Source organism: Nylanderia fulva, unplaced genomic scaffold, assembly GCF_048542155.1.
Source record: "Nylanderia fulva isolate GAGA-0341 unplaced genomic scaffold, ASM4854215v1 Scaffold41, whole genome shotgun sequence".
Taxonomy (NCBI): Eukaryota; Metazoa; Arthropoda; class Insecta; order Hymenoptera; family Formicidae; genus Nylanderia; species Nylanderia fulva.
Genome location: NW_028190488.1, coordinates 1,838 through 72,681, shown reverse-complemented (window position 1 = coordinate 72,681; position 70,844 = coordinate 1,838). Strand labels below are relative to the sequence as shown.

Genomic DNA, 70,844 nt, shown 5'->3' with positions numbered 1-70,844 from the left:
CGCGGTTTCGCAAAAAGTAACCGGCATGCGGTCTACAGCGCAGCCTTTAATATCAAGCGGGTGCACCGTCATCGTCTCTTCTCTCGTGGCTAATTATAATGATCCCAAATTAACGACCGTGTCGCGGCGCGGCGTGTGTGCGCGCAGAAACGCGATAATGCTTACGCACACAAGGCGTCCAACCGTCGTAAATGGCAATGTTTATGAACATGAAAAAAAGAGGAAAGGGCCGGGAGGAGGAGAGAAAGAGAAATAGACTGGCGAGAGAGGTATAGAAGAGAGACTTAGAACCGCCGCGTGTAATTACACAAGTGTATCGATAGTGTATCTAAATAAAGTTATTACCCGATGTGTCGCTCGCATTATATTAATCGAGCGAATCGCGGATAAGCAAATACAAACATATATATATATTTTTTTTGATGAGTATGTGTGTGCGTGCTTGCGTGCAGATACCTGTGCAATGGCCACGCCACGTAATAATAATCCGTTGCTGATGAGCGCGGGATCACTTTCCGCTCACGAGGATGACCCGTACGATCCTTCATTTGTCTGCTACGATATGAGAAAGGTTGCAATACTAGAAGACTCGGGATAAAACAAAATACATATTATAAATTTAATACCAAAAATTATTACGTACAATAAAATATTAAAACATATAATCGAGATAAAATTTCTTAGAATTTTAACAATAAGAAATTTTTTAGTAGATATAAATAATGCAGGAAAAAGAAAGAAAAGCAAAAGTATTTACATAATTTATTCGAGAGAGAAAGAGATTCATGACTAATATTATATAATAAAAAGACAATCGAGAGTTATGGTATTGTAATGTGCGACCAGTTTGACTGTGGCAAGAATACTGTCGCCGTAATTAGTACGTTTGCAATCGAGCATGGCGCGAGACGGACGAGGTAAAAAGCGTGTAAAAAGCCGAAACTCATTATCTGGATTTTGCCGGCGCATCGCTTGTGATGCCTGCGCGCATAACTCGATCCAAATTAGGTTTGGAACGATCGCTTGCACGCGACGAAGAAAAACCGGGCAGGGTAATTAAGTAAGTAGGCGTGTTTCGGTGTCGCTTATCTGGGTCATTCGGCAAAACGGGTTCTTATTAATGAAAAGCTAAATGTTAAATTATTCTACCATTTATTTTTATTATTTATTGATTTATACATATTTATAATTACATGTTATAAGAAAAGGTTGCGTTATTGAAGTCTTTATTAATTGGATCAATTTTTGAAGATCATAATATGTCAAATGCTTTTCAGTGAGGAGATCTTAAAATCCTTTTTTTGTTTGTTAGTTCAAGTATCAAGGTTAACATAAATCCATTGGATTGATGTTTCTAAGAACTTGATTTAATTGATCCGAGTTGAAATATACTCGAGGGTCGGGAGAAGGGCAAATTACGCAATTAACTATCGCGCAAATTTTAATTCTCTTACATGCAGGAGGACGCGCGTTTTCGCAGGATCCGAAGGAGAATCTCGTTGTGTGTCAGACCGGTCTGCGATGAAACGGCGCGAAAAAGTGACGACGCTGAAAGAGGCGAGGGCCTTTTTGCGCGAGTTAGTCGCGATATTTCATGGCACTTTTACAGATATTATGTGGAACGCCGGACACCCGGCCGATAAATCATTTTGCAACAACAACTTATATCGCACCGGCAGAATCGCGGCGTCGAAGCCGCGACGGTGGCGGGTATTTATCCGCCGGATAGCGAGGACGGGTTAAATGCATAATTCAAGATGGCGAACGCAAGTAGCAACGTGTATATAACATATTTACACAACGCGAACGCCATGCAACATTCATAGACGGTATTTTCTGGGAACTTGTTTTTAATATCACGCCGCGACAATGCCTCGCGTCAGAAAATGACTCCTCTATACATATATACATATATGCAGGACCATCGTGCAATCTCTTGGAGAGACGGATATGTTAAGATAAATCCTGTATATATATATATATATATATATATATATATATTATCGCGCTATTGATTCGACACGCAGTGTCGCATTTTATGAAATCTTTGTATATGAGGCTAAATTAAAGCGGACGAGCGTATAATTTATCCAATAGTAATCTTGTTCGTAGAATGTGGTGGGATATTCAAGGCATATCCCATAAAATTATCCTCGAATACGCGTCTTGCCTTACGTTTAAAAGAGACTGCTCGTTTGATCAGATGAAAATGTAGTGATTGCGTGTTCAAAGAACATCCCTTTTTCCCGATGATGAGACAACCGCGAATACTATGAGTACAGACACCGTTATCAGTATTCCCATAACCGGTGCAGCAATCAAACGATGAATACAAAGCTGTTCATTGATATTCTTATCTCGCGGTACCGCGTTAATCGACGAGGTAAATATCAAAGTGATCGTCGTCATTCTCAAAGCGGCAATGGGTCGTCCAACTTAACAGTTGTTTGGACTGAGAGAATTCTTGATAAGCGAATCCAGCTCTGCAGCCTCGTTCTTAGAATAGGATAAAATACTGCTTCGCCTTCTTTCTTTCTACAGATAAGCTGTATTGCGCATTTAACACTTTTAACACGGCCGAATAATGACTATTTACAGTTTTTCGATACTGGAAACGAATAACTTTTCAGGTTTTCGTTTTTAGATACTAAGGGGAACGTATTACGCGACGGGTATGTGTCTATAAAAAATTAATTAACAAATATATTTCAGAATAAAATTATTCCAAGAGAGGTATCTTGAAAGTTTTAATCTTCTCGAGGTTTTAGTTGCCTCTACGTCTCATCGTTTCTCTTTTTATTCGTCACCAACGACGCAATTTAGTCCCCGTGAATCTCTCGTAGACTGCAAGGCCGCGAAATGGAATGCATAATTGATCCACGGCAAGTAGCGCGACCGGGAGGTTGACGGACGAATGTTAATTCGCAGCGCGAGACAAAGTGTTTTACTAAGACGGCCTCGCCGCCAGAATTGGCGTGCTTGCGACGATGCGTGTTTCCATAATCTTATGCTAATTTAAAGTGCTACGCGACGCCGTGCATTCGAATGTCATCCTTCTTCTTAATGCGACGGCCAGTCGACTGCAGGAAGTTACCCGTGTGATTTAAATCGACGGCGAGGCCGCCGGCTACCATTGTTCATCTACATGCGAAATTTAATTTCACGGATGAATTACTCTCTTTCTCTAGCAAAAATTTTACTGCGAACTAGGAAGATCATTTCTTACATACAATGCTCAATATTATATATTCTCTGAATATTCAATATTTATTACATATTTTTACAAGAAAGTCACGATAAGCTTATTAAATAAAGACGTATTGAATTTTGTAAGGGAAAAACATTCAGGAAAAGCGCTTTAACAAAAACTGATCAAATTGCCGTTAAATATACAGTTTGTTAAAATTAATGGCTTAATGTAGAATTCTATACGCAGTCGTATACCAAGCGCAGCTATCGCGAGAATGCAACTTTTACCGTGGTAACCCGCTTTATGTGTGACGATAACGCCTCGCGCGCGCTACCGTTTTGTCTTATCTCCGTCGCAAGTTACTCTGCTGCAGCTCGCAGCCAGGTACCGTTTTCTTCCACATTTGCATAAAGATTCGCGTAGTCGCGGCGAACGCGCGCGTGTAGATTCCGCTCCGTGTTATACTGCGCGGAAAGCGAGGACAGTTCGGGCAATAAGTCTCTCGGGAGCGTTTAGAAACGAGTATTTGCACTTTTCATTTCAATTTCTACGCAGCACGATACATCATGCGTTCTATTCCCCGCGTGTGCCATGGTCGCGCTTTGTAGATATTAGCGCGCTAAGTGGCTTTTTATCTTGCGCTTATACGCGGCTAATATTTATACGGCTTACGCGGGACCGGGAGCCATTAAAATTCAATACATTAAAATTCAATAAAGTTACAGCCTTGCACCTATATTGCGCATTAATTTGTGCTATATTGCTCATGTCCATACGAATTGTAATTAAATTCGTCAAATATTAAAGAAAATTATCATCAAAAGTACTCTGTGTGTGTTATCCTATTATTTTAATCGCTTCCTAATATTGTTCTCCAATATCTTCCTGGAGAAATTGCGTCATCGAAAACATTTTGGGAAGGTCTGGAATTTTATTTATAAAATAATTTTCAAAAATTTTTCCTTTTTTAGGAGTACCTATTGTCTCTAATAATAGAAATAAAAATTATGCATCGATAATTCTTCTTCGCGTCGCGAAAAAGCGATCTGAGAAGTAATTTACGGGAGGAGAGAGAAAGAGAGAGAAAGTGCTTATCCGTTGATGGAATTGAGATTGTTTTCAGCAGCACGGCAGCCAATTGGTGGCAGGGGCGATGAAAAACGCGTGACCTCAGGCATATACTGCCCTTTGTCCAGTCCCATTTGAAATTCTTAAAAGTGCCCCGTCCCTCTCGTACAGGGTTTGTCCGGAAAGTAATGCGTCGCATTTTTTTAAAAAAGAATTTATTGATCGCATAGGTAAAACAACTTAAAATTGTTCGAAGTATGACCCTTCTGCGTCAATACATTTTTGCCAACGCGATTTCCATGCGTCATAAGATTTCTGGAACTCCTTGACTGGGATGCTGTTCAGGGAGGCCGTCGAAGTAGCTTGTACGTTGTCAACCGACTCGAGCTGTTGTCCTTTGAGCTCCCTTTTCAGCCGAGGAAATAAAAAAAAGTCCGCCGGGGCCAAACTTTCTTGAGCATTTCAAAAGTTTCCAGCGGCGTCTTGTCCAGCTTCACGCAAAACTTTATCGCATAGCGTTGCTCTATCGTTCTCTCCATCACAAGTTCGACGCGACCACTAAGCAGAGGTTCACAGAATAAGCCGTCCTAACCCTCCAAGCGCATGGAAACAATTGAGCGACCTACCGTTGGAAAGCTAAGGGTACCCCCCTTCCTCCCCAACCGGTCCCATCGCTCTGCGATGTATAGTCGCGTCACAAAAAAATGCGACGCATTACTTTCCGGACAAACCCTGTATATTCCTTTTTTTGCTATAAAGGCGAGAACACCAGACAACAATAAGATGAGGAGTGTTCGTTCCGTTAAAGTGGCGGCGGCAACGATAAAAATCCAAGTACCTTGCAATTACATCTGCAGGTAAGCAAGGTTTGCGACTAGCGATGGCTATGAACGAGTCAGTCGAAAAAAAATAACATCCGGTTGAAGTCATCAGATATGCATTTATTTTCTAAATTTATCGGCTGTATTTTAGAGAAATCTCGATTTAAATTTTCTTCTTAAAAATGCATGTACAACTTTTAAGAAACCAACCAACATCTATCTAGACAGACAGTTGAATAATTTCCTTTAAATTAACATAAGAAAAAAAATTAATAACACGTGATTGTTGAACAGATTATAGCAGAAATAATAAATTTTTCTCTATATATTTCGCAAAACAAAATAAAAAAATTGATTAATTTAATGATGGTTTGTTAATTAAGAAGCGATTTGATATTATACCTTTTGATGCATTAAATATCAGAGATATAAATTGTGACTGGTCATGCACATCACTAGCGTGCAAGACCCCACGGCAGCCTCGGCAGAGTGCCTGGCTTCTGCGGCTACTAACAGAAGATGAGCAGCGAAAAAAAGGAGCACCTCTTGCGTAGCACCTGCCACCTCCTGCTTACATTGCCTTACTCAACTTCATTTACACGTGCATTACTCGTCTAAATACTCGCCGAAGATTGGCGCATCACCTTCAAACGCAGTATTTTACGCGAGAGTAGTTTGTAATATCATGCGAAATATCATGACATAAGGAAGCGAAGTAAATTTTTCTCGGTCGCAGATGAGGACGCAACAATTTTTTTAAGAATTTTCTTCGTAATAAATGATGCTGAATTAGAAAATTGTCGATAGTTTAACAAATAACGCAATATTTTTTAGCGCATAATTTCATATTTCTTATCATTGTTTTATTTTATAAAGTATATTTTTTTTTAGCTCGACTTTAATTTCACGATAAGTCTTTTAAACGAGTATATCTGTGAGAAATGACGATAAGAAGTATCGCATTTGAACCTCACGACTCGAGAGTGAAATTAATAGCTGAGGGGACGAGAGAGGGATGCGATCTTAAAACCTACGCATTTGTGACCACCACTCTTCTCCTGTAGTCCAGTCGCTCTCTTTCTACCGGTTTTTCTTCGTAGTAATCTGAGAAGAGAAATTGATATGATCTCGTGCAAGGTCTAATTAAATCTATGGGATTCTCAATAACCGCGATGGCGGGGTTAAAATTCCCGGTACATATAGCCAGGGGGTTAGCCTTAGAAACAAATGTGTTCCCTCTCCAGCGCGAGAGCAAATTTTTTTTTAAACCTTGACCAATTCCACGGAATAATTGGATAATGCAGACAGAAGGTTCAAAGATAAACTGGTAATACGGTGAAGATTTATGACGACATTTCGATTGAAACTGTCTCGGGTATTAGATGGTACAATGCTTACTAATAAACCGGAGCGTGAGGAGTATTAAATATCAGAATGAAATTCCATCGGTAGAACACGCTCGTGACTGCGAGTGTGTTTCTTATATTATTATCACCGGAGACGGCTATAAGGCGTATTTTATTAGCGGTATTAATTATGAACCTAATAACGCATTAACATAGACCCGTTGACTCCGATGCAATCGCGCGGTGCATCAAGATAATAAGAATATTTTTATTTAGTGGAAATAAATACTCGCATACAACACGAAAGAATCGAAATAATCTGTGTAATTAATTATAATTCCCATATTTATTCTGTATAATACAATTTTTTCCCTAAAATCTATAATTATTTATATTAATGATAAGATTTACTTCGAATATGGTACTAAGATATTACTAAGGGATAGTTATAATCATATGAAATGATTTTTATGGATACTACGAAAGAAAAATTTGCTGCACGTTCGTGCGCTGTATCGATACAAACTTGGAGATCGAAATCGATAATTGCGCGCTAAACGTTAGGTACCGAGGCTCACGAGGTTGTCCCACGATCGCTAAAGGCCTCTCTCGTCGAGCTAACGTGTGCAACAGAAAATTCGCACGGATTAAGATTAGAGATATAATCGAGCGATAGTCGCTAATGGTCTATTACGCAGTGTCCGCGCGTCTTGAAGTCTCGGCTCGAATATGTCTGCTTCTCCTAGCCATGAAAATGACTCGGGCTATTCAGCACCCTTTCCTCCCGAGGTCAACGTTACTCGGTCATGCTTGTCAACTATCCGACGATCGATATCGCGTGCATTGATCGGCACGCCGAGAGCCACGCCGAGCCGTTCCCAATTAGGACGCACGCGCTTCGTATTTTTCTCAGTGACGGTTTCATATAAAATAAATGTGCTAACTAACCAATTACAGCGAGACGACCCCTGGCAGACGACCGACCTGGTTGCATCGCCGGCGCTCATTAGTGTCAACGCTTAAGTGCCGATTTGCACCTTCGCTTACGTTGCCTGGGCAACGATGGCAGATGCGATGACGATGATGCATCGCGATTCCGCGGCTGGCCCCGCGAAAGTCAATATCATCCGCCGGAATTCCGCGATTCTTTATTGTTGAGTCTTGCACGTAATGCGTCGCTTGATCGATGAGTTTCCTTTGTAAAACGTTTCAATGAAAGGATCGTAGATAGTTTCACCTTTCAAGCAATCTTTCCACATTCGATTCTTCAAAGAAAAACGATTAAGAGTCTACAATTCTCATTGTATATATTCTAATATAATTAACAAAATATTATTTATATATTGTGTGCGTGTAGAAATGGCAAGTGCCTTTTGCTTTTAAGTTTCTCTCAAGACAGCATTCTAGAGATTGACGTGAACTTTCAATTAAAGTTCCTGCGCGTCGTCCTGGTTTCAGAATAAAAAAAGAAGTCTTCGCCGAAGAATCCTAAAAACGCGTCCGATTACGATTCCTGTCGACCTTGCGAACATATAAAAGTGCATAATCGTGTATCAGCTGGAACATGACAGCATTTCCCTTGATCTTGGCTCTCTGCGCGCGCGTGATTATCCCACGGGGAAAGAAGAGGAAAGACCTTTTGTTTTCTCTCATCGGAAGAATAGCGAGCCACACCCTGGTTTGGAACACACACTTATGAAACACTGGTAATAATTGTGCATTTGCGAAAATGACGACCTTGTCCTTGCGAGGCCGCGCAAGGACGCAGCATCGCCAGCTGCCGTGGGAAGATCGCTCCGTGGCGATCTCTTCCTCGCCGATGGACTCTCTGGCTCGCCTTGACTGATCCTTTCCACAGATTAGTACGCGTCTCTTGTACATACGCGCCGCTTTAGCTAAGCGCACCTGCGGTAAATATAGAATTAAATGGACCGGCGCGCGCGTCGCCACCGACGGTATATTAATAAACGCGGCGTGTTTCGCATACTGCCCTCGCGATATGTATCGCGGTGTAACATCTCGGCCAGATGAGAGGCCGAGGAGGCTCGTTGTCGTAACTTCGGCCTCGTTAAAGGGGTGGCCGTTCTCGTCGTCAGGGGCGGATTCTCTATAAAGCTTATCGGAGAGATCTTCATCTTGAGAGATAGGTCGGAGAGTCATCGTTTCATTATATGCGATATTCAAAAAACTCGACATAGACGTGAGTATAAGTAATGAGCGCAAAAAACTTACGTTGCAAGAAAAGTATGGTGATTAAGAAGAGTAACCGCTTCCCTGACGACTTGAAGACGACTTGGTGGAATAAACTACTGAAACGAGTGTGGAAGTGAGTCAGCAAACGACTGCTTAGCTTAAAATCTGATTCACCTTCTAATCTCTCATTCAGTCTCTGTCGTAATATGTTGTCATTTTGATAATAATAGTAATGTCTCGCATATATATTCATATTTATATCTTTTTGCATTGTCATAGAAAAGATTGCAAGCTGAGCATTATTAAACTTTACATAATTATCTGTCTAGAAAAAAGGGAAGCAGAATTAAAAAGCAATTTATTTAAAACATGTAATATAAAAAATTGATTTTTACGAGGTAATTTTTTATTGGAATAAATAATTTAATTTAATTAATTGAAAATATTATAAAAAGAGGAATTGTCTAAAGCACAAAAAAATATATAAGTTACAATGATTTTTCTATATACAATATAGCAATGAGATATGTTCTTCATCATTTTATAGTGAGATTTTTTCATGATCTCTCGCCATTTCTTCAATTTCTTATTAACATTCGAAGTATTCTTCGATGCAATGGCACGCTTGGTTGCTCGTCAATGTAATATTTAATAATTTTTACGAAATGTTCATTCGACAGTGCGGTGCATCACATATCATTTGTCCCGCTATTAGCAAAATATTTGTTCGTTAGTTCACGTTATGCAGTAGAGAGATATATTACCGCAATCCTCACCGACGGAACTGATGTTATCGCGAATACGGGAATACGAATTCACGTTGTATTTCTCGCGAATATCACACGTGAGACCGTTATATCCTAGAGAGCACAACGACATAAATTGCAACGACAATCTCCGGAATTTCGAGAACTCAGGCGGAAATTCGCGCGGTCGGTTAATGATCGAGTCAAGATCCGGCTACGTTTACGCGGCGCAAATGACGAGAATCGACGTATACGGCAGTGCAAATGACGATGACGATGATGATGACGATAATGGCGATGGTTATATCATACGATTATCGGTAATAGGATATTGCGTATTCGCATTGCGTAACGCTTTCATCCGCGGATTTAACGGTAGTGGACTAATGATTTCCTCCGTCTGTCAACCGGCAAACGATCACGTGTGTAATTGCCACGCTGATATTACTCGCTTGACATAACACTCGCATAATATACTGCAGGAAGAATAGACAAATTAAAAAAAATTAATAAAAACTCGCGCAAAATTGTAAATTTTCTCAACTTCGAAGTGAGAGATTTTTTAATATTTCTATAGACTCTTTACTATTCCTTTCTGCCTCCTTCTATTCATCCTAATTTGTCTAATAGGATTAAAGACCGTCTAGTGAATGTTAAATTCCTTATTGTGCGTCTGAGCAATTTCCATAAAAAGAATCGTGTAACTCGTGAGAGAGAAATCCATAATGATGTAACGGACGCCAGCCCGCACCGGTAATACACGCTCGACAAAAATTAAATCCAAGGTCGTTCCACTTTCCGCCCACTCGGAAATCACAGCGGTGTTCGCTCGTAATTTTCACGATCTTTTACCCGCGTTGAAGTGCAAGACAATGTATATAAGTATTCGCGTTACGAGCAGCGCGCAAGAAGAAGGCTATCACACGCGATCGTCCTCGCTGAATCTCATCCGAGTATTACCAAATATAGGGAGTTGCGCTCATTTTATTTAAGTACAGCCGTATAAGGAAATCGCATGTAACATTTTAGTCACTTTTATATGAAAGTGCGTGTCCTTTATTGTGTTTTTGCTGCGCAGAATGTGATTTTCCAAGGATTCGAGTATCAACTGCATCGAAGAAGATAGAATATGTTTAATATCAAAAGTAAAATTAATTTTTTAAAGAAACGTGCTTGCAAGATATTTGGATTAAATTTAATTTGAATTTTTTCCAAGCATGTTTCTTAAAAAACTGAATGTATTGTATATAAAAAAATAATAAGAACAATATAAAATAAATAATAATCCTTAAGGTTGCCAGTAATAATTAATAAAAAACCACTCCTCAATGTTTAAAGTCGACCAGACTGGCAATAATTTATTATAAATAATTATTTGAAATACAACAACGTTTCGGCTGTCATGGCAGCCCTTTTCAAGTACATCTATAAAAAGTTCAATCAAAATAATTATAATTTAATACACTTATTCGCAACAATTAATTATACATTTAAATACAAAAATGTGTTACATACCAAATTTAAAACAGTAAATCAACTTCTATGCAAACCACCGACAATGTTAACGCTTGTTTTGATGAACAATGTAAGACTGACAGAAGTAAGCACATATTAAATAGATGTTAACTGTTCACAAGAATCTTAGTCACTAAGCGTTAAGAAGATAGAGACGAAACTAAATGTGTCTTTCGTAATTTAAATCGTCATAATAAAGTCAAATAAATAAAAATAAATAAATAGGTGGATATAAAAATAAAAATAAAATTAAAAGTAAAAATAAATATAAAACGACTTAAATAACGTCAAGAACACGATCATAAATCCCACTGAAATTCTCCGTATCTTTCTGTAAATTAATACTTTTTCCTTGTTTTTTTATGTAAAACATTTCTGCAATTTCTCTTTTTCTTGTCTGTTTTTCCTCATGCAGAATCACCGGAGAATCCCAACGGAACTCATGATCGTTGCAAGTCCGATGTAAACTAATGACAGAATGCAATGTCTTGTCTTTTTTTATGTTATTTCTATGTTCTTTAATGCGCGTTTCTAAATGTCTCTTTGTCTGTCCTATATAAGCCGAATCGCAATTCGCACAATCAATTTTATAAACAACATCAGTTCTTTTTAAGTTTTCGATCCCATCTTTACCTCTTTTTATCAACGTGTCCAATTTTTTTGGGACAGTATACAAAGCATCAATTCCACTTTTATTGATGCAACGCGTAATATTCTCGCTAAGATCTTTAATGTAAGGTAACACAATGCAATTTCGCGTATCAAATTTATTTAATTTCACAGACAAGAAAAAGAGAAATTGCAGAAATGTTTTACATAAAAAAACAAGGAAAAAGTATTAATTTACAGAAAGATACGGAGAATTTCAGTGGGATTTATGATCGTGTTCTTGACGTTATTTAAGTCGTTTTATATTTATTTTTACTTTTAATTTTATTTTTATTTTTATATCCACCTATTTATTTATTTTTATTTATTTGACTTTATTATGACGATTTAAATTACGAAAGACACATTTAGTTTCGTCTCTATCTTCTTAACGCTTAGTGACTAAGATTCTTGTGAACAGTTAACATCTATTTAATATGTGCTTACTTCTGTCAGTCTTACATTGTTCATCAAAACAAGCGTTAACATTGTCGGTGGTTTGCATAGAAGTTGATTTACTGTTTTAAATTTGGTATGTAACACATTTTTGTATTTAAATGTATAATTAATTGTTGCGAATAAGTGTATTAAATTATAATTATTTTGATTGAACTTTTTATAGATGTACTTGAAAAGGGCTGCCATGACAGCCGAAACGTTGTTGTATTTCTAATAATTATTTATAATAAATTATTGCCAGTCTGGTCGACTTTAAACATTGAGGAGTGGTTTTTTAATATAAAATAAAGTTAATCTTGTAAAGTTCGTCTCAATCTTTCCTTTCTGTCGAGATTGATCTACGCAGTCCTGAAGTAGCTCCTGATCCCAACCGCGATCTGATCAGCTGCCATTTAATCCCAGCACGCCGCAATTGTCAGCTGCTCGTGCCTCGTCGTTGCTGTGCATACACGAAGACTGACTCGGCTGCTATTACGGGCGATTATTACACGCTCCTAGGAAGGAAGTATGTGTATCGAAGGCGGTGCGCGCGGCTCCTGTGGGGCAACAGCTCCTCTCGCGGGCAACAATAGGATCTTATATTGAATAAAACCCACGTATAAGTCGGCGCGCGTATTCTGTTAACCGAAGGGACTCCGCGGGCGAGTTTCAGGTCGCTGGTATATCGCTGTATAGCACTGACAACGCGGCTTGTGTAGAGGTGGGGTGGCACACACGAAGCACACACCAGCGATCGTGTGTGTGCTCAGCTCTTGGTGTCGGTGGACCTCTTACACTCGGCTCACTCCGAGCCGGGCGTCAGTGACTTCGCGTCCGCCGATCCGATCGGATCCTCTCCAAGAGGCGCGTCCTTCCGCGGAGATCGTAGAAATCACGCATTGCTCTCGGATCGATTGTTCAAATTTCATTTCCATCATTCGATTTCTCGTCGTTTCTCGGAAATCGGCGCCGAATGTGTGCGGTAAGAGAGAACTGGATATTCATAATTAGATATTTTACTCCGTTTATCACAGCGGAAATTTTTTTGTTTTTATACGCGATTTTTAAAAATTTTGTAATAAATATACGACTTGTCTCGCAAATTTTTTTTCTTAAATTTGGCTATTTTATCACAATTTACAATGACTTTTATTGTGCATCGTAAAGAATTGCAACTACCATTTGAGTTGCGGCGTGCGATTAACGCGGGATAAACGCAAGCGCGTTTGTTAAAGAAACACACACCGGCTCCGATTTATAAAGCGATGCGTTGCCGCAATCAAACTCCGTGGATGGAAGTATACTTTGACCGTATCTTCTGCTTATCTGTTTCAGACCACCGCGATGCATCGCGACCTCGGCCGACAAGGTGTCTGAGGGATATCCCCGCGGGACCTCTCTACCTTCCTCTTACCTCGCGGTATACGGTAGGTCCTGTTCGGAGGCTACCAGGATGCAGCTCAGACCCAGTTATCGAGGCGTCCGAAGGCACCCCTGCGGCTCGCATGCACGGTATAAAGCAATAAAAGCGTCCTGCGCCACGAGATATATCTCGCGAGGTCCGCGTAAGAAACGGCGAAAGAAAGCCGACTGCACCGGTAAATCATAAACGCCACGGGGATCGAACTGCGGGAGATAACTGCCTTCGTGTAAGGAGAGATAGAGTGAAAAAGAGAAAGAGAGAGTAAGAGAGAAGCCAGCGGCTCGGTTAGTCAAGCGGGATCCATCATTCGATTGCGCGTCCATTGAATCCATCTATCCATCTGCCTCGGCAAACGCTAACGAAAACGAAACAGCCCGGAAGAGCAGGCCTCATCGTCGTTCATCATCGGGAACAGGACATCCGGAAGATACCTCGTCTCTACAGAGGGACGGATATTCATCGCTCGCCGGTGTAAACCATCTCTCGCGGATATTATCGATAGATCCTGCTAGTTTTCATAAGAAGATACGTGTGCATTTCGTTGGACGGTGTTTCGTGATTCTCGATCTCACTACGCGCTGTTGCCTCGAGTAACAGTTTAGTGTCTAGTGAAGCAAATTTTCAAGTATTACTTGTCGAGCCCCGGCTGCTAATCAATACGCAATTCGATAATAAAAATCGATTTTTGCTCAAGAGATACGTAACTGTAGCCGCGTATACTTCCTTCATTTTTCTCTCGCGTTGCAATTTGCGAAAGAAATTTATTGCGTAGTGCAAAATGTCAAAAATAATCCTTGTTGAAAGAATTGGTGTCACTATTATCGTGCCACGAGACGGAAAGTGACAGCTGCCGCGGAGTGACATAACCGAAGAAGAAAGTGCGTCCACACAAGCATCCGTTATTATTACGTGGTGATGAGCGGGTCTCGAAAGAAGAGCAAAAATGCTGTCGAAAGCAAGCGTCGCGCTCGCTCCGCCACCACGAGGATTAGATGACGTTACGAGCTTTTCGACATCACCCTGAAGAGGCTCGATCAATCTCGGTCGAATCGTCGCAGTCGTCTTTTATTACACTCTCGTCGGTGACCAGACTGCACGTGTGTCTCGATGTTCCTGAGAATCGTTCGCGAAGTGAAGCTAATTCAAGATGTGTGAGATCATGTCGTCGAACGGCGAATTCTCAACGATGTCCAGCGAGGAGATGCCTTCACTGCCCAAGTCCCTGCCGAGCTCGAGGGAGGCGACCGCCGAGGGTGGTTCCGGATCCGGCGGCGGATACATGCCGTTACGGGAGTTCCTGGATCGATTCTCATTACCGCGGGTCGTCAGACTCGAGGGCACCGGCGGCAGACCGGTGCTTCTATACAAGCAGCAGCAACGATCGCTGAGAGTCACAGCGAGTCTGCTGATACACCGGTACCGACACGACGTCAAAGTGGGACCGGAGATCGTCATTCCGGAAGGTTATCCAGGTGAGTTTTGCTTCAATTCGTAAAGCGATTTAATTTATAATTAATTAATTGAAGATGTGAAAAATAACTGGGAACAACTTAAAAAAAATACCAAAGGATATTAAATCTTCTAGACGTGTTTGCTCTGTGGAGAGAGAGAGCTAAGTCTTTAATTTTATTTGGATTGATGTCGATGTAGCTTCTATTTTAATGGCCGTGATAGATGACAGCGTGCAGCGCGTAAATTATGCTCGGCGGAGTGAACGGTAACGGTTGTGGAGATCATCCGGCTGGAATCATCGGAACAGGTTATAGACTCTATCGGGCATTTGCGTTGGTGCTCGCGTGGACGCGAGAGAGGCTACAAGAAAAATTATAATGCTCCGATCTCGCGCGCGCGTTAGGAAGAAAGGGAGAGGGAAAGCTCTCCATCATACGATTAATGTTCCAACTTATTTTTTCCCCTTTCAATCATAAAGCACTTTGTGTAGCGAAGTAAGTCGCGAAACTCGCCGCACGGTGGAGGCCGCTGCTCCTGCGTGCGCGACTTATATTGGTTTTCTGGCATCAGAAATGGAAATTATGAGGCAATAAAGCGCGGTAATGCGGACCTATTAAATCGAATGGGCGAGAGATAAAGTAGAGGGAACGTTTAGGTTCGGTGGTGGCTGGAGGGCTTGAAGGAGAGACCCATCAACTAACGACGTCTGCTTCTTTCGCACGAGATGCTATTCAATATATCGGCATTTTTACCCCTCATATGCTTTTCTTCCTCTGCTTCGTCTCCTTCATTCTCTCGTTTTTCTTGATCTTTTTTTTGTCTTCATCACAGCGTGTGGAATTACCATCGTGCACGACAGTGTCGTGCTCAACTATCGCTAATTACACCTAATAAATGCACTTTGTATTTTGAATGAAATGTCGTCGATCAGACGAGATAGTCATTATGAGATATGTGAAGTAGCTGGAGTTACGAATTATCGAGAATCTCTCTTTCTTCTATCTCGTTAATGAACGACACAAAGCGATTACGGATAAACCGATTACAAATGTGTCTGATGAATCATGGGGAAATATATTCGTTGTATTGATGTCATAGTTATCGAAATTTTCGTCATGCAATTTTTTTCGTGCTCGATAGCAATCCGGATGATTCATGCCAGAGAAACGTACGTCGATCGATAATTTATTTCGCGATCGATGATTCACGATAATTCTGAACAGAGTTCAAAATGCTAGGCGAACAATTTATAGTCCCTATTAAAGATGCCGATTTTGAAACGGTCCGGAATGACTTCGACAATTCGCTCGCTGGCTCTTCTCCTTTCACTGTGCTCGTTTGACAGCGCGCGGATTTCTGCTTGAAATTCTTCGCACGGGATATCGAGTCACGTCTAGTCGGACAGCGGGTGACGAATCTGGGAAAAAAACGATCCGGCTCTCTCGTGCGCTTTCTCGGCGAGGTTTTCGAATGAAGTTTTTAGAGAGATGGATGCGCTGGGAGAACAGAGGTTGCTCGTTAAGTTCGCGACGAAGAGGAAGAAATTCCGAAGAATCGAATGGAATCCTGTTCGCGGATAAATTGACACTTGAGTCGCGGAGACGCTTGAGCGTATTGGTTACGTCGCGTATAAGTCGCGTAAGGCACTAACAGTAAATTCCGAGCCGGGAAATGTTGCTCCACGCCCACGAATTCGCCACGAAGTTGCCGCGACGTAATTCATGCGATAGGAAAAAAAACGCGATTCCATCGTCGCGCTGCCAGACGTCTCGGGCGAATTAGTTCCGTGTTTTAAACGCTTTTCGCGCGATGCCGCGGCGATAAAGAAGAAAGTCGTCGGACGTTTACTGTTGACCGTTCCGTGTAAAAAGTAACGGGTGGAGACATGCAGATCAAATAGCGAATTGCTCGTGAGTATCCCTCTGGGAAAAAAACGATCGGCCGAGCAGGCTGAAGCGAATGAGAAGTCACGCGGCGTTATGGATCCTGTATACGTTTTTCTTTCGCGGATGAAACGAAAGATGACTCTTTCCTGGCTGAAACCGCGCCTCTTCCTTCTTCAGCCCATCCCCTAACTGCGGAATTATTTTTCCTTGAGATTCGACCCCGCGGTAACTTTGTCTAGTTTTATGGAACCGGGAGAACAAGGGACTCTTTCCGGCACGGATTTGCTCTGGGAAAATAGAAATTCTCAGTATTCAAAGCTGGCGAGCGACCACGTCGTCTAAATTCCGACCAACGCGCTGTGATAAATTTCTCTAGTTTACAGGACAAAAGTATCCTTCTCTCTTTCTCTGTTTGCCTTCCTATTACGTCTTCCCCGACCGCTTTTCCTCGCGCGTCATCGTGGAATTTCAAATGGTCGGCACGGCACGATTCCGAGCCGGACACTTTCGTCATCTGGCTTTAATCCCATTTGTCCAGCTCGGCGCACGTGCGTGAAATGCACGATCGCCGGCTGCTGTTAAATGCAAGTCCGTTCCGGGTGTTGCACGAAATCACATTGTAATCGCACGCGTCGACAGGGCGATATATAACACGTCGCATTCGACTTCCGCCTACATCACGTGCGAGAATCACAAACAGCAATCGATAACGTTGATAAAATTGCGACGAAAAAACACTTTTCCTCAATATTAGAGTGAATATAAAATTTTCCATCACTATATACTTCCACTGCATAAAATATTATAAAATATTATAATAAATATATAATTTCTCGATAGATTGAATTTTGACTTGTTATTATTAAATAACAGTTGTCGTGTCAGAATATCATATCTACGTGGAAAAATATTAAATCTCGCCAGCGGCATCCTAAGCAAATATTTTCCGATTCAACCTGCCGGACAATTAGTATCAAGCAGATTAAACATCCATCGCGATTCCACGTGTGTCTGCATCACGTCATTCGCAATTTTCCCGCGGCGGCGAGGACCGGGTAAAAAGGGTCTGCGAGAGTCTGGCTTTCATCGGCCGGAGAATCATAAGTTGCAGCTAGCTAGATGTATTAGAGGCATGTGCATCGTACATTATGTGCCCATTATACATCATCGTAATCAGCTTATATCCCGACAAGTAAAAAGCGCGCGCCGTAGTATTTTCTCTGCGCCTAACTGCTGAAAGATTCAAGGAATCGCGCGCAATGTCCGCGAGGGACGAAATGAAGACATTCGAGAGAGGATAAGAAACGCGTTACGGAGCCGCGTGTAATGTGTCTTAAAGTGTATAGTGGAGTGGCGGTAACATTCTGTGTAATATCCTTTCGGTTTAATTCATTCCGCCTAATGTCATTCACGGTTACAGTCATGCTTGTTTCAGACTGTGAAATCCGGTATTTATGCATAATTCGCTGCGAAATTATATTAATTTTGCAACGTATTATGCATAAATAACTACAAAATTAAAATTATGAAAGATATATATCACTCTCGCTCACTTTGCCACATAAGATTAGCAATCATTAATGCGATATTCGTCAATTCTTCGGTTTCAATTTCGCGTCGCGTGACGAAGAGGAAGATCGAAAGCTCAGGGTGTCGACTGTTCGCGAATCATCGCTCCAGCGAAAGGGAATCTCGTCGGAGGCGAGCAACTTGAACCTTCAACCGAGATAAAATTACTAGGGGAAGATTCAGAGGCGCGCATCCGATTCCACGGACCGATAGGGACGATATCGTACAAATCACCGGCCGTGGCTTAATTGCCATTCGTGCAAACCTCGGCCGAGAGTCGGTTTTCAGTTTACAATAATTTATTAAGCGTGTAAAATCTCGAGAAAGAGAAAGAGAGAAGTTCTTGTCGGTGACGCGTCGAGGTCGATGTCCTTCCTGTCTCACGCGACCCTCGTCTGCCTCTACGTTCTTTTTTTCTTCTCTACATTAACTACACCGTTAACACATTATTTTACGTAAGGGATGACAGTCCCAGTAGTACCCTAAAATTTTATAGAACGAGTTATGAGATAATCGCGTGCTCGGTTTTATTATGACACGTATACAAGAAATTTCGCTTTTGACAGTTCACCGCAGCCAATCGCGAATATTTATGATGCACGATTTCTGGTCGCAAAAAAAGAAAGGTAAATGATCCTACGCGCGGAAGAAAGGTAGACTGTCATAAAAAAATTAAACATGAGAGTACAATGCATAGTGTGCGAAACGATGTTTAGCGAGATATTCAGCAAGAAAAGTGTATTTGAAAGCCTTTCATTTTAAAGGATAAGATAAATATTACATGCAAAGCAAGGTCTATACTTATTTCTCAGTGCGAGCTATAAAAATATTTTATATTAGATATAAAGAAAAAGTAAATATAAATTAAAGTCAAGAAGTAATCATCTTAATCAATTTACACGGACGCAGAACCTGAGAGTTATCGACGATCGTGCGTGTCGAGAGATTGGCGATTTCATGCGTTTAGAACTTCTTTCTTTCTCTCTAGACATGCGGAGAAACGGAGAATGAATTGCGTGCGGTATTGCGATCGTGATTGCGAACCGAGAGGGATCGTATAGATCGGCTTATCCGACGTAGTCGTATGGTTTTACTGCCAAGTGCCTGGTCCAGCGGACATGTCCCGGCTTTCTTTCTGTAACGTGACGTGTATATGTGTGTATATGTATATACATATAAACAAATAACTATATATATATTGTTATTTGTTCGCATAGACCTCTTGGACAGGGGTCTTACACAAGGCAAGAATGTTGCGCTGGCCAGACGCGCCCTCGGCAATGACCGGCCTCCCTGGTTTTAAATAACGGTCATTACGTGCCAGGGTATAACTCTCTGGGGTATCGCGGCCAATGCTGGCTACACGTCCGACTAGGGTATACCGACTTCCACGACAAAGGAAAGAGAGATAAAAACGAGAAAGAATTCAATCTATCTGCTTCTATCTCTCACTTCCTTCTCCTCCCTCGTGCGAAGTCGATTCGTCTAAATTCTGCAAAATTATAGATATAAATAGCGACCTATTAGCCAATAAATTTCGAATCCTTCGTACTCTGTCGCCATGATCTCCACACCAGCTCGATATTATTACTAATATCAATATACTACTTTCGATTTGTTAGGACAGTAAATCACTTCTTAATATTTGTTTAATTTTTTTTGTCTTCTCTTATTGCGAAAAGCTATCGATTGGATGTTACATAAGTTGTTTAGAAAATTGTTAAATTTTAAAAGACTGAAGTTTAAAAAATTTAATTATTCAATTTTTAGCAATTATAAAAATGTATCGCTATCAATGAAGTATAGCAGAAATTCTGCTACACTGCAACAGGTACTATCGATAGCAGAGAGCCTAGAAACCGTATACTATTGTCACGGTTCGATTCACGTCCAGGTAATATTATATCCCGAATGATTGGTCTCGCGCGGCGTAACGTGAATTATGCACAATAAAGATTCCAGCCGCGAGATGTGTGTGTATATGTGTATGTGTAGGCTGCAGTCTCTTCCTTACTTAATGCTCCTCCTAAACACATATATCGTGCACCTGGATACCACAATGTTTACCTGAAACGTCACGCCGACACCGGTGATTTCTCGCGTCGAAATATTCTCGATCCTATCGATATCGCTGTCACGAATCTCGCATGCAATCTACTATATTCAATCACGTTTTCATTACTCAGCAGAATCTAGCTCAGAATGAATGAAAAATCTTTTCGTAGTCAACGCTTGCATTACGATGACAAATAATTTTAGGGTATGATGATTTCTCTCGATAAATTAACACAATTAAATAATTAGATTTTTTTCATTACTTCGAAAATTCATCAATTAATCGTAATGGAATAATTCGCCTGTTATGTTTGCTAGATTCAGATTTTTAGACAAAAGTTAAATACTTGCACATCACACAGATACGTATATCGAACCACGTGCACCGATGACTAAGCCTGTCATTTATTTTATTGAAAGTTTTATGCCAAATGGGTGGACAGGAATTAGGATAAATTCTTGAAGCGTGTTGCAATGTATAACGTAACTTTTACGAGCGCAGCTGGAGCGCAGGCCAACGTCCGGTTTCTTGGGTTGTTGCAATCCTCGCTTCGAGTCCTTGGATTGTTATCAAGACCGGCATGATACACAGTTTGAGAAAGAGGTTTTTTTTTATTACAACGATAACGATAATTATTCAATCAATATATTTTTTGATGACAAAAAATTATTTTTAATTTTAATTATTTTGCAAAGTTAATTAGTTAATCACTTTCGGATTACATTCCTCCAAAAATTTAAATTATCGACTGATATAAAATATTTATAGGTATTTGGCTCTTTAGAAAAGGAAGATCACATCGAAAAATCTTGTCAGGTCTGTTAATCACATTTAGGATCTCAAGAAATACGATACTCTTATATTTCCATCTAATCTGTGCTGCATATTCGAGCATTAAATTTAGACACGTGCCTGAAATTAATTTACAACGTGTTCCGTTTGCTAACGGATCAGTATTTATGGTGTTACACATACCGATATATAGGGATTCTGAATCGTAAATACGGTGTCTACGGCGATGATACGTTCAAAATGATATAAATGGATAAAATGGATTTTCAGGAACATTTAATTTGTCGATTCACGCTTAGAAAGACTGCTCGATGTATCATACGTCTCGTGTTTGTTCAATAAAGCGTTCATGCTCTATGAAGTGTGAAGCTGGGAAAGAGTTAATGAACTCTATTAAAAGTTATAGCTAGACGTTTCTTAGAATATATCCCGTTATTAAAATTCACGCAGTAATGTGATGTTTTGTATCACTTAACACAAATAAATTTAATTAAGCTCCATTCATTTTTTAATTGCATACATTTATGTATGTTTATATATTTTAGTGCTCTTTTTCTTGTCTGAAAAAAAACAAAGATAGTCACGTTGCTTAGCTAGCTTTCACAAAAATAGGTTGCCTGGATAAGGTTTCGCCGGGGCTCATTACGCGAATCGATAAGCGCGTAATCTCATAATTACGCAAGACAATAAGACGCGTTAAGAAATGGTTGGCGTGCGTCTGAATGCCTGAACTTTTCCGTAGATTTTTCGCAGCAGATGCGGCGATCCCTACAATTACGAACCGAACGCGCTCTCTTGCCGAGGTATCTCTCTTATATACCTGAGTCGGATGCGCGCGTAGAAATAGAAAGTGAGGGAAGGCCGTACACGCTTGTGTAATTGCGAGCGTACGCCTTCGCAACATTTCTTTTCCGGGATACACGTTCTCGTCCCGAGATAGACGCCGCGTCCTTCTATGCGTTGTGTACCGAGAGGTGGGCTGAGAGAGAACACCCTTCCTTCTCCCATTAACTCCCTAGGAGGCGTTCTCAAGACCGTAGAGTCAATATCGTCCGTCTTAATTGCGCGCCGGTTTTCCAGGTCGTTGATCTAGAACAAACAAAAACCAGGAGTCCCGCCGGCCGTTAGATTATTCCATTAGTTAACCTCGAACAGAGAATTAATGCGCGCAACCTGCAAACGGAAAAACTTTCCCAAGGGAAACTGCCCTTCCTCTCTCTCCGCATGCACATATACTCTTTTTCTTGTTTATGCGATTCTCGATTGCTCGACGTTCAACTCGAATCCTGAATATTTTTCTAATTGAATGAAAGAACGAATAAAATATAAAATACATATAATATACATATTAATAAATATGTAAAATAATTGATAAAATTAATATATTATTTGGGTATAGGAAGAAAACTACATTTTAGTAAAATAATTATTTTTTTTATATAATTAATTTTTAATCGTCACTTGTAATATTTTTAATAAATTCAATTAATTTGAAGTTTTTTCGGTCTCGTTATAAATGAATTATTTAAGAAAGTCCAGTGTTAATTTCGCTTTCAATAGAAGGATTCAGGATTTTCGGCAAGGCGGGTCCGTCCTTCTTTTGCATTCCAGAACGAGCGGGCCTTAAGGGGCGGGATTCGAGACGTGCGCTCGCATATCGGGGATCGGGGCGGCATTCTTAAATCAATTAACGACGAGCAAAAGAACCAGCCGACCTTCGATCAGTCGACCGACCACTCGGCTACTGTGTCTCCGTGTGCAACCGCGCGCAGCTGAAATCGCCTGTTTGCAATTTGGCAGGATCTTTTTTCTTTTTTACGAGCAGCTTGAAGCCTCAGAAAGAGAAGCACGTAGTTCCTTCCTTTCAGATAGATACGTTTTTTAACCCGCCCCGGAGCTACCAGCGTACATTAAATGCTGTTTCAACAGATGCCGACTGGTCTCTTCCAATCATTCTTGCTACGATTAACAAAAATTCAGCCTTCGGATTCTCTCTTTTGCGTCAAACAAAAGCAAACTGTACATTCTTTTTTCCATGTCCAAAAAATTATATACTACTGCATTTTTGACAATTATAAAACGATACGATACAAAAAAGCTATATAATTAAATTTGAGTATTCTTTTTCTTTTTGAAGAACTTGTACTCATTAAATAGATAATAATCTATTGGTCGATATGTGGAACCAAACTTTATGGTATTTATTATATTTATTAATGTCATGTTTAGTTTAGAATCAAAGCGAAATCCTCCATGTATCTTTCTCGAACAGTTTCTCGCATTGATATTTAACATTTCATCTTTTTCAGGATGGTTTTCTGTGATATCTGGCAATAACACGACGGGCAGTGCACGCGTCTACCGAAGGGTGGATTCTTTGGTGAAGACAGGAGTGCCGGTGTTTCTGCTCGCGACACCTTTAAGAGCTTACACGCTGACACACTCGAAAATGGGTAAGTTCTGACAGAAGAAACTTGGAAGGTGCCGCGATCGCGATCTTGATCGTTCGCGAAATGTCAAGCGATGCAACGTTCTTGACCCAGATGCATATCGATGCAATGTAGAAAGTGATCTTTTTCTCTGTTTATCTTCATTTGCTCCGCACGAAAACAGAAATGTACGTTCGAAAATATATCTTTTCAAGGATATTTTTTTACAAAAAATATTGCCCATTACCACGTTCAATAATTTTTCTGTTGACAGTCTAGAAGTTGAAAGATATAAAAATGAAAAGATATTCGCGCGTGTATAAATAAAAAAAGATATTCGAGACGAATAGGAAGATGTTCATTAAAAGACTCAATTTCAATAAAATTCATTAAAAACTCTGTTTACACATTTATACGCGTAAAGATTTCTCTCATGTCTACTTTACAATCTTGTTAAAATTGATAGAGGAAGAGTTCCGAACATTTTTCTGTCGGACTGCGGCCAGACACTTTAACGTATCGTAAATCGGCTAATAATTAGACCGATGAGACGCATTAATAAGAAATGTAAACTACCACGTGATAAAACTGAAGCTTCGTTAAAACGGGATTATCAATAAAAACACGAGTATATAACGGCAGCGGTTGGAATCTCAGTCTCCGATCCTAATATTAGATACGCGTACAATATATCGCGCGAGAGACCATCGGACACTGACTGGAAAGGACTTCTGCCGCCTTTTAGTATCGTTCGGTACCGTTAAAGATGCCTTTAGGACATCGACTGCTGCCAGGATCGATTATACGCCGGGCTTCTTTTGAGATTCAACGCGTTGTTAACGGGACCCGCGCGCGCAACATAATCGAAGAAACGAGTTGCATGATCACGACGCCCTTTGTACCTTCGCAACATCGCGAATAATATCGCGGTTGCGATATCCATACGATCAATTCTGTCTTTTTTCAGAGAACGGAAATCTGCGCGCCCATTATACCAAGACGACGATCAGAGCCGGTGAGATACTGCGGCTCGTTGCGGTCTTCCAGGATACGAGGAGATGCAGCTCGGTCTCCTTCGGGATCTCCGGCGGATATCCCGAAAAGGATCAATACGCACAATGCATCGACCTTCAGGGACGAGAGGTGTTCGCCTCGCTGTCAACGAGGGGCGAGTTTTACGCGATCTGTCAAAACGGAAGCGTCGATACCGGAAGTGACGCGGTGCTCTACAAGGTTCACCATCTCGCCAAGAGGCAATTGCCTCTCAGAGTGAGTCGTTCTTACGAAACTCATTTCTATCTCTTTTAATAACCAGCGCTGAGAAATATTTTATTACCATTTTTTTCATTCTTTTCCCTAATCGATTAAATAGATTAATAATATATTTGTCGTTTCAGGTACGACTGATAGCAGGACCACTGCCGGTGCCGTTGCCGAAGGAATACGGCGGTCTAATGCAGCTGGAAACGTCGACGCGAGGTCCAATAGTTTTGGGCTGCGTCGTTCCGGAGAGACCAGTGCATAATCCGGAAATGCTCGAATTAGTAGTGTCCGGTAACGGTGCACCGAGAGTGCGAAGAGCCAGATTGGGTTATCCTTCAGAGGCCAGATTGCTGGCCTCCCCGAAAATACAACGATTACTATCAGCCTGCAGGTAAAAGCAATTAATTGAATTTAAAGCAAACAATTAACTTTACTTTAATAAAATTAAAATTTCATTTTCTAAGACTTTAGCATATTATTCAAATTAATCACTAAGTATAAATTACAATAAAAATATCCTTTTTTTTTAATTTGTCAACCGTATTATTCGTAATAAAATTTCGAATTATGGTTTTTCGATGCGTCTAACTTCCTTAAAAATGTGACATATATCGCAGAAATCATCAGTCAGTTTATTATATATTAGAATTTATATTCTATGTGGTTGAACTGGTTTTTCTACTTCACAGTCGAGCGGTCGGAGATCGCGCAACCGAGCCGCGAGTGGCGCCTGTGAAACTGCAACCGCCGACAGCCGAGACCCTGAAGGAGATGCATCTGAAGAAGATCAAGCCGAAGCCGGAGTCTAAACCGATTCTGCAAAGTCTGAAAAATGGACTCGAACATCTGAAGCGGAGTACCGCGAAAGAACGGAACCAACAGACAAAGCAGAGCACCGGAAATGGCATTCTCGAGAGAATCTCGAAACTCGCTCAAAGTAGCAAAAATCGCAATCCCGCGAAGAAATCGGCCTCGTTCACATTCGCGGTGAGGCCGGAGATAGCCATGAGATCTCAGGAACGTTACTCCAGTTTGGAACCTGAAACTACCTCTCATCAGACTCGTCAGAATCAAAACACCAAGCAGCCAGTGCAGAGATCTGTGTCGACTAGCGTGTTGGAAATACCACCGACGTCCGTCGAGCTGCAGCCCAATTATTCTCGCGTGAGGGACAGTTTGACCCCGTTGCCATCACCACCGAAGCTGATCAGGACCAGCAACAAAAACGAGGAGATCTACGCCGAAATTTGTGACACCGCGATGGTAAACCAGGTGCAAAAATGTCCAGGAAGTCACGTGATGGCGCGAATCAGGATCGTCGTGCAGAGCCATGAGTCGTCCTTGAAAACGCACAATATGATCGACAACGAGAGATACGCGAACTCGATGGTGATGACTGAGCAGATAGACTCCATTATTAGTACGGAGGACGAAGTGATATATAATACCGTGTTCTGAGATTGTCGGATTGACGTTTATTGTGTTTATATAATATTAATAATCACGAAAATGTAAAAGGAATTCAATTGTAACTCGAGCCAGCGATATGTGAAATTTTTAAAGTGTAGGCAAACCGGCTGTGTTCATCGATCAATTCTCTATTCGCTGTTTCGAGAAATGTATTATATTACATAAGCATGTGCATATCAAGGAAATATGTACGTGTTTGTAGAAAAATGCAGAAATCTTCTGTACATACCCTTTGCCATACTTTAATTTACTAACAATTAAAAAAGAAACATGTGCATATTAAAAATATGTTTCTTAGAATGATGAATGGCTCAAATTAATTATGAATGTAAATATAATCTGCGTCAAAATAAAATTTACTTTTTGTTAACTCGTGATTGTCCCGTGAAACCCATATTTTTAATGAATATTAAATCAGCAAAACGATGCGATGAAGAAAATTCAACATGATTTATATATATAAACAAAATATATATTTTTTAATTTTGAAAATGTTTTACAGTCGTTGTTTTTTCCGACGTATAGTATTGTTTTCTTGATTTTTATCAAGATTTTTTATTACTTTTTTCATCACTTCGATAGCTTTCTCTGTATTCTGAGCAGGATCTATGTTTAAATTATCATCGAGATACTTTCCTGAGAATCCTTTCGGGAATACTGGTTTTGATAACTGAGACTGCAACTGATTTTTCTTTACTTTTAATTGTCGTCTCAATGCTGCTGCTTCTTCCAATTCCGTTGATGATTCACTAAAATAAAAAAGATATTATAATTTACGTTGTACAGATTGTATGTGAAAATATGAGCAAACCAATTTATTTCTCTTACTCATCATCGTCGTCGTCCACGACCATATCCATTTCCTCCATTGCTTTCCGTAACCAACTTTTTTGAGTATTCTGTCGGCGATATTTTAATTCTAACTTATCAATATCGCGAGCAGTATCCACTCTTTCTTTTACAGCGATTAATAGCCTGTCCACTACAGGAAATGTGGGTAAATCGTGTGCTGAAAACAGATTGATATTATTATTATTATATTTCTAATTATTAATAATAAGTGAATATTAATATTATCATGTAAACGTACTGCGTCCAAGAGTTTTGCACAATTTGCTATAGTTCTGTTTTTCAGAAGGTTCCATTATTAGAACTGTGATACCTTCTTTTTCTGCTCTCGCCGTTCTACCACTTCTGTGTACATAATTCTGTAAAATAATTGTCAAATTAATCTCGTGATAAGCATTACAATACTATATAAACATTGATATTTCAGATATTTACCTCGGATGTCCTGGGAACTTGATAATGTATTACATGCTCTATGTTAGGTATATCTAAACCTCGGGCGGCTACATCCGTAGCTATCAAAAGTCCATTTTCGTCAGCTTGAAATCTGAAATCCCTCTTTCGATTAGTACAAATCTCACGAGAAATATATTTAATATGTACATGTATATACATTTCACAACCTTTCGAGATTTTTTAGACGTTGTCGTTGCTGCATATTAGCGTGCAGAGGTAAAGGCTTGCACTCAAGTATGCTGAAGAGAGTGGACAATCTTTTGACACAACCAATGCTGTTACAAAATACTAATGTTCTTCCACTATGTCTCTTCAAAAAATAATAAAGATAATAATCCTTATGGTCGATTGTGCACGCTATTCGACATTCTGTCAAGTTATCGGCCATACCTGGTAATATAAATTTGATTAATACATAATAAACAAGTTCACATTCCTTGATTAAAATGCATGCATACCTGATTCTTTTGTAAGATCGACGATTTTAGGATTCTTTATTTTTAACAATTGTATAATCTTTTGCAATTTTTGACCAGAAGTGAGTTTAGATATTCTACTCCTGACATATCGCCTCTTTTTTCTTTCGAGATAATCTGGTAGGTCATGAACCATTGTTAAAGTTGCCGAGAAAACAAATGTCTGCCGTTTCTCTAGCTTGATCGAATTTGCATTTATTTTTTCCAAGATATCATGTAATTCTTGAAAATGACCCTTTTCCATCATTCTGTCTGTCTCATCAATGGCCAAATACCTATTATAAATTATATAACAATAATTTATAATGTAATAATGTAGCATAAAAGATTATTTAAAAAAAAAAAAAAAAAAAAAAAACATCTCTTCTGCTTAAAAATTGACAATTACCTAATAGAATCAATTTTACTTAGATGAGAATTGCCTTCTTGAATTAGTTCCCATAATCTGCCAGGTGTAGCAATGACGATTTCAGGACCTTTATTTAATATCCTTTCTTGTTTTACTGCTGCCATACCTCCAAGAACAACAGCTATCTGTAATAATATATTACAATTAAAATTATACATAATTATATTATCTAAAGAATAATATTATATAATATTATATATGTTAAATTCAAGAAAGATTAGTCTCACCTTAATATCTGTATATTTTGCTGCTTGAGTAAGATGATTCTTTATTTGTATCGCTAATTCGCGAGTTGGTGTCAAAATTAATGCATACAAAGGCTTTGTTACAATATTTTGACAATTATCAAACTTTATATTATTCACGACATGTACACAATTTTCAGATTCTGGTATATTTTCATTTTCTGAATCAGAATTACTCTCTACAAAATATTTAAATTTAAAGAATTAATAGTAACTATTAATGCATTAAATCAATTTTATAAAAATAACAAAATAATTAATAAAATAATATTGCTATAATACCTATTTCTGGATTATTCCATCCTTTATTTTGAAGGTCATGTTTTACAGATTCTTTAGACATTGATATCTCCATTTGCTGCTTCTTCAAATCCAAAATGCCTTTTATTATTGGGATACCAAAAGCTAATGTCTTACCACTACCAGTTTCAGCAGCACCTAATATATCTCTGCGGCCTAATATAGCAGCTGGCAATGTCTGAGCTTGTATCGGAGTAGGACCATAAAAATTCTGATCAGCTAAAGCTTTTATCACAATAGTTGGAACACCCATAGAGCTCCATGCTTCGACATTAATCTTTGCCAAGCTTTTACTATTATTTGTGTCAGAGTACAAATCATTTTCACCAGCATCAGAATTAATATCTGTATTACTAGTTTTGAAGTCCGTTGATTTTGTTTTCTTTGTTTTAGCTTTCTTGACTTTTACTTTCTTTACGGAAGACACACTGTCAACATCAGCTTCTTCCGAATCATCTAAACATTTGCGTTTTACTGCTGACTATAATTCAATAATTAAGTAATTTATTAAAAATTTCAAAATATCAAAATAAATATCAATAAAACAAATTACTTACCTTCTTCTTTTTGGCAGACGTTATTTCTGTGGTTATAATTTTACCTTTCTTCTTGTTCTGCCAGCGTGGATCTTTATTTTGCATATGCTCCAAACTATAATCGGTTAATTCCTCTATTCCAATTAATCCTTCTATGCCATTGGACAGTAAAGTACCTTCCAATGCTACAGGTTTCCACCCATCCTTATTAATTCGTTTAGTTTTCATAATTCTGAAAGATTCAACTTTATTGTTATATATGCTTGCAAACGTCAACGTGGTTACATAACCTCAACAATCGTGATTACACACGGAATTTTCTTAATAATTACTTGACTAGTTAATAATAAATCACATTATATATACATATCGACAGCGATTAAATAATTAAATGGCAAAAATCACAAATCCAACAATAATAAAAACAAACGTACACGTGCTGATGAAATTCGTACAAAACAGATATTCAAACTTCAAACATCTACAGTTGTTCTCAACAAGCTATATGGAAGCAAAGTTTTTTTTAAATATTTCTTTTTTTTTCTTTTAAAAAAATATATATAATAATTTAAATATACTTACATTTTTTTTTATAGAAATCGAGTCTTAAAAAAAATATATTTATTTTAATATTTCCTTCTGTTAAAGATAAGATAACAATATCGATACGTAAGTATGCACTTTATATAATTAAATATTTATCCTTGACATGCAAAAAAAAGGAAAAATCTATTAATACAGACACGCGAGCATGTGACGTGCGTGCGGTAAAATGTTGAGACGACGTCGACGACGACGAGTCGTCAGGGGAGTTTGAGCGTCACTGACTCGATGGGAAACCGGCCCCGGTGGTAGCAAGATGGCGTTTCGCGCGACACAGGCATATCGATTGTGTGTGTGGGGCGGCCGGCATGGGTGAAGGCCGTTGGATGCCACATAATTTTCGTAACGGCTCTTCGCGAGACTCGAAGCTGTTCGGATAGATCGAACGATGAGCACGATCGGGAGATGATGCCGGGCACGTCTGGCCAGCTGGAAACGTCTGACGGTAGGAAGAACTCGGTCCGATTTTTGCGTCCTCTCCGCTCCGCGCCTGTCTCTCCGAAATTTGACAACCGATTCAACCCTTCGCCTTTAAGACGATGTTACAGATATTAAATCGCGGCTTGATAATTGTAGTAAATTCTGTGATGCTTACTTGATTATTGGCTTTGAAGTTTTCGGCAACGGCACTCTATGCGCTGTTTAGATTTGTACGTCACCGAAGTTATTAATTGATTTTTGCAATATGTCATTTTGACATGTTATTGCTTCGGTGTTCTTGATTTATTTAATAATCGCAACTCCTTTTTTTATCTTAATTCATTAAATTATCCTGCATTTTTGCATTTAAGTTTCATTATTGTTATGTATATATCATGTATATATGTCAATGTTATATATATATATATTTATATATATATATATATATATATATATAACATTGACATATATATATATATATATATATATATATATATAATATATATATATATATATATATATTTATTTATTTATATATTTATATTTATTTATTGAAATAATACAACAGCAATATATTTATTGTTTAGATTGTGAGTGGAACACTTTAATGGAGGTCCACCATGAACCGATTGAAAAAAACTATCAGCTTCTTGAAGAGATTGGCAAGTAAGTGTCATTATTTCTAATTAATATTTTCTTTAATATTTATTAATTATTTAATAATATTTATCAATTTGTAAAATACAGGGGTCAATTTGCTATTGTACGAAAATGCAAGGAAATAAAAACTGGTGAATTATATGCTGCAAAAATAATGAGAAAGAGACGAGTTGCCAGGGGTGTAGCTGCTGCAGATATTGGTAATATTTTTATAATTGTAATTTATTGTGGATACTTTATTTTTACATTATAATAAATAATTTTATTTTATTTTTAGCAAGAGAAGCTGGTCTTTTGGCTCGGTTAAGGCATCCCAACATTGTTTCCTTATACAAAGTGATAGATACAGGAACAACAGTTGTATTGCTTTTGGAGTTGATTACTGGAGGTGAATTATTTCACTGGACTCCATCTGGTGAAACAGAAGCTGCTCATGTGGTATGTAAATAGATACTGCAACTAAATATATATATTTAATATTCTACCTATTTATATATATTCTTTCTTTTTTAAGGTGCGCCAAGTTCTAATGGCACTTAGTCATTTACATTCCCACCAAGTTGCTCATCTGGATATTAAACCTGAAAATATTCTATTGTCGACACCACCACCGATGCCTAGCATTAAGCTAATAGGTAATATTATAATAATAATGATAATTAAGTTAATAGATAATTTGCAACATTAAAATATTAAAGTCATTAATACAAATATATTATTTTCACAGATTTAGGTCTATCGCATCGACTGGTACCTGGTTCAGAACACAGAGCATTATTTGGTACACCAGAATTTGTGGCACCAGAAATCGTAAATTACGAACCACTTAGCTTGGGAACCGATCTTTGGGCTGTTGGTGTATTGACGTATATTCTCCTGAGTGGAGCTTCGCCATTTTTGGGCGAGGACAAGCAAGAGACATATGCAAATGTTGCTGCTTGTCAATATCAATTTGACAATGAATATTTCAATAATGTATCCGAGATTGCCAAAGACTTCATACGATCCTTGTTGATCAAGGATCCAAAGTAAGTCTGAAAATAATTATAAATTTATGACTTTATTATTAGAAGTAAAGATAAAAAGATTATTTTCTTATTTTAGAGAGAGAGGAAGTGCTGAATCGTGCCTTAAACATCCTTGGATTCTCACGGTGTGTTCTTGAAAAAAAAAAGATTTGTCTTATTCAATAATATTGGTTAATTATACATTTTTGTTTCTATTAAATGTATCAATTCCATGCATTTTCTTTTGACCAATTTTTGTCTCAATATGACATTGATCTGTTGTACAGTTATATCGTATATTAAATATACGAAAACTATTTTTTTATATACAATATACATTTTTAAGTAAAAAAAAACAATTTTTCTTTATTATTATACATATATACCTTAATTACTGAAAAGTATGATCTTCATGCTATGCAAAATGTTATAGTAAATTTATGATATTATAGAGATAAAAATTTATGATATTATAGATATTAGTTGTATGATATTGCATTAAAAAAATAACAAAAATGTTATTCTTTTTATGCACAGGAATCTGAAGCTCCTCAGGGTCTTGGTGGAGCAATGATCAGTGCTGTGAAGCGAGGTTGTGTTGAGGCTGTCTCTCAGTTATTGTTGCAAGGTGCTCCATTAAACGTACAAGACTCTGTAAGGCATCTTTTATTTATCCTGCTAATATTGAAAGATAATTCACATAATTCATAAAATAATGTTATTGTTCAGAAAGAAGACACTCTATTGCATATTGCTTGCGAGGCTGGCGACGAGGGAATGACGATTTTGCTGATAGAGAGTGGAATCGACCTGGACACACCGAACAAACATGGTCTCACGGCTTTACATGTGGCTGCTCGACACGGACATATTAATCTGGTCAGACATTTGTGCCTTGCTGGTTGCGACGTCGATAAGACGAATCGAGGGATTCGAGCGGACGTCACTGCGATCAAATACGGATATCCGGATATCGCGAATTTGTTAGATAAATTGCGAAATGTAAGGACTTTTTCGATAAGCGTAAATTCTTTCCACGTGTTTGAAGAATTCGTTAATTCTTAGTTTAATTCATTCTTAGCCGAATCAGCGCGAAAATTACATTCGTCAGCTGCAACCGACGCACAGACCGATAGACCGGCTACATATAAGACTTCTTGGACATTGCGCATCTGGGAAATCATCGCTGATCAATTCTTTGAAAGCTGGATTATTTAGCTTTGGTTTCTTTCGAAGGTCGAGAAGTCAGAATTGTAGCGCGAAGGTATGTCATGCTATATAAAACGAATTTTGAATAAAAAAAAAATAATTATAAATAATGAAAATTATTGACGTTTAGAGGGAACCAAGTATCGAACTTGACGTGACAAGTAAGCACGGTTCTCTCAGCTTTGAATATAGTGACAGTGAGTATGAAGGTACTCAGGGTGTAGAGTGGAGTCGCGGTAATGTAGGTGAGCGAATCATATTCAAATACTCGGCTTAGAGTTACAATAATAACGTAGCATGAATTAAATATTTATATAGTTATGTAATATAATATATTTGAGTGTTTTAAAAGGTTTGACAATATTTATACGGATTGAACTAGGTGGCGAGTGCGTCTTCTGGGAGTTATGCGGACGTGAAGAATTTCTGGCGTCTTATCACTACGTACTTACGTTCCAGCAGCCAGCAGTGCATCTTATTACAGTCAGTCTGAGAGAGCCGCTGACTGTTCAGCTTCAGCAGATAAAATTCTGGCTCCAGTTCATCCTAGACCGTATCAATCCAAGTAACGTTGGTAAGATATTGCATTTCGAATTTTCTTTTTGTATCATAATTGATTTATTGCAAACGAGGCTAAATTTCTTGTTCCTGATTTTTATAATTACTTCTTTTAAAATAAGACTTTTTCTATCGAAGGATTTGCCGGCAAATGCAGCGACGTAAAGGTAATTTTAGTCGGCACTTATGCGCCGGAACCTCTAGCCCCGAATTCTAATGGCGGCAATCTACTCGCACCGCTGTTGCCATTTCTAAAAGATTTTACGTCGATTTTGGGAGAGGAACCTCAAATGGTAGCACTGGATGCAACTAATCCCTCTAGTCCTGGCCTCAAACTCCTCAGATCGTACTTAAATAATGCAAGGATGGAATTTCTCGAGGTGAAGCGATTGTATTTCTCTATACAGATATGTATAAATATTATCATACTTCATATATAATATTAGAAGAGATGTTATCTTTTTCTCATCGCTTTTATATCATTGCTTATTTATTCAGCAATTAAAATTGACGAGCAATCTTGTGTATTTAGTAAACTTTCCTGTCTGCGATGAGAGAATTTATATAATCTCTTCTAATTTTAACATTATTTTCACAATCAAATACTATTCATATGTCTTTAATCCATTCCAAAATATATCAGTAAATGCATGATATCAGTATGCTTGATACTAAATATGTGCGAGCAGAACCGTTCATTTTTGCAATCTTAATACAAGTAAGTGTAATTAACGCCACCTTATGTAAATAATCACTTTCTCGCAAGAATTATATACTAATTTGTACAGCATGTGTAATAAATGTGCGTATTAATCCTTCGTGAAACGGTTCTGTTCAATGATGAACTACCTCATTACGCTATACGTTGTCTGTACAATTCATTCATCGATCTCGGAATTTGCAGTGTCAATATGCTATCGAATCAAGCGTTGACTTCCACAAAGCAATGCGACGATTTCCTCATTTAAATAATTTTCCTCTTGTCATCCATGATGCATGGTTGATTTGATATATATATGTACAAATAATTGAAAGCATTGAGAGTACCTTGTGTGTCGTGACTCGACGACATTTGATCGTTTGCGATGTTTGACTGATTGAGCGCACCTTTTCCGATAAACGTTTCAATATCATATATATATATATATATATATATATATATATATATATATATATATATATCACTGAATCGAATTTATTAAGAACATATGTTTTAGTTGCTGATTATTTGGCCATTAATGTTTATTAACATCAGCCTTAATGCATGCAATGCATGATGTAGGATGGGCCGGAAGTTGCAGAAAGTATTCTCCGACGTGACGCGCCGCGTGCTGCGGCTACGTACGTGCCCCTGGCGAATCTTGATAAACAGGTCGAAATACTTCTCAATTCCTTTAAACTAACTGAGTGATGTGTATAAAACTGAAACTCTGTATTTTGGTTCAATAGTTGCACTAATGCTTTCTCCCATATATACATACATGCACTATTATTAATTTTAAAGAAAAGAAAAAAGAAAAGAGTCTCTTTCTATCTCTCTTTCTTGTATATATTTTCTGCATCAATGTGTTACCCGGATAGTGCACAATTCCGTTACTATGGATGTTAATCATGTATTATAGAGCGCCTTAGTGTGGACCGGTCTCGCCGAAGCATGGAGGTCGTACGTGCAATCCTTAGAAGTGCCTCCGTTAATGCTCACGCAGGAGGAATTTTTGAACGAAGTTCGAAAGATCAATCCTTTAGTTTGTTTGGAACATTGTAGACATCTTGGATTACAATTACAGGTTTGTAGTTTATAATTATAATTTAATTTATTTTAAAAAATGTATTCTTTTTTCTACTTATAAATCTGTTGTAAAATGACAGAATTTGGGAGAATGCATTCTTCTGCCTGGCAACCTGATAGTACTCAGTCCCGAGTGGTTCTGGCAGGATGTGTTGAATTGGCAACTGAGTCCCGATCAAAGAGGACGATTGGGCGGTCGAACTACCGGCGTTTACACCTTGGAAGATTTTCAAGCGCGATGTCCTTGTCCCGCTGCTCAAGCTCTGCAAGCTTTACAAGCGGTCAATTTGTGTGTTCCGGTATGCTCGAAGAGAGATCTGATCAATCGATTATTCTTATTACAATTGACTATATCATTTTAGTGTGAAGTGGATGACGACGAAGTGGAATACGAAATACCCTGTTTAAATCTCGTAGAACGTCTTCCAGGTTTATGGGAACCATGGAAACCATGCTCGAATGCATTACCTCACACTGGTTTACGGCTTTGTCCAGAAGAAGCGCCTTTATATCATTTGACAGCGATATTTACGCATTTACAGGTAATCAATGCTTAATTAATAATTAAAGAATATGATAGTATAGAAATCTTAATAAATCAATATATATATATATATATATATATGTAGGCGCAACTGAGAAAGATTACTCAAACATGGGATCCATCGAATTCGGACTTATATCAGTGGTGGCGAGGATCAAAACTGTGTCTTGGACCTTGCGAAAGCATAATTACTTTTGAAGAAGAAGAACATAGTTGCGTCGAAATCCAAGTTCGCGGACCACGCGGTTCCAGTGCGCAATGTTTCGCTCTTCTCAGCGTGATCTTGGACGCGATGGACACAACCATTGAATTAGTCGCCCCGGGAATGTTACTCGAGAGACATTGGCTAAGTCCTGGTCAGCTTCGAGAATACGACGAGGTCGGTAAAGATCAAAGCGCGCACACACAATTTATTTATTATAAAGTAAAAAGATTGGTTATATCTATTTTAATCGATACATTTACAGGTAATTCACTCGTGGGCGCCCGCCACAATCATATCGGCTTTAATCGATAAAAGTCTCGAAGAGGCGACTCTTAAGAATCCTCTGAACGACCGACAAGAAACAGTGTGGGAGATAGTCGGCTGTGGACTGCCGTTGATGGAGAATTACGTTCCCGGACCGAAGCAACCCGTGAAATATATAAAGCCCGCTGTGCAACGGCGATTGGCGCAGATGTTAGATCCGCCTGATCATCACGGAAGGGACTGGTGTTTACTCGCCGTGAGACTTGGTTTAGGGGATCGCGTCGCTCAATTGGATAGTACAGTGGACAGTCCCACCCTAAGGTATTCCTGAAATACATTGTGCCATATGCAACGTGAATTTCAACTTAATACAAATTTTCTTATTTCGAATTATTTTGATCCGTAGATTGCTAAACTGCGCGGGTGCAGAATGCACCGTTGGTTCGCTAGTGCAACAATTACGAGCGCTAGATCGCGAAGACGCCGTACACCTACTTCTCACGTATACGCCAATCTACGTGCTGTTGATGTCCGTCGATTCCGAAACAGGATCTAATCTTTCCAGATGACGATGTTGCTCTTATCAATGGCGTATTAGCACTTTCTGAATTTTTTTTCTTTCTTGAAACGCCGCGCGTTTGACGAATTTAAAGCATCGTCTTTCTCATCTCCGCCCAATGTAAAGTGTACGTTAATTTACTAAATAAGTATATATCGTAATGTATAACTTAACTTTATAATGATCGATCACGCGCGTTGCACTTCGAGTTGAGTGATATTGAAAAGAGTCTGTGACATGTTTTCTAAACTATTTTATATCTGTTCTCTGTTTCTCTATTTTTTTTACTTTGTACTTACTAGCCTATAAGGCATTTGTTAAATTCATACATCGATATTTGTGGTGTTATCGTAAACAGAAATCGATATCTTGTTATACGTTTTTTGATTTGCATTAACTATTATGCAAATTTATACTATTTAATACTTATTTTTATTTCTTGATAATTGCGCCCTGTGATTGATATCGTGTTAGTAAACTTCTTGTTGTGCAGTTTGCGTTTTTCTCGTTATATCAAGTTATTGTGCCAGAGAAGTGATGCATTTACATATTATAATGCGCGATATGATCATATTTGATAATGATATTGTTTCGAGCGATTTTCTTGAAAAGCTGATCTTTATATATATATGTATATATATATATATATATACACATATACATGTATTATATCTTGCCAAAACTCTGTCAATATGCACCGCTTTTTCAATACTTCGGAATATTTATGAAGCATATATATGCGCAAAAAAGTGATATAACCATTCGCACAGTCTATTACTTTCGAATATATCGTCCATATACGTTCAATGATTGAACGACCGTATTTCTATTGAATTGTATTCGATGTCTTTACTGTGTGCCATGTGCAAACATTAATAAGGGTATATATAATATATATACTTTGAAGAAAAAGATTTAACAGTCGCAAATTAACTCTTTCCAAACACGACTGGACTACATTACTTTTTATTGTTAATAAAATTTCCAATTATGTAAGTTTACTTACGAATCTATACTTGTAAATCTATCAGAAAATCGACCTCATAGAATAGGCATATAACAATTAAAAAATGTTTATGATTAACATAATGAAGTTGCATCAAAACATTCTTAGAATTTCATTCGCGTAGCTCTCTTGTCACACGCAGCATCTCATGGCTTACACGAAGAAGTTGTGCGTTATATAATCTGAGACTGTTGTAAAAATAAATCAATCAAATTATTAAATATATCTTTCGCTAGATTTAATCGTCTTTTTATTATTATTAATTATTTATACAACTTTGTGTGTGTGCAATTATAATTTTTTATTGACAAATTTTTAATTTTACATTTGATTCCACAAATCAGTTAAATTCGCAATTCTTAATTTGATAATTTTTTAATGAGAACTTTTATTAAATTTAGATCTAAAACTTTACGTTTTCATCTTTCGAATGCTCTATAAAAAAATTAAAAATTAAATTAAAAAATAAATGCTTCAATTAAAATTCTCGAATCTTTTAAGCTTTATTACTCATTTCATCAAAAGATTCATCAAAGGCTCCCGCGTTTGACGTCAACTCAGCCTGACCAGCGGGAAGATTCGAAGCTGGTCCCGTCGATTGACATTTTAATTAACGGCCTACAATGTCGATGCAAAGATTAACAGAGTCGGAGTGTTTACAACGAGGAATCGATTACGTGGCCGATAAAAAACAGGAACGGGATTCTTTTCGGGGAGGACCGAGAATAGCATGGGAACGATCGGATATCGCGTTTCGCGAACAGCCGCGACGACGACGAGGATCGGCGGAGAGCCCGGAGGGTAAGTTTCGGGACGACAGCCAAAGTCCCCAAGCAATTATAGAATTGGATTGGATCGGGGAGTTCGGGAAGAGGCGGCCGACACCGTCGTCGACTTGATTTCGTTTTATTTTAACTTAGCTGTCGAAGGCATCCGGTTGTGCATTCTCCCCGCGGATCATCGTTACGATCACAGTGAGTGTCCCCCTTTAGTAGGAATTTCTCTGCCCGTCCAACATTACCGCGCGAAATTTATTAAACGATCCGATCGAGGGGTGTCTTTCACCCCTCTCGGCACGCGCGCGATTAATAGGGTGATAATAAGGTTGTATCGTTAAATGAGACGGGGTGAAACCTCGGTGAGTAGTACGAGGTGACTCTTGATTGCACCATCCAGTGTCCTTCTTTATTGTTATATTTATAAGATGCGGATTCTACTCATCAATTAAAAAAAACTTTTTTAATTATTAAAACGCGGCAATTTTTTTATTCATACTTAAATTAGAGACGCGATTTATAGATTTATAGATAATTGTCAACATAATTGTCGCATAATTGTCAAGATGATTAGTCTTTATCGTTATATTTATAAGATGCGGATTCTATTTATCAATTAAAAAAATATTTTTTTTAATTATTAAAGCGACAATTTTTTTATTCATATTTAAATTAAGGACACGATTTGTAGATTGATCGTATAATTGTCAAGATGCTTTTTATCTCTCACTTTTAGCTTATCTATAGTCACATTGTAGTCTCGTGAGATCGATTAAGATAATTAATAAGGGAAAGGCTCGAAAGTATCGCGCATCACGATGGAGGCGATTAAGAAGAAAATCGCGGCACTGAAGATGGAGATGGATGCTGCGAATGAAAAGGTCGAAGTTAATGAAACGAAAGCGAAACAAGAGGATATAAGAGCCGACAGGTTAAACGATGATCTTAGGGATCTACAGAAAAGATTGAGCCAATTGGAACGCGATTACAGTGTCACAAAAACTAACTTGGAACAGTCGACCGCCGATCTGGAGCAGTGCGAAAAATCTTGGTCCAAAGTATGTAATAATATAATTAATATTAATGATTTTTCTAAATTAGAGCGCTCAAGAAAAAGATAAACAGATTTTTTACAAACTTGTCATGATATTTTTGAGAAGAACATATAATTTTCTATAATAATATAACAAAATTATTATATAAGAATATATTTACAGGCAGAACAAGATCGTACTATTTTGACGAAGAAAGTACAGGAGATCGAAGCCACTCTTCACAAAAAAGAGGAATTACGTCTTTCCGCTCAGACAAAACTGGCACGTGCAACTGAACTCGCCGATGATGCGCAAAGGTTCATAATTATTGTAAATTTTAATTTTAAATTTAAATTATGCATTACAATTGTAAAATTTGGTCAATGTAAATTGAAATAATATATCGTACAGTAGTATTCAATAAAACAACATTACTTTTCTTTCCTCTTACTTACAGAATGTGTAACGTCCTGACGGAGCGAAGTCGTTTGGACGAAGAACGGACGGAAAAATTAATGTCAGAGCTGAAGGATGTTAGATTGATTGCTGAAGACGCTGATTCGAAATCCGATGAAATAGCTAAGAAATTGCAGTTTGTGGAAGAGGAATTAGAAGCTGCTGAAGAGAGAGTAAAAACTAGCGAAGCGTAAGTATACAAATTAAAATTTGCATTACATATCCGTACAATAAATAAATATTATCTCACATTGAAAAAATTCTTTATAGCAAAATTATAGAACGCGAGGATGAACTCTTCATCGTACAAAATATCGTGAAGTCTCTCGAAGTATCTGAGGAGAAGGTAGTATTAGCATAATACGCTGCGAGAATTATTTTTTACACTGCATTATATCACATCTAGATTACTTTAATTTCAGGCGAATCAACGAGTAAAAGATTTTAAAGTACAATTGAAATCCTTGAAGAAGAAACTGAAGGAGGCGGAGAAGCGCGCGATCAATGCCGAAAGAACGGTCAAGACCTTATTAAAGGAAGTAGACATGAAGGAAGGTACGAAGAAGTATCCTATTCCTAAAGATTCATTAAAAATTAATTCTAAAAGATATAATTTTAATTGACGGCAAATTACTATTTATTTTCAGATGAGCTTAGGGAAGAGAAGGAAAAATACAAGGCAGTCTGCGATGATATGGATGCGACGTTCGCCGAGATGACAGGATATTAAAATTCTGCGAACGAACTTGATTTTGATTTTCGCTGTTACTCTTATGCTTTTTTCGTTTACTCGTTATCATCATAACATAAACATCTCATTATTTTGATCCGCTAGGCTTAAAAAATATTGCGCAACATTGATTTATTTTATCATTTAAATTGCCATAAGCGAAATAATTAGAGATAATCTGTTTCGTACAATAATCCACTGATATAAATAAGGCATACCAATATCGTTTGCTATTATAATTGCTTCGCTTTGTGCAATGCCTTGCCAACTGGTTCATGGTCGCTCATAGTCTGTGTCGATTGAAGATTGATGATTTTATCTATTTTTTTCTTTCAGAGGCGTTGGAGGGAATTATTTTCGTCCATTACGCGTGAATGAAAATTGATGATATTGCGTATCCTTTCTATCATTCTACATAAAATCTGTATTTTCAATAAATGATATCATAAATTATTCTGAGACGATGGAGATACTTACAAATTATCCCTTCTATCTTTTATTTATAATATTTTAATTATATATATATATATATATATATATATATATAAAACGAATGATTCAAAAGATGACTAAAATAATGGAAAGAATAAATAATGTTTAATGTTTTATTTTTTTAGCATACAGGGTTTGTCCGGAAAGTAATGCGTCGCATTTTTTTAAAAAAGAATTTATTGATCGCATAGGTAAAACAACTTAAAATTGTTCGAAGTATGACCCTTCTGCGTCAATACATTTTTGCCAACGCGATTTCCATGCGTCATAAGATTTCTGGAACTCCTTGACTGGGATGCTGTTCAGGGAGGCCGTCGAAGTAGCTTGTACGTTGTCAACCGACTCGAGCTGTTGTCCTTTGAGCTCCCTTTTCAGCCGAGGAAATAAAAAAAAGTTTATTATCTGCACATTAAGGATTATCTGCACAGAGTTGCTTGAGTTCTTCACAAACTTCCACTCGGTGTTGCTTTTGCGCATCGGTCAACACTCTGGGCACAAGTTTTGCGCAAATCTTCCGCATGGCCAAGTCTTCCGATACAATCTCGTGAACAATCGTTTTCGGCAAGTTCAATAATTCCGACATTAAGCGAACATTCATTCGACGGTCTGAATTCAATAATTGGCGCACACGAGTCACATTGTCGTCCGTTCGCGATGTTGACGGGCGTCCTGCGCGGGCCTCGTCGGCGACCTCCTTCCGACCTTCTCTAAACATCTTGTGCTATCTGTTTGACTGCGATTTGGAAAGGCAATCGTCCCCGAAAACTTTCTTGAGCATTTCAAAAGTTTCCAGCGGCGTCTTGTCCAGCTTCACGCAAAACTTTATCGCATAGCGTTGCTCTATCGTTCTCTCCATCACAAGTTCGACGCGACCACTAAGCAGAGGTTCACAGAATAAGCCGTCCTAACCCTCCAAGCGCATGGAAACAATTGAGCGACCTACCGTTGGAAAGCTAAGGGTACCCCCCTTCCTCCCCAACCGGTCCCATCGCTCTGCGATGTATAGTCGCGTCACAAAAAAATGCGACGCATTACTTTCCGGACAAACCCTGTATATGTTAATATTAATCATATGATTCTTTATTGTATTATATATATTATTTATAATAAATAAAAAATATAGTAACTGTGAGGTGAGAATTAAACTATAACGTTTATTATGTTGAAAATATAATTGATTCTATAAGAATACAAAGAAAGAGCATACATATGTTAAATTGCAATATATATATATTATTTATTATGAGATTTTAGAATGTGATAATTATTGAATATATATATAACAGTAAAATTATTATTTATATTAAACTTAAAATAGATGTTTTAGTATCGATGTATTTGCGATTGGCAGCGACAATCGACACAACAAAGTACATTACTTTAAGAAGTCCAAGAATTCGTTTGAGCCTAACTAAAGTAGCAATCGCTTTTGTTCTTTTGCATTGCATTGAGCCTATAAAGCATGTCCTCATCGGTCAACGAGTACAGTAACCCGCGAGCACATCGCATTTGATACTTCGTTAGCTTTTACAGTAATTTAAATTTTTATTTAGCAGAGTGCGAATTATATTAAATCAAAGATTATCATTTTTTATTTGCAACAAGAAAAAATATTTTAAAGTAAAAGTGTCCTGTTTAAAGTGTGCATCTCCATTCAAAAAATATTCTCAGCCGGACATTTAAGATTGATTAACATAAAATTAACAGCACAGACTAAAGATATCAAAAATTATTAAAAAGTAGTTTTCGTGTAATAAACGTTTAGTTGATTGATAATTAATTAGTTCGTTAATTTTCCGTGATTTATTGCGATAATTGCTAAGCTCTGCTTAAAGGTTCTACAATTTATACTAAAAATATTGAAGTAACATAATTTTGATTAGTTTAAAAAAATATTTTTAATTAGCTTCCAACGAAGCCATGAATGCCATTAAGAAACGACTGCAGATGCTAAAGCTAGAGAAAGATCTCGCGATGGACAAAGCTGATCTGTGCGACCAGCAGGCGAAGGAAGCAAATCGGAAGGAAGAAAAACTAAAAGACGAAGTTCGCGAATTGGCGAAAAAATTGATACAAATGGAATATGATCTAAAAGTGAGCAAGACTCAGCTAATAAAATCAAACAGGAACCTCGAGATGAAGGAGAGAATCTATATCGTGGTTAGTGAATCAGAAAAATATATTATGCGTTCTAAATTCGATTTACCTTTCATCAATTGTAAAATTGCAGACACAATCGGAATTGGCTGTGTTGAATAGAAAAATGCAACAGTGTATGCAGAATCTAGAAAAATCTGAAGAACGACGTTTGTCGGCTCAAACGAAGCTTACGCAAGCTATGGAAACTGCGGAGGATGCAAAGCGGTATGCATATACATTTATTTTTATATAAAATTTATTATACAATACATAATTACTGTAGATTATACTTTCCTAAAATATTTTTAATTTTTTATCTTGTGAATTTATCTTGTAAAGTTATACCTATGAAATTTATATCACTATAAGCGTTAAATTTTTATCAGTACCATCACCGTTTCTTGTAAAAAAAATTATGAGTTATAATAGTAAAGTGATTTTTTTAAAATTCAGCATCTGTAAAGTCCTGGAGAATAGAAGTAAGCAGGACGAAGAGAGAATGGACCAATTGATGACGCAATTGAAGGAAGCGAGACTCATTGCTGAAGACGCTGACACTAAATCTGACGAAATTTCAAGAAAATTGGCCTTTGTCGAGGACGAGCTCGAAACGGCAGAAGAAAGGGTTAAATCAAGCGAGGCGTACGTATCGCATACAATTCTCTAAATATAAAGGCTGCATTCTTTTCGGCTGAATTCATTCGCATTCTATTTTTAGTTTGCTTAAATGGGAACAATTTATATTCTCGCAAGTTTTTTTTAATACAAAATATGTAATTTAAAAAAATCTTATAACATATATTAATGTATAATAATGCATTTCAGAAAAATTCTAGAGAGAGAGGACGAGTTATTCATTGTCGGCAATATACTAAAGTCCTTAGAAGTGTCTGAAGAAAAAGTAACAATATTTTCTATATTTTATTTCTTTTTATATTTAACAAATCAAGAAGAGAAACTATTTATTGCAGGCTAATCAAAGGGTGGAAGAGTTTAAAACCCAACTGAAGGAGTTAAAAGTGAAACTAAAAGTTGCAGAAAAACGTGCTATAATGGCCGAGAAAACTGTCAAAATATTCACGAAAGAAATGGACAAGAGAGAAGGTAATATTATATTCTCGATTTTTCAAACTTGTCAAATACCAATTGTTATTAATAAAAAAATTATGGTCTCCATTTTTAGAACACCTATCAAAAGAAAAGGAAAAGTACAAATTCATCTGCAACGATCTTGACTCTACGTTTTCGGAGCTAACAGGATATTGAAATAAATTGTTCCATCAAATGTTAAATCGATTACTTCTAATCGAGTTTGCATTACGTAAATATAAATATAATCGCAATACTAACTGTCTATCGAATTATTTGCATTCCAGGTTCGACTAGAAAAAATCCACTCTGATACTTTACACGATATCAATTTATTTAATCGATTCTACGATCGACACAATGCATCAAAATGCCGTACCACAGATTTAATACAGTTTAAATTTAATCGCACAATTCGTTTTTTTTTTTTAAATCGTACAACCTCCGATCGCAGAACGGAGAGAAAACTTGCGAGCTTTTTTATTTCACTGACAATATGAGACTCTCGCGATGTCTCTCGCATCGCGCCGGTACGCTTTCTTTTTCTACAACGACTTTAATCGTAGTTATAATAACAATTATCCGTTTGATTTATTCACTCGCCCCCATTCATATCGAAACAACAATTAAAGTGCATTCTCCAAGCTGCACGGATTATCGCAAAGAGCGACGAGGGATGCACCGAGTTATGTCACTGCATCATCCTTCGAGGACCGTATAATCATTCGCGAATAAAAATACCTTATCACAATCGAGACCTTAATGTATCAGATGTAATCAGATCATTAGAAAGATCATCTAATTCAGATTATATTTTTGTAAAAAATTCGTTGATTGAATTTTCCTCGAAATCGTTGATTGTAGAAAATTGTTCATCAGTTCCTTATATCATAATGAAAAGAACTGGTCCCCATAAAAGACTACGAGAAGAGATTGACAGAACTCGGTCGGTCCATGATGCAAGAAAAATGTACAAAAATCGTGTCGACGAAAACGCGTCTCGCAACCATACCACGACGAACTTTGTCTCTTCTTCGAAAATCGTCTTAATCGCGATTTAATCGAATACTACAAGTTTGATTGACGTGCTTCCCTTATATACATTAACTTTACGCGTCATACATGCTTTTGTATGCACGCGCCTTGATGCCCGTGTACTCAACATATGTAATTTATATACGTATATCTACGGCCTCTCGTCTTCGTAGTGTCGCGCACACAGTTTTCCTTAAGTTTACCGATATTAATTTACGATAAATCTGTGAAATATATTTTTTAAAATGTCGCTTACAATATTCTGGCATGTGAGACTAGAATTTCTTAACGTTTCCTAAATTGTTTTTTTTTCTTTCGTAAGATCAAAGTTATCGTCGACGTGTACAGAGATGTACAATAAATTCGGAACAGTCTTCGCGCTTAAATAAACTAGGTCAATGGAAGTACGTGCGCCATCACAGAGAGAAGTCCGAATATAAAACACACCGTATGGTATACTTAACTATGTAGAGTGACGGCTTGGAGAAGGAAGGAAGAAGATCAACAATTGCTCCGTCACTTGGATCTTGGTAAAAGTTACAAAAAACGTCTCTTTTCTTTTTCTCAAAGTTGTGTAAAGCGATCTCAATATTATCTCATTTTTTATACATAGTATATAGTCCGCGGAATGGCAGTGTTGTGGAAGTATTGGAAGTTCGCGACGCAGTAGGATGCGCGCGTTTAATTAATTCTAACGGCAATTTTTTTTATTAAGTACTTTCGTGTTCAGTCTGAAAAGGAGGTGTACTGGTACGACTTATTGCATTAATTAGTAAGATTGGTCGCGTCGGATCACACGGGGTCTCGAGGTGCGCGACATTAGAAGAGAGATTTCTTGAAGGAGAGAGAGACGACTCTCCTTCTTTGAAGCGCCTTTTGAGGAAAAACGAGATCGCTGGGATCAGTATATTCGCGCCTGATCGTATGTATATCGCGCTCCGCGCACAGAAAAAACATTCTACATAGAAGTCTTAGGATTAATAACGGACTTAAAGTAATCAACGGTGCTATTATTAATACGTATATAAACTTTACAACGCAACAGAGCCCAACCACCATCAACGATCTCCGTCTTGGAGACTTGGAAGTCGATGTCTTCTCTCTTCCTCGATTCATTCATATATCTCATCCCGATCCTTAAAATAACACGCGCGTACCAAATATAGGCGTTTATTATTTTCAAAGTAGCTTCAAATTCTTTTATATATTTACGGGAAAGAGAAGAAATTTTTTTTTTCAAATGTTAATACAGATAAAATTAATTTATCTAGAGTATTTATTCGGATAATGAAACTAAATTAAATGATAAATAAATATTAATAAAAATAGAGAGAAAGAAAAAAGAAATAAAACGTGTAGCAATCAATATTATATATCATAATTAGAAGTTATTAGAAAAATGTAAAGAGATACGAATACGAAAAGTGGCATAAAATTAACACGATAAATTATACGCAAATAAAGAAAGATTTTTTTTTTGATAAATGTTAGCTCGAAACAGAAGCAAATGTAGCCTGCCACTGTACTTGTTCACGATGCGCGAGGGATTCTTCTGTGCTCTGTTCATACGATTAAGTCTTTGGTCTCGAATGGATCGTCCGCTGGCGAACAACTCGCAGCGGTCTGAGCAAATTGTCGTTTTGGCACGCATTCGCACACGCGATTCGACAATCATCCACGCACTCGGACTCGGACTCATTCACGCAATCTATGCACTCCATTTTACGCGTCGCGTCACGGACAAGGAAGAGGAGACGCACGCACTTTTAGATACTTTCGACTAATTTTTTCTCGACTCGATCAACGAGGGAACACATTTATAGAAGCACAGTTCTATAGTTTCGCATGACTTTCTGTCATATAGCTGTATATTATTAATTAAATGTTAGAAAAGCTGATATAATATCTGCGAGAAATATAAAATCTTTTTTATAAATTATGAATTATATTTATGAGAGATATTAGTTTAAAAACACTGTAGGGTAGTTTAAGAGAGCTTCTTTTAATATGTCAAGAAATGATCTTTGCTTTTTATTCAGCTCTGTTCTTCTATATTCGTCCACCTCGTTGCTTTAATCTTCTTTACAATCTTATTTATGCACGCCTCTCCCTATTAATCGTCGTTAACGAGTAGAATGCAATTTATCTATCGACAGAGAGAAATGTGCTCGTGGCAGTCGAGTAGTTCTACCAGTAACCACAAGGGAAATCTCGACGAGAGAAATGAGAAGGAAAGATCAATTTACCTAATCTTTGGACCAAGGGGTTGAGAAAGGAAGTAGGGTAAGGAAGAAGAAGGGTGTCCCTACAATGGAAGAGAGTGATACCGTGGTACAGATTAGACGGCGATGGAGTAATCCGACGAGGGATTGTTCTGAGTACTCGGCCGTGACCACAAGGAGCTCCTCAGGCCAAGTTTCAACTTCTTCAGAGAATCAATGTCGCACTCGGCCTCGCTGAGCTCCGGCCGGTCCCCGTTTCCCGGCGTAGGCACAACCCCCTGATTGCCGACGAACGCGGTCTCCGCGACCGAAATCGGCGGCAGAAGGGTGCGTAGAGAGCTCCTGCTGGGAACATGCCATCTTACGAGATAGCCAAGAGAAACAGACGAGACTTACTACATGTTGCGAATGAGCGATGAGGAGCGATCGAGCGATTAAGCATCAGGTGCTTAATTCATTTGTGCCAATATTTTGTCGTGTAGTAATAATTTTGCAGGCTGCTACTAAAACCGATTATCTGATTCAAACGAGATAAATATAAATTTACTAGGCTTAAAACCATTCGAGTACTTTTACGTACATTGATACTGCGTGAGATTTTCTGAGAAAGTAGAAAATATGAAGAATTATGAGGTTAGCGAGATGATGATCTATGCTTGGTTATTTTAATTATTACCTTGATCTCCCCCTTCGTGGCAGTGACTTCTGTTCGGACATGGGAGAAATGTCCGAGGAGGTGCTCGACGTGCCGTGATAGATGAAATCCGAAACCGCGCGAACTGAAAGAACATGTTGTTAGAATCGATCGACCAGTCAAGAAAATCTTAATTGAATTTAAATTATATATACTATGTTTTAATTTGCCAGCGTCCAGTTGATTCGATGACTCCGTCCGCGAGCTTATCAGCTGATCCGGGTCAGACTCGCTCTCGTCGCTCTCGACATCGCCCGGAGTGTGTTGCTTTCTCTGCTGTCGCCTTCTCGACGAGACGCTCTTCATGCTCTGCGCAAATTACATCTGTCATTTATTTGAAATTCAGCTATTTTTAATTTATTAAATATTTTCCAGTGATAATTTATTAATATTCCAGTAATGAAAGAAATCCATGGTATACCGTTGCTGCCGGTGGAGGACTCGCGCATCCTTCGGTCATGGCGTGCTCGTGATACATAAAGCTGTGTAGAAGAGTATTGTTCGGATGAAGACCGGCCGCTGTGGCCTCCGCCGCGCCTCCCAGTCCTCCCAATGCGCCCAACCCTGCCAGGCTTCCCCCGCCACCCTCCGAAAGCTGGAACGTAGCGTACGGCGAAATGTCCTCCGCTGTCTCTGTAACCCATCATAGGCATTGCCTACCTTTCAAATCGCGTCGGGCTAAATGTTTCAGTCGTCCATTCCTTTCGTGCGAAGCGTAAAAATTTGCTTCGACTTTTCGTTCGATTATTATTTCTTAAAAACACATTCACAGTAAATATTTTTTTTAGATTCTTCAAATTTTTTTAAAGAATTTAAAAGGTCTTTTTTTAATTTAAATTTATTTTTTTTTATATTCTATTTTTCACGCGAATATATGTATACATATAATTCCTGTCTTCTTTGCAGCTTCATTTTTTAGGCAATTTTTTTTCCATTGAGCGGCGCTAAGGCGGCCGACTTTTACCTGTGCAACAAAATTATAGTACCAAACCTGGCAGTTGTCCAGATCGAAACAAAGGTTCACCTGGAATCTTGTCGGGCCCAGCCCCCGTATTCGCCGCTTGTTGCAGAGCCACTTTGTGTATCGTGGCATAGTAACGCTCTCGTTGCGTTTCGGCATTTTGTTGATTCTCTTGCGATTCCTTCATCGGCCGTTGCACTTGACCCCCTAAATATCCTGGCAAACGTATTTTTATATTAATCGCTTTCAGCATTATTTTTTTCATATATTAAAAAAATATTTGCAGATATATATTTAGAGTACAGCATTCAAAAATTAGATATGAAAACTAAAATTTAAATTAACTACTTTTTAAGTAACAAAAATTATTTTATAAAATAAGAGAAATTTAAAACCAGACTCACTATTCTTCCAACGAAAGGCGACGATTATTGCTGCGGCGACCAACGCGATAGTAGCCACGATTAACGGAAGGATCACTTTAACATCCGCATAAAACGGCATAACCGACGTCATCCCGCGCTTTGACAGTTCTGGAGGCGGTGATTCTGCAAAGTTACAGGAACACAGTTTTTGGATATATGTGTTTAAACATAGCATTATCGGATGGCATAGATATACATTCTTGACTATAATTTTTTTTTAATTAATGAAAATTGCGTAACTCTTATATTTTTGTGTCATATATTATTTCAATCTAAATATATTTTCAAACTTACCACCTTCCTTCGTCAACGTCACGAACGTAAACTCTGCTTGATTACTACCGGCCACGTTGTGGGCTTCGATCTTGAGCTGATAGACCGAGCTGGGTGTTAAGTTCGTCACAACGAAACGTCGTTGCATCTTGACGTTATTCGACACCAGAGTCCAGTGAAACTCATTTATAGGTCTATATTGAATAATAAAATATTTTATGGGACATCCGTTATCGGGCCAAACGTGCAATCGTAGCACCAAAGTAGTGGAGTTCGGACTGAGAAAGGCGGCCGCTGGTGGGATACCCGGAGCTTGACCTTGAGTTCGAACCGAGAGCACCGGGGATGATGGACTACTGCCGATCTTATTGTGCGACGTCAGATACAACTGATACGTGTTCCCGCACAGGAGCCCCTGTTAAGAAATTGCAATTGTTGTTTTCGATCAATTTAATTTTAATTTCTACTTTAGAGATTTCAGTGGCAATTACTTTAAACATGTATCAATTAATATGCTAATAATCATGCTTTAATACTTATTAATTTCACTAATATTCCAAATATTGATATATTCCCTAATTTCGGGCAAGTTTACCTTCAATTCGTGGTTGGTAGCGTGGCGAGATAATTGTAACTCATCAAGGGTACCGTGAGTAGTTCGATAATATAGCGTGTAGCCCGTCAACGGCGCACCACCGTTGTGTTCGGATTTCCAATGCAATAATACACTACTCGACGTAGAACTGGTTACGTATAATACGGGAGCGCTGGGTGGAACTGCAATAGTCGGTTATTCGATGTTATTCTAGACTGCATTAATATTCTGCTATAGTCGCTAAATTAGAATCTATGTAGTAAATCGATTTAGCGCGCCCGATCAGCTATTATTAAAATCTATTTAGCAGAATATTGGCATCGTAATCATGTAGTAACATTATAATCTCATCATAATAACATTATATTCCTATATTTAATAACATCGAATAGAGATAGATATAAATAATTGTTTTAATATTAATTATATTGTATATAATATAGGTACTCTTCTGATATATGTACTGTTGCTGATTCTATTAGGTATAAGATTAAGATATAAGAATAAAAGTAGACAAAAAAATAAATCATAAAAAAATTACCTTGCACCGTGAGAGTGTAATGCAGTTTGTCGCTGCCTTGCGAGTTCTCCACCTGACAGGTATAATTTCCGCTGTCCTGCGACTGAAGATTCGACAAGACAAGCTCTCCAGGTCGTCAAGATCTGCATGTTTCTGGCAGAATCGGTGCGCATCTGCTCCGTGGTACCCTTGTACCATTCCCTCGTCGGATCCCCGACCGCGTTACACGTCAAAGTAGGCCGAACCCCGCCACGGACGCACCACGTGCCCGCCGAAAGACGTGATCCTGGCTGGCACTCGATTCGTCGGCACCTGCGCCGCCACCCTCGAACTCTGACCTTCGCCCATCCGGGTACTACCGGTTACCCAAAATTGATACTCCACGTGTTGTTGCAGATCGGTCGCCTTCGAAATATGTGCTCGTGGCCGGTAACGTCTTCTTGCCGTGATTGAGTTCTTCGCGTCCGTCAACGACTCTGAAGAATTTTTCTTATTATCTTTGTAAACTTGATAAAACTTGATTATACGAGATATTAAATAAGAAAATTAATAGACAGATGGCAACATAAATTTTATTTTATTTTTACCTTGTATAAAGATTGTATTTCGTAATCGCTCCATTCGGTTCAAGTGGAGGTAGCCATGAGATGAAGAGAGCTTGCGGCGAGCTTACGACGACTTTGATATCAGCCGGACTGCCTGGCACTAAATGAAAAACGAGAGAAAAATATTAATTAGAGTTTTAAAAGAGATTATTTTGAAATGTCAAGTAAATCACCGTCTTCCTCTGTTTGACAATAAATTGTTGTGGAAGATATGCCATCGCCGATTCTCGTGTAAGCCAAAACTTGGATGGTGTAATTAGTGTATCGCCTAAGTCCAGTCAGAACTGTCGTTAGAGCGCTCGTCTTACGAACCTAATCATGAAATCAATTAATCAATTACAATTAGGAGAACATATGAGAAACAAATAATTAAGGTAAAAGAAATAATCACCTCCATCTCATCCACTCCTCGCCACGCATCCGCCAAAATTGGTTCATAATTTAATTTGTAACCTTGAATAATGCCGTTGCTGTGCGTGTTGGGCGGAGGTTGCCAAGACACTTGCAAAGATTGAGAAGTGAGCGCCGCGCATCTTACATCGTCTGGTGGCATGCTGGGAACTACAAGCAATCGTTTCTAAGCAATTGTCAAAATTCATCTCAGAAATAATATAGTCAAGAAAAAAAATAATAAAAATGAATAAAAATTTTTCAAGAAATTTATAACAATCACCGTCTTCCAGCGTCTGCGTAAGCAATGGTTCGCACAAAGGTCCCGGTCCAACCTGATTGTAAGCTTGAACAACTATGGTGTATCTAGTGTAAGGCCTGAGACCTGTAAGTCGAAGTTCTCCGCCACCTTCCTCTCCGTCACCCGATACGGAGCTGAAGTTGTACGATGGATTGTTTGAGCTGAAATAAAAATATGCTGCTCATTCTCTTCCAAGGATACTTATTCACAATTCTTTGAAAATTTATATCTATAATTTATTTGATAAATTTTCTCAAACAAACAGTTACCTAGTCTCTTTGTAACCAACGTTGAAACCTTGTATGTCACCGTGACGAAGTTCCGACAACGGCGGTGACCAAGTGACAAGAATCTCAGACGAGGAAAGAGCTCTCGCTGCGAGATTCATCGGCGGACCAGCTGGTCTTTGTGGTTCAGTCCTGACAACAAGTTCCGCCGAAGGGACAGATCGACCCGCTGGACCTTCCGCTATTACGCGTACGGTATATCTCGTGGCTGGTTTCAGGTCATCGATTAATGCAGCATATGGCAATGGTGGTCCGGTAAACTCTTGTTGCTGCCACATTCCGTCTAGCAGTTTGGATTTGAATATTTTACTTAGCTACATCTTAAAGATGATAAATTGGAGAAAATATAAGTTCTTATGCCAGATGATCAAAATAAGAGATCAATTTTAGAGAAATATATATTGAAAGAATACAAGGACGAGGTATAAGGACGACAGATAAAATTATATTTATTGATGTCACGATTATTTTTTTCCAACATAATAATTTCTAACAAAAATGTAAAATGGTTACTAAAATTAAATTTTACATATTATATCATATCCTATTTCACGTGGATAAAATAATTTACCTTCGCCCTCTTTGTACTGAAGAATGTACTTAGTGACCTCGCTAGTGTCCTGCGACTTATGTTGCCACTTAACGTTAATGCTACGACTCGCCACCATGGCAGTTTCTAGGGCGTTCGGCGGTTGTGGTGGCTCTAAAACGTGCGGAATTCGATATTAATGCACTCATGTGTCGATATATATGCGCATAGCGCAAGAGTATTACATTTGGAATTCAATTATATTCTATATCAGAACGGAATTGACCTACAAAACCATATATCGTACCTTGGACGAGGAGTTGCACCAGCTGCTGATCGCGGCCGTAAAGATTGTTCGCCTGGCAAAAATACGCACCGCTGTCGGCGGCTTCCGCCGACGAGATTTGCAATTGCGCAATGATACCATCCGGTGTTACTTCCTGCTTCACCGTGACGCTTTACAGCAAATTTATAAAAGTCCATTAAAAGCTCTGTGTGAGATAGACAACTATGAAATATTCATATGCCATCGCATCATATAGAAGTGACACACTCTAATATTTTACAACTCATCCCTTTGAACAACGCATTTCGCTATTCCCTTAATAAACGGATAAACGGATTATATTTGACCCTTTCAATTGGATATATGGCGCTCCTGCATTTTTCAAGTGGATGGATACACTTCACGTGCCTTTTCTATTATCAGCCCGGTTATGCATTATTAATACGTCATATTTCATTTGTTAAATTCCGCTCGACGCGATCGATTTATCGAGAATAACGCGCGGTTCGCAATAAACGTGGCACACTGAACGAGACACGATAATTTCACGAGAGATTCGTAGCAAGGTGAAAATTTTGCGCCGCGTACGTTTTAGTTAATTCATCGCGTATCGATTTATCGCGTTCCCAGGCGAACTCCTTGATGATTATATATATATACCACTATATAGGTACAGTTAATCTCAACTTACCGGTAATTCGTCGACGGATTAAGCTCGCTTTTGCCGCCTTTCAACCAGGTAACTGTAACCGGCTTATCGCCGTGTACCTCACAGTGTAACGTCGCCGTGTCTCCCTTCTTTACGGTTACGAGCCGCGACGGCGCCGCGAAATACGGAGATGCTATAAAACCGCAAAGCAACACGCAGAAAAGCAGAATGGTAAATCTGAATAGTAAGATAAACGCAGATAGAGGCTTTGCTTGAGCATTATTTATATCACGCTATTCAAAATTTATTTTCAAAAAATGTCATTCTTTTTAAACATTTTTTTACTCACAATTGACTTTTAATTGGACGACCTTGCCTAGTCCACTTCCTATGCCGTTGCTCGCGTGGCACAGATAGAAACCTTCTCTGTCTTCTTTCACATGTTGCAGCAATAGCGTGCCGTTGCTGAGAATTTTAGTATACGTTCTTTCACGCAACTCCTCGTAGTCACCAGCTTTGCTTCCTGTTAAAAAATGCACCGTATAAAAAAGTCAATTAATATTTCATACGTGTAAAAATATCTCGTCATACACTTTAAACTTCAAAAAAAAAAAAAAAAAAAAAAAAAAACAAAATGACAATTTGACACATGGGAAATATTCAGAAAAATAAAATTAAATTAATTCATTTTTAACAAGTTTCCATATGCAGAGATATACATAGCTACGGTGACTATCCTTTATTTTAGAGGACAGTTTTTTATTTCAAGTAACTGCACAGTTAAAAAATTTGTTAAATTTAACAAATATCACAAGTCCCAAACGGTCCACAGAAATTTATATGTTAATTTAACATAATACGGATATGTTAAATGGTGACACGAACTATGTTAATGTTTTAACATAAAATAAATGCAAATTTCAAGTAAACTTAAAATAAATTTTATGTAAAATTAACATAGTTTTAATGTAGAAATTAAATTAAAAAAATGTTAATTTTATATTTTATCATCTTCACTTGTATTATAAAATAAAGTCAACATTTTTCTGTCTGTGAATTTAACAGAATCTTGTCACTAATAATACAGAATATATGTATTGTGTAAAATTAAAAATAGATGCGCATTGTGTTATCTTGACACTTTTTTCAGTTGCTTTAATAATTCAACATTTGAGTTCAATTAACACAACAGCAATATGTCAAATTAACACATGAATGTGTGTTAAATATTGAACACAAAAATTTTAACGGGGACCGTTTTTAACAAGAAAACCCAAATTTTTCAACTGTGATGAATATCATGCGGAAAAAAATTTGTATAAAAGATAGCTTTATTGCTTTCCCTCACCGGTGGCTTTCTTCCAAACAATCGTCGGCGTCGGGACGCCCTGCGCTTGACAGTGCAAGGCAACGTGGCGATTCCTCTCGACGCTGACGTCGATGGGCTCGACGATCCATCTGGGTGGCACTGCAACGTCAGAGAAAACCGCTTTACACGAATCCGTCAAGGGCGCCAATTTTCAACTTATTATGCCTTGCTTTACTGGTCGTTAGCGATTTAGAGACAGGTACGTTTTTCATGATAGATGGAAAATTGTAAAAAAGCGCGAACGAAAGGGAGCTACGTGAGCTCGTGTCGCTTGTGCAAGCGACTCTGCGCGACTCTACGCGTCGTCAAAGAGATTGAATCTCAAACGAACCGATAAAATAGACATGAAAGAGAGTAAGAGAGAAAAAGAGAGATGAAACACACAGAGAGAAACAGTCTCGCGTGTGAAGCTCTAGAATGTTCTTTTGATCTTTCTTTTGAAATATATACGCTACTTTCGTTCAGTTCGACTTTTGCAGTTCTCGAATTTCCGTGTTTTTTGACGCGACGTACGCGGCTATTTGCATGATGAAGAAACTGATAAAGATACTTGATAGAGAGAGAGAGAGAGATAGAGAGAGAGAGAGAGAGAGAGAGAGAGAAGATAGAGTGAGAGAATGAAGGTAAGTATGTGGGTGGGGCAGAGTTGGAGAATCAAGGGTTTCATGAATCGATGCGAGGCGTATTTCGCGGGTGTCAATTGATATATATATAGATATATATAAAGTCTCGTGTCATTCGCACGCCAGGCAGCAGCAGACAATTCACCTCTATGTTCAACACGGCAACAGGGTAACAAGGAAAGTGACAAGGGACAGGGGCAATCGATCATCTATTATCTGCAACGTTAACTCTCCTAGGAGCTACCAACAAGGACAACGAAACGAAGGCGTTTCTATGATAGCGCGCGATACAATGGTTACGTATACAGCTCTTAGCTCGTAAAAAAAAAAAAGGAAAAAAGTAAGACGGATGCTTGATCGTCAAAGTTTCTCGACCAGGCGCAAGATTTTGCGTCGCGCATCGATTTGTCGACAAAGTCTCGTAGGGGTTGGTTTTTGTACGATTAGGTGTATTGTTTGGCAAGGTTCTACTTCTTACTGTGGTGATAAAAAACGCTGCATAAGCGAGATACTGTGAGTGGGAGTTTCCAACGTTTTACAAGACGGCAAAATATCGGCCACGCATCGATCGCGTGCGACAATATATAATATATATATAGATAGATAGATAGATATATAGACGTATATATGTATATAACATATATGTAACGTGAGTATACAAATATATATACTCGAGCCCAAACGATGGCGTGTGAAACAAGTAGAACTCTTGGAAAGTGGTACGCAAGGGCGGGACGTGTTTGGGTGCGGACCTCGTGAAGGAGGCGAATAATAATAATAATGATAACAATAATAATAATAACAATATATATGTATATATAAGTACCCGCGTCTAACGACTAGTTCAATAAAGTACGAATTTAATTAATAATATACGTACTACTAGCCTACATTACCCAGTCGCTAACGAAGCAGAGAATGCACGCTCGAGAGAATTCTTTTAAATCCTTGAAAACTTAAGACTGTATTAATCTCTCTCGGTTAATTAAAAATCTTTTTATTACTCTCGCCGAATCATTTGTTTATTTTTACGCGAAAGAGAGCTTGCAAATGCGAGCATTCGACATTCTCGTCCCGTTGCGACGAAAGAAATATGAAAATGAGAAAGAAAGACAGACAGAAAGAGGAGAGATAGAGAGAAAGAGAGAGAGAGAGCGAGAGAAAGATAGATCGAGATGGTGAGTAAACATGCAAAAGTGAATAAAGGTTGTCTTCCAACGAGCCCAAAGAAGAGCCAGCGCAAAGGTCGGTGAAGATTGGTCGTGAGCGTAGTGGCACGTGCTCGCACTCGGGTGATCAAGATACTTGATATATATAGATAATTAAATATAATGTTATAAACATACACATATACAGAAAGAGAGAGAGAGAGAGAAAGATATAATATATATTTACACGTAAAATGTGCAGGCAGAGTGATCTACGGCTACGTAAAGAGAGATCATGCCGAATGAAGTGTCAATGCTCACACGCACGCACGCATCTCAGGCCAGAAAAAATCTTTTTCATTTTTATTTATTGTAGCTGCAGTTGTTGCTGTTGTTGTTGTAGTTGTTTGTAGAAACGAGTAAAAAATAAGGAAAGGTGCAAACTGTTACCTTTATTATTCGGTCAAGTCAAGCAAACCTCGGGGGTCCACGAGATACCGACGCATTCCCAGAGAGCCAAAGCAACGCAAATGTAATACACACTGTGTCTGGGTTAAGAAGGAAGATTTCGAATGGATTACTAGGATAAATTTGTTTAGGTCAAGGAACGAGGTAGAAGAGAGAGAGAGGGGGGAGGAGGAGGAGGAAAGGGTTGGTAGGTGCGTAACGATCGTGATCTCGCCCGGGGGTGAATATGCTGTTATTCGGAATTACGGTGGTATCGTCTTTAAGCCGTGGCAAACGTGGACTACAGTCTCTCTAAATGTCACATCCTGGCGAGAACACAGCTATGATGAGCTATGGTGAAGCGGGAACCGAGTCAATAAGCGCGGTGATATGTCGATGGCGATGGATGATGAAATCGATGGTGACTGAGATTGGAGAGCGGTTGACAAGGAGTTGTGGAATGGATGTTGTAGGGTGACGTTCGATCCCGAAATCTCGAAACTTCGTGTCTTGTTATAAATATCTAAATACAAAATTATTGAAAATTCATTTATCAACTTTTCTCGACATATGTAAACTTGTGTTTCGTAATTTAAATTTGCGTAAAATTATTTTACATAAATTGTGTGTATATATATTATATTTTTTTATATGTATCTTTTACGGTTTTTAAAATAACGCTCAAATATTTGTATAGATATCAAAAAAAAATCTGATACATATAAACAATTTTATAGAATGTAAGATTTCTATAAATTTGGAAAAGAGATTTTTAATAATTTAATGATTGATTTAACAATTTAACTTTTAAATCGGGGATGAAACAATTGTGAGATCGACAAGGCAATTATTAGGAACGCTAGGACAAGGGTTGGCGATCATCTAGTTACCTTTTACCTGTAGCTTGGCCGTGTACCTGACCTCGGCGGCGGGGTTCGCGGCGACGCAGGTATAGTCGCCGGAGTGCTCGGCCGCGAGGTTCGTTATACTGAGGAGGCTCGAGTAGGGATCCAGTTGGGAGACGTTTGCGACGGAGGCCAGATTCGGCGGCAAGGGAAAAGGATTTTGGCCGTCTTTTAGCCAGGATATGGTTAGGGGTGGATCTCCCGCCGCGACCCCGCACACCGTCCGCGTCCGCATCCCCTCGGATAGTCCCTCTTGGAACGTAAATGGCTCAATAATAGGGGGTACTGGAAAAGGTCAAGAGAGAAGAGAGAACCATACGTGAGAGCAAGAAAAAGATGGCACCAAAAAACGCAAGAACCTTGTAATACCAGGTATATGTGTTCTTTCTTCATATATATATATATATATATGTATGTATATATATATGTATGAATATATATATATATATATATAGGTTTACGTCATGTGTATATATATATATATATGTATATTTCTTATTTTTTCGCTTTCGTTCCTTCCGCTTCTCATATAAACAGTGGTACGTCCATGTATATGTATAGATATATATATAGAATATAATATGTATATATGTAGAATATATATGTACAATAGAGGCAGTATAGTAACGTAGCAATGTAGAGGAGAGAGAGGGTGGCCCCGCCGCGGACCTGCCCCTGACGCCCTCACACCTTATACACTTAAATTGACATCGCACACTTGCGCGCAGCATCCGATTCTTTCCAATTAAGAGCGAGCGTTCGTTCATCTTTTCGAAGCTACCGCGTCGTTTCCTTCAAAATTCATTCAATTATCAATTACATGTCTCAAATAAGTAAGTTTCTTCGTTTTTTGTTTACTTCGAAATTTGCAAAAATGAAAAATATGAATGAAATAGAGATGTAATCAGATGCAGGAGGAAACGCGCGGCGTCGCTCTCGAGAAGTCAAAATGCGACTTCCCTTCGAGGACGTGTGGGAGAGGTAGAAGCAGGTATCGTGCATAAGGAAGAGTCACGCTAAGCGTGAGCAATCTTTAATTACAAGTCACCAAGTCTCTACGTTCCTTGGTGACGAAAAGTCGGCGAGGTCATCGTCATGGATCGTCTTGGAAGCATCGTCGATTTTATTATTATCATTATTTTTCCCATTAAACTCGAAACTGTGTTTACGACAGATCTCTCGCGCGTAATCAAAATGTAATAACCGTTGCCGTTTATGACAACGAGGACACGGGATTTCCACATGCAGCTTTTACACGCGCGACCCATTTCCGAAACCGGCCGACATGGTTCGCACGCACGCAACGCAATTGACCCACACACACGCACACGCAAAACTCGGGCGGTCAGGCGGTCGTCGGGCAAATTGTAGGGGGCCTAGAGGAGGATTACCATGAACCACAAGCCGCTGCGTGTGCGATACCTCTGCGGCCACATTACGGGCCACGCACGAGTAGTTGCCATTGTGATCTGGAGATAAACTTTCAATCATCAGTATGCTATTGTACTGGTCCACATTGGTGACAGTGACGCGCTCCGACGGCCCCATCGAGCGTCCGTCTTTGAGCCACGTGATGGACAGCGGCAGATCGCCTCTAGTCACCGAGCACGTCAGGGTGGTACGTTCGCCGAGGTGCAGGTCGCGATCTGCCGTGAACGGGCTAATTTTGGGGGGAACTGGAATAATAACAACGAGAAAGCTCGTGAGCGCACGTACAATACATAGACGGCAATCGGTAACACAATTGGCGTGTGTCTCCGTCTCTCCTTGCGCGCAATCCTAGAAATTATCTTTCTATCCGTTCCTGACCCTCATCTTTCTTCCTCGTCTTGATTAGTCATTTTCGGTAATGCTCGAATCTGTCTTCCCGACCTCGCGAATCTCCCTCGTCTCCTTGTGATATCCGTTACCTAGATCGTCTTCCGTCCGAATGGTCCATCTGCGACAATTCGTTATCGTAGGAAACCGGAAGTAATATGCCTTACCAATCACTGCGACGTCTCCGGATCTCCTGGCGCTGTGGCCCTGCTTGTTCCTCGCCCAACAGGTGTAAACGCCGGCGTCGCCGCTCTTCTGCACGCTGCTGATCATCAGGGTGCCGTCTCGAAGTACCTTCTGACGTAGATCGTCCGGTAATTCGCGATTCCCTCTCTCCCATCTGATCTCCTCGATCGGGTATCCGGCCACGGGACACTTCAAACGGAGAGTCTCGCCGGCGACGGCGGTCACTTTCGGGATCAGACGTATGTATGGAAGTCCTACGTAGAAGATTTCCTCATTTATGTATTTTTCTGGTATTTTATGAGCTCTAATGGAAAACTTTGATAAATTCGGTAACAATCGATTCAGAAATATCGTCTAATTTAATTTTTACTGCGAACGAAATCATGCAATGCTAATGGAGCATAAAATTCTCATTTTTCAATATAGAAATATAATATGATATTTTTATTTTATATCACGCTCAGCTCTTATTAGGTTTTTTTTATTATTATTAATAATATTATAATTTACATGTGAATAATTATACATTAGTAGTGAATTATCATTTATGCGGATGCGTCATTTTGAAAAATTGTTATGATATGTACAAAGGATCGTTATGTATTATAAGTTTTGGAGCAATCATACAAAATTAATATTATTTGTAATTTTATCTCGTTAAATTACATATGAGAATAATTAGCCAAAGTTACATACCGTAAACATTTAGTCGCGCAGCATGTGTCACTTTTCCCGCGCGATTTTCGGCGGTGCAGGAATATTCGCCTCCGTCCTCCACCATAACGTGGCTTATATTGACGTGGGATATGACGTCGCCGTGCACCGTTACGTATTGACCAATGACGAATCTTGCGCAACAATGAGTTTTTATATGAAAATTAATTTACACAGTAATAATAATCACAGTAATTTGTCGTATTCATCCAATTTAATAAAAAGAGAGAATTAAATTCCAATAATCGTATTTAAAAAAATGTATTACGTAACAGCAGACACACACAGTTACAGTAATAATATTTCTAGCACAATAGCGTGTGTATAATGTAGCGTAATAAAAATATAATAAAAATCCCGGTGAGACGAAAAGATGCATAGATTTTTCAGAGAAACATTTCACGTTTCCATTGTTAATTTAATAGCTCTCAAAACTGCGCGATCTCATGAATCTCACGACAAATCTCCGGCGTTATTGTTGCGCATTATCGTTTAGAATTTGTCTCGAGTAGAGAATAAAACTATAGCTACATGAAACTGCGCCCGAGCAAAGGGATACGAGCGACGGTGATAAAATGGTATACGACAAAATCCTCGAGATAGTGGATCCTTTACATCGATCAGTCGTTAAACTACACGTGGAACTCGCACATATACGTATCCAACGATATGGTCAGTCCATACGTCATCTATGCGATAAATATTCTCGTTCCTGCCTGGGATATTACACACGGAATTGCTTATACACGCATCGAGACGATCGCGAATGACACCGTCAAAAATTATGATAATGACATAAGCGACATTTAGGGCGTCTTGCATTCTCGATGGCGCCATCATTTCAAGAACGTCGATCACAATCTTATGTTTCATCTCTTCGAGAGCTATTTGATATCGATAATAACGTGTAGTTGTCACATGATAATAGTACAAGATAAAGAAAATAAAATATCGCGCGTGTATATTCAATATCGTAATCGATATCGCTCAAATGCCATAATCATGATACGTATAAAATTACGATATCGCGATATCATTTCCTTCTCTCTCTGTCTTTTTCGCAAAATCATTATAATTATACCGGTGAATTATGAGATACATGAAGTCCCGAAAATGAGCACGCGGAATATATCAGCAAAAATGTAGGCCATTTCGGAGAATTAGGAGAACGAACTTACCTTCCATTAGTCGGTAAGGGAAAACCGTCCAACGCCCATGATACCTGCGGTGTTGGGTTTCCTGCGGCGGAACATTTTAAGGATACGGCGGGTCCTGGCTGAAGTGTCTGCTCGATGAACGAGTATAGGAGAACCGGCGGCGCGTCTGGAACGTTAAGTCGAGCTTAATTACGCGCCGGATACTTTAACGCCGCCAAGCGTTATCGTTAATCAAAGTTGCTGGAACTTGGGAAAATATGTAGCTGCGAGCGACCTGTTTAAAATAAAAGAGAAACATTTGCGCACGCGGCGCGGAATTAATGCAAATTCGATATTTGCGCGCGAGCGGCTAAACCGACTATACGTTCTTAAAAATTATTGCAGAAATGTTTCACGTTTTTTTATTTTACGACCCAAGCCTACTATTTATATTCAAGTTGAGAAATTTTATTCCCATATATACATTTGTATTTATCTCCGCTATGAAAATGTGGATTACCGATGTAATCCACGCGAGTACCGCGACTCGACAATAAAATGCGAGTGCAACGGGAGTTAAGCGAAGGGTTACGAGGGCGAGCTGTGGAAAGAAGAAGGCAAGAGTGAGGACGCCGTGCGATATCCTGATCCTGAAAGCCGCCACGCCCAGTGCACATCGCGATGGAAATACGAGAGACAATGGACCCGCCATCATGGAAGCACCGTGCGAATATTTCTCTTTTCTTTGTCGACGTTACTCCGGCAACACGGAGAAAAGAAGACTGATGAGCGCGAAGCTCGCGAGAGCGTAGAAGAAGAAAATTCTGAATATATATATATATATATATATAAATCTTCGTCGTGAGAGGGAGAGCTCATCGGGATCGAATAGCCGCGTCGATCTATCCGGCTGTGCTCGTAATTAAAAGTGTCGATTCCGCCGTCATTAAAAAAGCTTCGCGTCGTAAAGAGAATACGAGCCTCGAAGGAGAGAAGGAAGAAAATGGTCCGAACGAGAGGGAGAATGTCGGTGGTTATTCTCTTGCTCGCGAATCTATGCGCAAATTGATGAATCCCCTCTCGATGCCTCTCGGCGATCATCATCGAGTCTCTCGTAGTCGCGGCTGTTTCCACCTCCGGTCGATGAAATGGAATTTTAAGTGATGGTGATGGCGACCGACGCCAGGCATTACACAGTACTCTGGTAGAGGAAAATTTGTTCGTCATTCAACAGGAACGTCTTCTACTGCTTTTACATTGATTGTACGTCGTCGCGATTCATTATCTGTCAAAGTATGAGAATCGTCGGATTTAAAATATTTGTTATTTAATAAAAATATATTCGCGGACCGTGCGATTTTTGTGCATATAAATACATTTAATTTCAACGGAGATTTTTTATAATGACACGAGAGAACTCCTTTACTATGCAGTAGAGTAATTGGATTTATATTTGCATTTCTCCGATTTATATTTTCGACACGATTATATTTTTGATGGATCGATAAAAAATGGCAAATTAAAGACTTGGACGTTAGTCGGTTTGGTAAAAAACGCGCTTTTTAAGCGTGCGCGTGCAGCGCTTTTGCTTGAAACACGAGAAATTCATTTTGACTAATTTGGCAGTTTTGTTCGTCCGAGGAAATTACTTTTCTGCCGTCGCTCCTATTCTGTTGCGTACCATATAGAAAATTCGCGCTTTTACTCTGATGTTTAAAATTATATATAGCGAAGCGGAACGTTTTTTATGCAGAGACCGACGATGCACGAGATATATACTCTTGAGATCCTTATATACGCACATTAATATCAAGAGATAATAACGGCTGAAGCAATCGAGTTTATACTAGACTTAATCGATTGACTGGGCGCGCTGCTAAATAATATTCTAATGATATTAAAATTAAATTGTTACTTTACAGTTACAGTTTTTTTAACTAAAATTTTTTTATTTCTTTTTATTTTATATTAATTTTAAATTTGCATAAGTTTTTAAATTTTAATTTTTTATAAAAATGTTTATTTATTCGCGCAATAATTGGACATTACTTTTTGTAGAGATATTAATTTTAGAACATAAATTTTTGTCAATTGATAGATTTTTTTACTTAAAAATACTTTTTTGTTTAACACTTTTTCACATGGCGCATGGACTTGGCATCTTGTTTATCTTTTTTTTTAAAAGATAAGTTTTTTTATGGTACAATTCTACATTTGCAAATTTAAATTTTTATTGATTCATTATACGACTCTATATATGTCTGCAACTTTAATTTTCCACTGGTACAAGTTTCTACTTTCACTTGGCACAATTTTTTTTTTATTTCATTACTTTTGTTACGATTGTACATGGGTTTATAATCGATAATTTTTCATACAATTCTATTATACATGGGTTTGCAATGGATAATTTTTGTTAATGGCGTGCCCTTAACTGGTCGCCTTTTTTTACCTTTTTTTAAAGGTGAGTTTTTAGAGATATTGATATACCAGAGAGACAGAGTATAAATAGAGAGAAAAAGCCTCGACGAAGAATTCATTTTCCTACATCCGATGCACATTTTCCGCATGCTAATAATCAAGCGCGCAGCGATATCAATTTTATAATAGCGCGACGACGTGTTTCGCGCTCACGCAAAATCACTTTTTCTCCCCTTCGATTTCTCCTCCGAAGCCGAGGCAATCAGAGCGAATCGATAAAGCGTCCGCTAATCGCGAGAAACGTCGGTAACTGTCGGCCAATCGTATACGCGGCTACTTCGCCGGGCAGATTTTACGAGTTGGCGGTGCTTGAATTCGGCGGAATGCATTTCGCACAATTTGCCGAGCTCTCTCCTTCTCTCTCTCTCTCTCTCTCTCTCTCTCTCGGAAATGACTTTTTCTGCAGCCGCTCCGTTCCGGCCGGGCCGTTTTTCTCTGCCTCGTTCATTCTCGCGCGCGGCGAAATTGCATCGGCGATCGCTTTGTCTCACTCGCCCGCGCAGCTCCGGGATGTCCCTGCTGTCGGCGCTCGCTCGAATTCCCTTTGACGTAAATTCCGTGCATTACTGACGCTGACGAGCGAGAGACGCTAACTTCATTGTTGTTTCAAAGGCCCCTCCACCCTGTCCTGCCGCCCACATCCCCCGGAACGGCTGATCTAGATATACGGGGTGTGTCCGGTCCCTCTCTCTCTCTCTCTCTGTCTCTCTTTTTCTCTCCCTCTGTGCGGTATATTCAACTATTAGCAATAGATTCTTTAATGAATTTTTAATAATCCGCGAATATTTTACAAACGGCCCGTTGCGGCTTCTTCTAAAATGTTCCACGTTGAATATTCCGGAAAAGCGAAATTCCGAATTAAATCTCCACCGAGAATTCACTTGGAATCGGGTAACAAAGTTTTTGCCAGTTCCTCTCGCTGATGAAATTTAACTTTACGAAAACCTCTTAATTTCCTGCATTAAATATTTCTGTAATTAGAGTTGGGAAAAATTTTTTTGTCGAGCGGAGAACTGAAACCTTAAATTCATTTATCTGTGTTAGAGTAAGCGGTCGATATCGTGAAAAGAGGACGTTCTGTACAGGACGCGACGAGATTGTACGATGAAAGGTACGGCGAAATTGTACAGGCTACGAAACGAGGTAAAACGCTGTAAAAGAAGAGATCCCTCCGCGCTTCAAAGTGCACCCTGTCTCTCGACCAGCAGCGTGGCACGCGGCGACCACCGCCTCTTTGCCGAGTAATCAAGTTCTGTGTAATTCGATAGGTAGTATAACGCGGGCTGTCGATCGGTGCGCTGCCAGGTGTCTTCCGTTTCGCTAGGAAGACACCTTTGACGGCGCTTTTCGAAGACGACGCGGGAGAAAGAGAGCGAAATGAGAGTCAATATCCTGACGCAAGGAGATCGAGTCACCGTACTAGATGTCTCCTTTATTATACGCTATATCCCTGGGGATGATGCTATACACTCGCCATCAGAGTGCAGTTAGTTATTAGTACTTTCCGCATGAAACTGAACCGTTACGTCGGGCCTTTAACGGCGTATTTAATCTGCGAAATGTTTCATGCTCGAGTAACGCTTCACTGTGTTTAAAATGAAGCCATTGACGTAATATTAATTTTCGCTAAGCTATATAATATTTTTCTGCGAAGCCATGAAAATGGCTTTTGCTTTCAACTGGACCGTATTTCAATTACATATTGATTCAAAATCGAAGTATCTATCGTCCAAATGCAGCTTTTTGAAGATTCCAATTACTTTATATTATTTCTTTTCATTTATACATTTCATTTATTCGAAAAAGAATCGTACACGGGAAGGATTTTTTCTTAGAATTTACTCCGGAAATCATGATAATCGCGGGACAATTTTTATTAGAAGAATTTTATAAGAGTTTCTCTGATTAATATTTACCACAATAAGATATAAAATATGTTTGCTTAATTTATATTAATATTATTTTATTGTGATAAATATTAATCAGAAAACTTACAAAATTCCAATACCACAATTACCATAATTTTCCGGGTAAATTCTAAGAGAAAATTCTCTTCACCGTATTCTCATCTTCTTCGCGAATTTCTGTGATTTGTGTGAAAGAGAGAAGACGAATGAGAAGATGAGAAGAGTAGTTACGTACCGCCTAATTGAAGCTCCGCCGACGCTTGAGCTGTATCCCCTTCCGATTTTCTCACAATGCACTGATACATCCCGCGATCATCCCTCCCGATTCCGTTGAGCCTGAGTAATTCCGATTGCCTTCCCGACCCTGGGAGTTGCCTGCCGTCCTTGTACCACGTGATAAAGTGCGGTCCAGCTTGCGGATGTGTGCCGACCTCGCATCTGAACTCGGCGTTGCCTCCTAAGTGAACGCTGAGCAACGGAGGTGTCACTTCCACGTGAAGAGGCGCCGTCACGATTAACCTGAGGTTATAATAAAAATATCGATGTTACGTCAGCTACGAGCTACATTTAACCCACGATGTGGTGTTAGACGACGCGTGGTGATGTAATGATTAAAGTGAAATGATGTAATTGAAAATGCATGGAAAACACGCAATAAAATGAAATAAATTATCAAGTCTCTCATTAAAATATAATTGACATTTGTATTGATAAATTATATTATATGGATATATCAAGATTTGATAATTTATTTTAAATTATTGAATTTATTCGATTAATTTTAATTCATATTAATTTATATTACTGAATTACCTTATTTCGGCACTCGCTTCTCCACCAGGATTGGAAGCAGAACAGCGATATACACCGCTGTCCTCTAATGTTACTGCCTCGATGGCCAGTACAGAACCAAGTAATCTAGTTCTGGGTCCGGAAAGTACCAACATTGGTTCTGCACCTGTTTGTGCGTACCACCTGCAAGCGAAAGCGTCGAGAAAATGCTTTCAACATAATAACATTTGTGAGTGTGTTACTACGTTATTTAAAGAGTTTATATTTCTTATTTACATAATAATTTTTAAAAAGTAGCATTTTTCCTACTATAATTGTTTATGCATTAAATTATTAATTAAAAATTGTAAATACATTCAGTATAATTAAAATAAATAGAAATAATCGAGGAAAAATATACTGTCAAATGATAATTGTTAATTCCTGTGAAAAAAACGTAAATATACGGAATGAATGCAAATATTAAAATATCGAAGATAAAATATATTAAATATATACATATTTTGCCGCTTATATGACAACACAATTTTATGGTTGTGCTTATTGAACGTGCATTAGAATATCTTATCGCGCTAGTCGTGATATTCTCAAAGTTTGTCGCATAATCGATTTTCGAAGTCATTGCGATCAGGTTCAAGTGTTTGAAGACTGATACATTCTTTAAATAGCTCATCTTCTCTCTCTCTCTCTTCTTTCTATCACTTTGTTCTTGTCTCTCTTCTGTCTCTCGCACTCTGCCTCGTTGACGAATAATTTTTCATCAAAAGGCAAAGCAGTTGGTACAGCAAAGAGGCGGGGGCATGAAAGGAGAGAGAGAGAGAGTAGATCAATTTCGTTGGCTTTTCGGATACATCGACCTAGAAACGACGTCGGCATCCAGCAGCGTTTATCCCAGAAATTCTCTTGCTGCTTCTCTATCTGTAGTCGCTGACAGTTCCAGATCGGACAGCACATTTGGACTTTGGATTGTTCAGGAGCACAAGAAGCATTCACTCGTCTTCCACATTTATAATCCATCAAACTTTGCTTGATTCCTAATTTAGAACTTTAATAATTCTGCAGGGATCGTGATGAAAACTTTTGCAAGAAAATTTGGCAATATTGCTTTCATAATTTACAAAAGACTTATACATATATTCCAAAAGAGAACGTATCCATATTTTTTTTAAGATATTATCTACTTGTAAAAAAAAAAAAATACTAAATGTGTTATCTTTAATATTTTAAATTATATTGTAGAAAAAAAAATATTTTGAAAGTAATCTGCAAAATAATATATTTATGGTATAATAAATATAATATTAAGAAAGAAATATATCTTTGTAAAAGATAGACATTTACTAGAAGGCAAGATACTTTGATTTTATTTCAATGACCATTATATGTTAATAAATGTGTTTTGCTAAAATCTGAATACATTCCACAGTCAATGAAATCATGACTAGGATTTAAATGTTCGCGTAAAAGATTCAGTCAGAAAGTTCGTCGATGAGACTTGGATCGCCGAGTCGTTAGAAGACGAAGAAGTTCGCGAGCACCGCTATACGACTGTGTCGTAAAAGTACTTAAAAGTTGCGCGTGTCCAGGAGGGAATTCAATAAATCCTGCGGAGTTCCGCGAGAGAATCTTATCCGCGCGATTTGTCCCAAGGGAGAGGATTTCCCGATCGGCTGCCTATCGCACGCGTTGCGAACGCGGCTGTTATTTGAGAGCTCCGGATATTGTGTATGTACATACGTATCGAAGTTGCATAAATCTCGTGACAAATTTACGACACTGCCTCCGTATCTATACGCACGCATATAAATTCGCATAATGCATTCCTCTCTCGGGGCGGGGCACGTGCGCGGGTCTTAATAAAACGCGATAGTATTTCACGAGCGGAATCGCGCCGCTGCGCGTTTTGGTCCCGCGAGACAATCGACCGCCCCGTTGGGGAGAGCTGGCCGACTTGAAACGTATTACGCGAATGTATTTTTCATACAAGAGCTACGGCCCGGCTCCAACCGCCCGTGTCGCGATATTGCCAATAAATTTTCATTCCGTCGAGTATTTGCCCGGGCTACATCCGCGGTCTCGGAAGACGAGAAAAAGGCAGACCGGAGGGAAGTGTCTTTTATTTAGCATTCCTGAATGTAAATTACCTTAATTTTTTTCTATCTCGTTTCGTTCGAGAGATTTTTTCCCGCAGAGAATCGCGCGTAAAGTCTTTTTTTATTAAGATTAGGTTTACATATATAAATTTTTAACATTGTAATTTTAGATGAGTTGAAAAAAAGAGATACCGATACTATTTTTTCCTCTATTTTCGCGTTTCTGTGACAAATGTGCAAGTATTTCTCCTAAGAACCGAAAGAGAGACGTATGTCGCGTATTAAAGTTGCGTCGCGTCTTGGTACCGTGCTTTCCAGGTAAGAGATCGTTTGTTAG

The 70,844-nt window shown here is 38.6% G+C and overlaps 6 protein-coding genes across 8 annotated transcripts; 4 read left to right on the top strand and 2 right to left on the bottom strand.

Annotated features, from left to right (window-relative positions):
* The first annotated feature begins 12,596 nt into the window (after nucleotides 1-12,596).
* On the top strand, nucleotides 12,597-26,675 carry LOC114932119 (uncharacterized). The gene is made up of 6 exons (XM_029304297.2): nucleotides 12,597-12,947; nucleotides 13,301-14,860; nucleotides 23,453-23,596; nucleotides 24,540-24,841; nucleotides 24,970-25,226; nucleotides 25,525-26,675. The coding sequence occupies exons 2-6, from the start codon at nucleotides 14,536-14,538 to the stop codon at nucleotides 26,291-26,293; spliced, it is 1,797 nt and encodes a 598-aa protein (XP_029160130.1). The 5' UTR covers nucleotides 12,597-12,947; nucleotides 13,301-14,535; the 3' UTR covers nucleotides 26,294-26,675.
* On the bottom strand, nucleotides 26,288-30,412 carry LOC114941387 (ATP-dependent RNA helicase DDX24). Of its 2 annotated transcripts, XM_029316371.2 has the most exons (12): nucleotides 30,159-30,412; nucleotides 30,011-30,077; nucleotides 29,598-29,808; nucleotides 29,023-29,521; nucleotides 28,723-28,919; nucleotides 28,475-28,620; nucleotides 28,069-28,361; nucleotides 27,778-28,000; nucleotides 27,590-27,701; nucleotides 27,396-27,513; nucleotides 27,134-27,314; nucleotides 26,288-27,054 (listed from the first exon to the last, which is right to left on the bottom strand). In XM_029316371.2, the coding sequence occupies exons 3-12, from the start codon at nucleotides 29,802-29,804 to the stop codon at nucleotides 26,802-26,804; spliced, it is 2,229 nt and encodes a 742-aa protein (XP_029172204.2). In that variant the 5' UTR covers nucleotides 29,805-29,808; nucleotides 30,011-30,077; nucleotides 30,159-30,412; the 3' UTR covers nucleotides 26,288-26,801. The 2 variants fall into 2 exon arrangements, with proteins under 2 accessions (XP_029172204.2, XP_029172205.2); XM_029316372.2 differs by lacking the exon at nucleotides 30,011-30,077.
* LOC114941385 (death-associated protein kinase 1) lies at nucleotides 30,362-38,642 on the top strand. 2 transcript variants are annotated; one of them, XM_029316368.2, is made up of 20 exons: nucleotides 30,362-30,624; nucleotides 31,187-31,265; nucleotides 31,347-31,459; nucleotides 31,537-31,697; nucleotides 31,774-31,894; nucleotides 31,987-32,287; nucleotides 32,364-32,412; nucleotides 32,804-32,920; nucleotides 32,996-33,268; nucleotides 33,348-33,530; nucleotides 33,606-33,720; nucleotides 33,858-34,049; nucleotides 34,172-34,413; nucleotides 35,316-35,405; nucleotides 35,656-35,820; nucleotides 35,903-36,121; nucleotides 36,185-36,364; nucleotides 36,452-36,745; nucleotides 36,834-37,156; nucleotides 37,242-38,642. In XM_029316368.2, the coding sequence occupies exons 1-20, from the start codon at nucleotides 30,585-30,587 to the stop codon at nucleotides 37,402-37,404; spliced, it is 3,420 nt and encodes a 1,139-aa protein (XP_029172201.2). In that variant the 5' UTR covers nucleotides 30,362-30,584; the 3' UTR covers nucleotides 37,405-38,642. The 2 variants fall into 2 exon arrangements, with proteins under 2 accessions (XP_029172201.2, XP_029172203.2); XM_029316370.2 differs by lacking the exon at nucleotides 35,316-35,405.
* Nucleotides 38,643-39,310: 668 nt separating this feature from the next.
* LOC114941389 (tropomyosin) lies at nucleotides 39,311-41,795 on the top strand. The gene is made up of 7 exons (XM_029316374.2): nucleotides 39,311-39,374; nucleotides 39,913-40,234; nucleotides 40,394-40,527; nucleotides 40,668-40,856; nucleotides 40,937-41,012; nucleotides 41,089-41,221; nucleotides 41,314-41,795. The coding sequence occupies exons 2-7, from the start codon at nucleotides 39,995-39,997 to the stop codon at nucleotides 41,394-41,396; spliced, it is 855 nt and encodes a 284-aa protein (XP_029172207.2). The 5' UTR covers nucleotides 39,311-39,374; nucleotides 39,913-39,994; the 3' UTR covers nucleotides 41,397-41,795.
* Nucleotides 41,796-43,800: 2,005 nt separating this feature from the next.
* Nucleotides 43,801-45,303, top strand: LOC114941392 (tropomyosin). Its single transcript, XM_029316377.1, has 6 exons — nucleotides 43,801-44,048; nucleotides 44,119-44,252; nucleotides 44,481-44,669; nucleotides 44,853-44,928; nucleotides 44,999-45,131; nucleotides 45,211-45,303. Exons 1-6 carry the CDS (start codon nucleotides 43,809-43,811, stop codon nucleotides 45,291-45,293), a joined length of 855 nt encoding a protein of 284 aa, XP_029172210.1. The 5' UTR covers nucleotides 43,801-43,808; the 3' UTR covers nucleotides 45,294-45,303.
* Nucleotides 45,304-45,429: 126 nt separating this feature from the next.
* Nucleotides 45,430-68,622, bottom strand: Dscam2 (Down syndrome cell adhesion molecule 2). The gene is given in 28 exon segments (XM_085486272.1): nucleotides 45,430-48,733; nucleotides 49,050-49,152; nucleotides 49,223-49,376; nucleotides 49,489-49,700; nucleotides 50,059-50,244; nucleotides 50,433-50,576; nucleotides 50,748-51,141; nucleotides 51,322-51,503; nucleotides 51,863-51,971; nucleotides 51,973-52,077; nucleotides 52,079-52,246; nucleotides 52,248-52,317; nucleotides 52,429-52,546; nucleotides 52,620-52,758; nucleotides 52,838-53,007; nucleotides 53,120-53,298; nucleotides 53,407-53,707; nucleotides 53,996-54,127; nucleotides 54,261-54,409; nucleotides 54,931-55,081; nucleotides 55,238-55,411; nucleotides 56,237-56,356; nucleotides 60,772-61,056; nucleotides 61,366-61,638; nucleotides 62,081-62,232; nucleotides 63,277-63,421; nucleotides 67,858-68,141; nucleotides 68,436-68,622. Coding segments are annotated over 28 exon segments (4,977 nt in total). The 5' UTR covers nucleotides 68,570-68,622; the 3' UTR covers nucleotides 45,430-48,489.
* Nucleotides 68,623-70,844: the final 2,222 nt, after the last annotated feature.

What these genes read in the sequence shown, in the direction of transcription:
- LOC114932119 (XM_029304297.2), top strand. Translation starts at nt 14,536, where the DNA reads ATGTGTGAGATCATGTCGTCGAACGGCGAATTCTCAACGATGTCCAGC. An exon ending in CATTCCGGAAGGTTATCCAG is followed by an intron (nt 14,861 to 23,452) that starts GTGAGTTTTGCT and finishes CATCTTTTTCAG; the next exon opens with GATGGTTTTCTGTGATATCT. An exon ending in GCTGACACACTCGAAAATGG is followed by an intron (nt 23,597 to 24,539) that starts GTAAGTTCTGAC and finishes GTCTTTTTTCAG; the next exon opens with AGAACGGAAATCTGCGCGCC.
- LOC114941387 (XM_029316371.2), bottom strand. Translation starts at nt 29,804, where the DNA reads ATGAAAACTAAACGAATTAATAAGGATGGGTGGAAACCTGTAGCATTG. An exon ending in CGTCTGCCAAAAAGAAGAAG is followed by an intron (nt 29,522 to 29,597) that starts GTAAGTAATTTG and finishes ATTGAATTATAG; the next exon opens with TCAGCAGTAAAACGCAAATG. An exon ending in CGATCTTACAAAAGAATCAG is followed by an intron (nt 28,001 to 28,068) that starts GTATGCATGCAT and finishes TTATATTACCAG; the next exon opens with GTATGGCCGATAACTTGACA.
- LOC114941385 (XM_029316368.2), top strand. Translation starts at nt 30,585, where the DNA reads ATGATGCCGGGCACGTCTGGCCAGCTGGAAACGTCTGACG. An exon ending in AGCTTCGAGAATACGACGAG is followed by an intron (nt 36,746 to 36,833) that starts GTCGGTAAAGAT and finishes ATACATTTACAG; the next exon opens with GTAATTCACTCGTGGGCGCC. An exon ending in GTGGACAGTCCCACCCTAAG is followed by an intron (nt 37,157 to 37,241) that starts GTATTCCTGAAA and finishes TTTGATCCGTAG; the next exon opens with ATTGCTAAACTGCGCGGGTG.
- LOC114941389 (XM_029316374.2), top strand. Translation starts at nt 39,995, where the DNA reads ATGGAGGCGATTAAGAAGAAAATCGCGGCACTGAAGATGGAGATGGAT. An exon ending in GCGAAAAATCTTGGTCCAAA is followed by an intron (nt 40,235 to 40,393) that starts GTATGTAATAAT and finishes ATATATTTACAG; the next exon opens with GCAGAACAAGATCGTACTAT. An exon ending in TCGAAGTATCTGAGGAGAAG is followed by an intron (nt 41,013 to 41,088) that starts GTAGTATTAGCA and finishes CTTTAATTTCAG; the next exon opens with GCGAATCAACGAGTAAAAGA.
- LOC114941392 (XM_029316377.1), top strand. Translation starts at nt 43,809, where the DNA reads ATGAATGCCATTAAGAAACGACTGCAGATGCTAAAGCTAGAGAAAGAT. An exon ending in TAGAAGTGTCTGAAGAAAAA is followed by an intron (nt 44,929 to 44,998) that starts GTAACAATATTT and finishes TATTTATTGCAG; the next exon opens with GCTAATCAAAGGGTGGAAGA. An exon ending in AGAAATGGACAAGAGAGAAG is followed by an intron (nt 45,132 to 45,210) that starts GTAATATTATAT and finishes CTCCATTTTTAG; the next exon opens with AACACCTATCAAAAGAAAAG.